Source organism: Tamandua tetradactyla, chromosome 20 (genome assembly GCF_023851605.1).
Source record: "Tamandua tetradactyla isolate mTamTet1 chromosome 20, mTamTet1.pri, whole genome shotgun sequence".
NCBI lineage: Eukaryota > Metazoa > Chordata > Mammalia > Pilosa > Myrmecophagidae > Tamandua > Tamandua tetradactyla.
This window is the reverse complement of record NC_135346.1, coordinates 32,597,949-32,651,821: the sequence shown is the minus strand read 5'-3', so window position 1 is coordinate 32,651,821 and position 53,873 is coordinate 32,597,949. Positions and strand designations below refer to the sequence as shown.

Below are 53,873 nucleotides of genomic sequence, written 5' to 3'. Positions count from 1 at the left end.
ATTCAAAGAACAGCTATATGACTCAGTTACATAAATTTCTTTACGTGAAGGAGATACTAACAATTTTTAAATATTTGAAATTGAGGACCAAACTGAAAACAAACTTCATTTTAGTCTTTAGTTTTAGACTATGCCATTCAGCAAATAGTTTCTTGGTAACAGCAAAACAAAACTTTCCTATTCTTATATTATCCTCAAACAACAGTCCTAAAGATGAACCCTGTTAAGAATAAAATAAATAAATTATATTTGACAACATGGTTGCCCTTCAATTATTAATGACAAGTTACCACACAAAGGCTTGCTTCACAAATGTGTAAACAAAGCCTTCATCCACATCGCACACAGCATTCAAGAAATAACATATTATAAAAGCGAGTATTAGTCTATATTGCCAGATTAAGTTTTCTTCCAGAAATATTTTAATAAAAATTGGCCATTCCAAGAAACACCCACTGCATGCCCATCAAATAAAAGAGAACCATAACAAAATAGAAAATTTACCATGTGGCTATGATTTAAAGGGGAAAAAACTAGCAGACACTTAAGCACATCAACAAAATTCATTATCAAAATCACATTCCTTCTTATGGACTATGATTAGGAATCTGAATACAGACCGAAATAAAACTTATTACAAATGTTAAGGTCAAAGCCCATCTATAGAAGCGTCTGACCTCAAAGGCATTCCAGTTTGAGACTCAATTTCTAAATAAGGCATAACAAATGTTAATAGAAGACATAAAAGGTAAAAAAGGGACCCTAAGTTCCCAATATACTCCGAACCTGATAAAACAAATCTAGATTTTTTTTTATTTTTCTTTAAACATTTGCCAAGAAGGAAATCAAAGATAAATAGAAGGCACACCAGTTTTGCTTATTATTTTTTTCTTGGATTTGGGAGATTTTGTTTTTTGTTGTTTTTTACAAATTCAAATTAAATGTGAAAAAACTACTACCAAAAACTCTAACAGTTCAAGAAAAGCATCAATTGCACTCTAGACATTTAAAACCTATCACAATTTAAATTTCAGTGCTAAAAACAGTAGGTTTTCGAATTGTTTTGTGATCCTATACTAGAAGGAAAAAACTCTTAACACCTTTTATTCAGTTTTATACCATACCAGCAACAATCAAACTGTTAATTTTTCCAAAGGGAATTTTCTCCATACCAAAAGGTAGGCATGACTCAAAGAAACAATTTGGTTTTTCCTGCCTTCGAAATACTTATCAAATCCTGTATTTTTCACAGGCTTTTGAAACATGTAGAAAATAAGAAATATTCCAATGAATGAAACATACCAAATGTCAGTAATAAGCAAGACACATTCCTTTGGGGGAAATGGCTGTTAAAAAAAAAGAAAAAGTCCAGTCTGTATATGCAAAATAAACAAGGAAATTCAGTCATTTTTTTTTTCTTCTTTAAAAATCCATTTTTCCTAAAATATCATTCCACAAAATTGGAAGTGAAGGACTAAAAGGTCAGGAAAGGAAAGGGAGGAGAGGGAGCACACACCATTAACACAAAAAGGAGTAAAGTTGTACAAACTTAAGCAGTTTATAACAGACTAGGGTCATACTCCAAGATACCAAAGGCTGGTTGAAGAAATTCACCGTTCTGCAGGATCTAGGGTTTGTACTGCTGTGTGAAGATCAGCGAAGAGCAATTCACTGCCTTGGAGCGATCCCCCTTCCCACTCCAAATCCTGGTTTCTGCACCATGCCTCCACGGGGAGGGCCTCTCATTCCACCACCCAGCCCACCTCGAGGGCCTCCAGGTCCCCTCAGGCGGTTATCTCGACGGTCCCCTTCCCTGGCTGCTCGAGTCTTCTTCTCTTCCACATTCAGACGAACCTCACCTCTGAACATGATGGGCTGTAAGAATCAAGGTGACCAGACTTACTAAATGCTTATGGGATAAGCTATCAAAGGTAAAATAAAGTTATTACAAAGAATCAGCAGCTTACAAATCTGCTACATTCTCATAGTTCAGTTTTTGTTTTAAACTCAAAACACATATTTTCCCATTAACAAATATGTGGAAAGACTGTGATGTGTGCAAGCTAGTTAAAAAATACCAATTAAAAAAAAAATACCAATTTAAACAGCACAGCAACACAAGTCACACTCGTTGTAAATATAACACTCTCACAGAAATACCAACATAAAGTAAATATTATTTCCCATAGAATTATACACCTAAGAATTGCCAACCTTCTCCATGGATGTGAAGGCTTAAAATAAAACCCCATAATCACCTAATATGGAAAGACTCCATTGTACAAGTTTTATACAAAGAACACATATATGTCAAACAAAAGTATCTAAATTTGATCTAAATATAACTAAATGCTGTTCACCTTGTCAGAATTATTAAAATTTCAGAAAATACTGAAGATAATCAAGACATCAGATCTTAGTGAAGAAAAAAAAAAAAACAAATGTATCCACACTTTTAACAGAGCTATGAATTAAATTTATGTTCCTCACTGGCAGTGTTGTTTCTTAACTGTATTATTATTCTTTTTTTAATGAACAGCTAACAATACTTACCACTATGTACCAGTAAAGTATCCTAAATATTTCACATTAATTCACTTGATCTTCACAATAATCCTGAGGTAAATTGTGAAGGTAAATAAAACTGAGGACCAGGAAGGTTAAGAAACTTGCCATGGGTCACAAAGCCAAAGAGCTGTAGAAGAGGATTTGTAAAACAAAGCATCCTGACTGCAAGGTATGAGCTTTCATACCTTGATATGCTAGACAATCTCTTGCATCTTGGTCATCATTCTTAGATAAGCTATTTCTGTGTTCATTAAAAAAATACTAAAGGGTGTATGAAAGACTTGCCAATACAGCAAGAAAGGGGAAAATACAAGTTCCCAAAGCACAAAGGAGTGATTTGAAAGTATAGATAAGGAAACCTCCATAAAGACTCTTCTGACTTCCTAATTCTTAAATCTACTTTAAGTTTTGATTTAAAAATATACATGAATGTATTATTTTGCATGGACCATTAGAGATACTAATTTGAAGAGCCATTTCAGATGTGATGCTCCAGATACAATGGGAAATGGAAACAACAAGGCCTTATTACTCTAGAGGCGGAGAGACACAACACACAAGTAAACAAAGATACAATATAATGTGAAGCACTTTTAAAAAAAAGAAAAGCATGTTAAAGTCTAAAAAATGAGGGGATAGGGGCTGAGGCTGAGAACGCTTTAAAAGGTGGTTACGAATGTCCATCAAAGAACAAATGGACGAACAAAGTGTGGCATACACATGCGGCGATGCGATGGAGGACTAAGCAGCTGGAAGAATAAAGCCATGAAGCAGCCAACAACGTGGATGAACCCTGAGGACAGTCTGCTCAGTGAAATAAGCCAGAAACAAAAGGACAAACATTGTATGGTCTCACTAATATGAACTAACATTAATGAGTGACTTTGAGAGTTAAAGTTGAGAACACAGGTTTATCAGGAGATAGAGAGTAGAGTTAGAGCATTCGATGCTGAAGGAGTACAGAAAGTTCAAAAGGATTGATCGTAAAGATCCAGAAATGGAGTATAATGAACAAAGATGAATCTGAGTATGGTTGAAAAAGGAAGGCTAGGGACATTTATGACAGCAGAAAGGAAGTTAGAGGATAAAAACTGGGACTGTACAACACAGCGAAATGTAGAGTTGGCAATGGTGGTGATTAAACGCACAAATATAAGAAAGTTTTTACTTGAGGGAGAAAAACTGAATGTCACCATTGCACAGTATTAAAAATGGGATGGGATGTGGAAAAAATACAATTATTACAAACTAGGGCCTATAGTTAACAGTAACACTGTAATACTTTTTCATTAATTGTAACAAAGGCAATATACCAAAGCTAAATATCAATAACAGGGGGATTTAAGAGAGGGGTATGGGATTCTTGTTACTGTTTCTCTTTTTTTTTATTTTCTTCTTTGCGGAAGAAATGGAAATATTCTCATATAGATTGTGGTGGTGAATACATAACTACGTGATTATACTGGGAACTACTGAATGTACACTTGGGATGAAATATATGTATCTGTGTTTGAATAAAACAGTTTAAAAAATAAACAAAAGGATACAAGTGCTGGAGAAGATGAGAAGAGAGATACCTATTCACTAATAGTAGCGAAGTAGAATGGTACAGCTCTTCTGGAGAGCAGTGTGGTGATTTCACAGAAGATTAGACATAGGGTTGCCACCCCGTTATTGGACAACCCCATTATTAGAAAAAGACTTGGAAGAACTGAAAGCAGGGACACAAATGGATATTTGTACACTGGTGTTTATGGTGGCATTATTCATAACTTGCAATGGATGGAGGTAGCCTAGAAGTACTTCAACTGATGATGGGAGGGGCAGACTGTGGTGTAAACAAACAATGGAATATTGAGCGGCTATGGGAAGGAATGAAATCATGTGGAATGCAACTAGGTGAATGAACCCTGGGACATTATATTAACTGAAGTAGGCCAGAAACAAAAGTACAATTAATGGATGGTTTCACTTGTGTGAACTAACTATACGTAAAAACACTAAGATGAATTTGAGTGCATAGGGTGTCATGGGATGCAGAGTGGATTCGATTAAGGAGTATAGAATGTTCCGTAGGGCTCAATGTAAGGGTTCCTGGACTGGGGGCTCTTACAGCAGTCACATCTGTTCCTGAGCTGTTATTTCTAAATTCTGAGATGCTGTGTTCCTGGTATGTGACCTTGTGTTTCCCTCAAACACTGGTTATCTGTGTGACACCTGAGATTCAGAGTTGGAGTTCCACAGCTCTAAAAGTTAGCCTTGTTTCACACAGCAACCACTGAAGAGGTTGAAGAACTGAGCCCAATTAGAGATCAGAATGAAACGGATGTGGTTAGGACTAGGGTGAATCAGAACACAGAGTAAAGGATAATACTGTCTGTTTCGTAAAACTTCAACTTCTATACGAGACCAAAGGAAGAGATGTTAATTTGGTCCAAAATTTAAACTTTCTGTGGCACACTAATTAAACTTATCTGGTCAGTTTATTTAAACAACCTAATCACATGGAACCTAGAATATAGGAAATCAGATACCATTATTCTTCACAGGTTAATGTAATATCCAGATACATTCCAGAGTAGTGTGGGCAGAAAATAAAAAAGTATTTGCAAAGTCCCCTTCAGGGACTGAAGAAAAATGAGAAACTATTTAACTTTCCCAACTGAGGAATTCCTGATACTAAAGCATTTGGGACTCCCAATTAAATAAGTGAAGCCCCTGTGATCTTGAAGCTAGCCTTTATGGAACTTATTTCTGTAACGGCAAAGCTAGGCCTGCTGGTAAATATGCCTAGGAGTCACCCCCAGAGAGCCTCTTTTGATGCTCAACTTGGCCTCTCTTTAAGCCAATTCTGCAAATAAACTCATTGCCAGCCCCCTTACATAGGACATGACTCCCAGGGGTACAAGTCTCCCTGGTAACATGGGACATGACTCCCAGGGAAAAGCCTGGCCCTGGCCCTGGCACCATGGGATGGAGAATGCCTTCTTGACCAAAAAGGGAAAAATAAATGGAACAAAATAAAGTTGCAGGGGCTAAGAGATTTGAAATAGAGTTGAAAGGTCATTCTGGAGATTACTCTCATGCAAGCTTCAGTCAGATTGCAAACTACCACAGTATTGGAGTATGGCACACTCCAATCAACAGTATTCCTGAAAATCCCAGGGAGTGCTCTAGGCTCTATCGAAAAAAGTTTTTCTTAGTAAGCTTATTTTTCCCTGAAGATCGAGAGGAAGACAAATGAGAGGGAGAAGTTGTAACTGAGAAATTAGGATGTTACAAGTGACTGTGACTACTGACTCATTATATAGAAACTTCTTTTTAGTGTTTAATGTTTTCGACTATCCAAAAGGAATTACCTGGAGTTGCTGAACTGTAATACAGTAGCACTGGTTTTGATAATAACTTTTAAAACCACACAGCAAAAACAAAAAGTTGGTTGCCCATGTTTGTTTGGATCTACTACTGAGTGTTCTGTTCTATTCCACTGATAAATTTCTGACAATACCATACTTTCTTATTTAACCTATCTCTACTTAGACATGCATGGCTTAATCTTTGCGACAAGCCTAAGAGCAGAGTCCAATACTAGAAGTCAATAAGAGAGTAGGGAAAGAAGTACGTGATGTTTGAGGTTTTCTTTTTTCTAACTTCTTCCTTTTTCTGGAGTAATGCAAATGTTCAAAAAATGATCACAGTGATGAATGCTCAACTATGTGATGATACTGTGAACCATGAGTGTATACTTTGGATGGAGTAAATGGTGTGTGACTACATCTCAATAAAATTACATTTATTAAAAAAATAAAAAGTGGTTACAGCTCTTTTCCTGCCAGTGCTGAGTAGCACAGAAGTGGAGGCTTGGGCACTTTCAAGATTTGGCTCTACTAGTAACCCACTACCATGGCCAACGAAGACATTGCTGCTGGAGGTGTGAAGTTCTTAACACTGCTTATAAGAGGTGCTGAAGACTACCCTTATCCACATGTAAGCCAGGAAGCTGCCCAAACCTTAGACAAGTGTCAAGCCCATCTTTGTGTGTTTGCATCCAACTGTCATGAGCTTATGTATATCTGGTTGGTAGAAGCCCTTTTTGCCAAACAAGAAATTCAGGGCTGTGGAGGCAAGAGAGGGAAAACCTTATAGACTGGCTGGTTGCAGTTGTGTGGCTGTTAAGGACTATAGGAAAGAATCACAGGCCAAGGATAAGAATATTTCAAATGCAAGAAATGAACAAATAAAAAACTTGGCTCTCAAAAATAAGATGGTTACAAAAGGCATTTCTGCGGAGTTATCACAAGAACAGGAAAGAAGGTAGCAGACATACTCACAGACCCTTTCTGAGGAAATTTACTTCAAAAAATCCTATTACATAAAAATACCATGGCTTAGTCAGGTGCATTAAATGAAACAAATACCCTCTCCGTGGTCAATTGACTGGGAAGCCAGTCCGAACGTTTGATCTTCTTTGGCCCACTGGGAACATCACATACTCTCTAAGGAAATGTGAATTCAAAGCCACACAAAAAAATTTAGCCACTAGACCTATCACTAGACCTATGGTATCATGAATGATGAATAATCCATTTGTCCATAAAGCCTATTGGATATTACTGGGTCCAAAATTCTATGGCCCTGGTAGGTGAGCCACCATTCCCTTCTCATTTCTCAAGATAACAGGTGGTCAAACCATTTGAGAAATTCATAATGAACATCTGCAGATTAAGTTTTACATAGTTATGGTCACAACCTAAACTCTGTAGTATGCCCATTAATATTCTGGAGAACATCATAATCCTGCCCTATGAAATATGATTTACTACATTTCTGTTACATAGTTTAAAATGTGTAACTTTAATGCATAGAGAGAGAAAGTAAATTAGGGATTGCCAGGGGCTGGTGGAGAGGGTATTGGGAATGACTGCTTAAAGGATATTGGGCTTCCCCATGGGGTGATGCAAACTGGATTTTTGTTTCATAGACAAAAGTTACATTGTATTTTATCTCTACACTGCAGCTACCACCAAGGAAAGAAATTTGCATAAATTCCGTGCACTAGCTATTAGTTTTTTCACTTACTTATTCAAAAATCACAAGTGATTTAGTTTTGATTTTCTAAACTTCCAGGCAGGTATTTTAATAATAATGGCTCAACATGATGGACTAACTTATCCAAAGATGTTGAAATAAATTACATTTTACATATAAGACCTAGCTATAAGAATAAATACATTCTAAAGAGCCAAGATACACCCTCATGAAAAAAAAAAATCAATATGAAAAAAATGCTTACCCTGTTGCTAAGGACCTTCTGAACAGGTTCAGAGTCATCAAACACAACGAAACCAAAATTAGGTAATTTCCCACCGCTGTTAATGCGCAGCTCCACCACATTCCCATAATCTGCAAGTAAAACACAGATTTTTCAGATAACCTATTACAATGTTTCCTTTAAACATTACATGTGCACTGGCCACCCAATGCAGTAGTAGCCACTAACCACAAGTAGCTACTGAACACTTAAACTGTGGCTAGTCCAAAATTAGATGTGCCAAAAGTATAAAATACACAATGGATTTCAAAGATTTAGTATTTAAAAAATTAAATATCTAATATTTTCACACGTTGAGATGATTTTTCAATATACTTGGCTAAATAAATTGTTATTAAAATTAAATTCTCCAGTTTTTCACTTTTTTTTTATATGACTACTGAAAACTTAAAATTACATATGTAGGTCCCCTTCTATTTCTCTTGGACAGCCGGACACTAGACAACCTACTTCTAAACAATCAATAACCTACTTTGAAAGAAATCTTTAAGTTCTGATTTGTCCACCTCATGAGGGAGATTGCCAATGAAGAGCTGGTGACTGTCAGGATGTCTCACAATTCTTCGGGGTTCAACATCCCCTTGTTCACCGGCCTCACGTACTAAAGAAGACACAAAAATAGCACTGAATGAGAAAAAGAAGACATCTTTCATTAACTGTTCCACTCAATAATTTCCTCTCTAGCCTAACAATAAAAAAAATTTAAGTAGACAAGTATCAATCCCTCTCCTCAATAAAACAAATTCACCTCAAAATCCCTCAAACTAGAGAAAATGCACTTATGAGCTCTTACTTGGTCTAGGTCCCCTCTGTGGAGGAATATTTATTCGTTGTTCTCGCACTCTTTGATCCCTCTGAGGCCTCTGTGGTGGAATCTGAGATTCAGGCTTAGACTCTGGACGGGGCTGAAAAATGTGTAAGTTAATTCTGTGTAAAAAACAAAACAGACTGGTGCCTGCCCGTGTTAAAAAAAAAAAAAACAGACTTTTTTTTCTTGTGAAACTTCTCAGCTAATAAGGTTGAAACTAGAAAATGACAAGTCTATTCCAAGTCATGAAAGCCACCCACATCATCTTTCTCCTTTGCCTATACCAAGTCCCACAATCTCTAAAGTTCTGTGAAACCATATTCCATGAATTGCAAGTAAATTTGCCCAATGTACAAGTTTAATTAGAACCTCACCTGTGAAGCTGGTATCTTGACAACATGAGGTGGTATCCCTGTAACTGGAACAGCCCCACTGGGTGGAAGATTCTTACTAGTCACAGATGCCCAAGAAAATGTCTAAGGAACAATACCAACATTGTATGTGATTTTACTATATGTCAAAAACAATATAAAATCTATTAACCTGATGCATAAAATATGAATCAAGTTCTCAAAGGCAGGATGGAATTTTAAAGTATCTTGAGATTCTCACCCCTCTCCTCTCCAATTCCATTCACAAACTGTGTTCTAAATTTCATGTGATTATCAAGTTATGCCATATTCAAGCAAAAGAAACATAAACTTAGGATCAAGGAAGCTACTCTGAGCCAATTTCAAATTTGTGCATCAAAAAAATACTTCCTTCGTTTCCCGGACCATGCACCACAACTTCCCCCAACAACAACAACAACAAAAACTCTCTTCTCTAAAACCAGCTTTTACTTCTATGATCTCTCCATTCACCGTACAAACATTAGCCCAATTAGAGCAACTTTAGAAAGATTTTGAACATCTTCTCCAATCCTTATTAAAATCACCAGCTCCTTGGGCACATAAACGAAATCAGAAAGAAAGACAGATGTTAAAGATTGAGATGGTATAATCTAGGAATGCCTAGAGTATATAATAATAGTGAAATGTACAATGTACAAAATTTTAAAAATGTTTTGGGATAAGGAAGAACAAAGGAATGTCATTACTGCAGGGTGCTGAAAATAGATGATAATTAATACTTTAAAATGTCACCTTATGTGTGAGACTAAGCAAAAAATGTTTATTTGTTACAAAATTTAGATTTTGACTAGAGCATTTCCTAATATAACTCATGTAGATAGTTTGATTGAATGTCATAAGTACTTAAAATCACAGGTAGCACATGAGATTTTGTTGGTTTGTCCAGAGTGATTCCCCGATGAATCCCAGAATGATTTGATCAGTGACTGGAAAAGTATTTGCAAGCCCCCTTCGGGGAATGGTGAGAGTGGGGAGAAATTCACCTTCCCCAAGTTGAATTCTTGATATTCTCACAAGCAGTGTGGACAACCAAAGCTACTGGCTGAGCACCCGGTCTTGGGGTTTGTTCATATGAAACTTAACCCCACAAAGGATAGGTCAAGTCTACCTAAAACTTAGGCCTAAGAGTCACCCCCAAGAGAGCCTCTTTTGTTGCTCAGATGTGGCCTCTCTCTCCAGCCAATATGATGAGCAGTCTCACCACCCTCCCCTTCTCTGCGTGGGACATGACTCCCAGGGGTGTGGACCTTCCTGGCAACGTGGGACAAAGATCCTGGAAGGAGCTGAGACTCAGCATCAAAGGACTGAGAAAAACCCTAGAATGAGCTGAGAATTAACATCAAGGGATTGAGAGAATCTTCTCGACCAAAAGGCGGAAGAGTAAAATGAGACAAAGTGTCAATGGCTGAGAGATTCCACACAGAGTTGAGAGGTTATCCTGGAGGTTATTCTTACGCATTAAGTAGATATCACCTTATTGTTCAAGATGTAGTGGAGAGGCTGGAGGGAATTGCCTGAAAATGTAGTGCTGTGTTCCAGTAGCCATGTTTCTTGATGATGAATGAACAATGATATAGCTTTCACAATGAGACTCTGTGAATGTGAAAACCTTATGTCTGATGCTCCTTTTAGCTACTATATCATCAGAAGAGTAGAACATATGGAATAAAAATAAATAATAGGGGGAAGAAATGTTAAAATATATTCAGTTTGAAATAGTGGTAAATGAAAGCGAGGGGTAAGGGGTATGATACGTATAGTTTTTCTTCTCTATTATCATTTTATTTCTTTTTCTGTTGTCTTTTTGTTTCTTTTTCTAAATCGATGCAAATGTACTAAGAAATGATGAATATGCAACTATGTAATGATATTAAGAATTACTGATTGTATATGTAGAATGGAATGATATCTAAATGTTTTGTTAAATTTTTTTTAATTAATAAAAAAAAGTTAAAAAAAAAAATCATCAGCTCCTGATATTCTACCTCTGAATTAGTTCCTCTCCATCTCCACCGTCACCAAACTAATCTAAGCCATCACATCTCAAAAAGACTAACATAGTAGCTGCATTTCTGGTTATCCATCCTGGACCCAGCCAAACCACTCTGCTGGTTTGCCTAGAAGCTAATCACCTCTTTATAGTACAAATATTTTAATGGTCACACCGTATAATGGTCTCCTCCTTCTCTGGGAATAAAGCCCAAATTCTGTAATATTGATGGCCCACAATGGCCTAACCTTCACCTACCTTTGCCTCATCTCTATGACCCTACCTCCCTCTCAATTTTCACTCAATCACATAGGTTTTCCTTCAGTATCTTTTCTTTTTTCCCCATCTCACAACCTTTTTCTGTATACCTTTTCTGGACAGAGAAGTCAGATAATATACTCTATTATATGTTCTCATGACAATTATCATTTATAAAAGGCGCTTAACACATTGGCAAATGAATGATTATTTGTTTACCATCTGTTCTAGTTTGCTAGCTGCTGGAATGCAACACACCAGAGACGGATTGGCTTTTAATAAAAGGGGATTTATTTTGTTGGTTCTTCAGAGGAAAGGCAGCTTACTTTCCACTGAGATTCTTTCTTACGTGGAAGGCACAAGATGGTCTCTGCTGGTCTTCTCTCCAGGCCCCTGGGTTCCAATAACTTTCCCCGGGGTAACTTCTTTCTGCATCTCCAAAGGCCTGGGCTGAGCTGCTAGTGCTGAGATGAGGAATGCCAAGCTGCTTAGCAGTGCTACATTGCAATCTCTCATTTAAACACCAGCCAATTAAGTCAAACGTCACTCACTGCAGCAGACACGCCTCCTAGCTGACTGCAGATGTAACTGGCAACAGATGAGGTTCATGTACTGTTGGCTTATGTCCACAGCAACAAGACTAGGTACGCTCACCTGGCCAAGTTGACAACTGAATCTAACTAACATACCATCTCTCTTTCCTACTCAATTATTCTATTAGCTCTTCAAGAGCAAAAACCCTTTCTGTTTTATCAATTTAGTCCCCACACTTAGGACAACACCTGGCACATAACAGGCTCTTGAATTAATTGTTGAATAGACAAACAAATAACATTACTAGATGCTTGACTTCATAAATACAGCACTAAAAAAATTTCTACCTAGAGCACTGGATATAAAGGTACTATGAGTTCAATTATCACAACAACCTGACGTGACCCAGGAAAAGCAGTCATACTTCAGCATTCAGATTCATTTCTACTGTGAAATTATCTTCAAGATTTCACAGAAGTGGAAAAAACCTGTTTTGGCATTTTCTTTATTTTTTCCAAAGGCCGTTACTCATTTGTACTGTCTAACAAGCAAGTTAATAATCTGCAATTTAAAAGCTGAAGTATTAAAAAGACAAGAGGCATTTGATATGGTGATAAAATAACATAAAATTTCTTCTCTAAGAGGTATTCAAATTTCCTTGGGGAGAAAAAGTTACTTTTGATTTTCTAAGACAACATTCCCCTTACTTCTTATCTGAGGCATGGCTTAACACGCAAGCAATTTCCCTGAACCACCCATATAAAAATGTACTTACAAACTTCAACTAAACAAAGTAGAAATAAAATAAAAATGAAGACATGTTTCATACCCTCAAATCTTCTTGTACAGTCTGAGCTATGTCTGTAGGTGCTGGAGAAGAATTCTTCTGAACATCCTCAGGAGCAGTTTCTTCTAATACTGGTTCAGACTTTTCCTCTTGGATTTCAGATACAGGTTCCTGTTCTGGTTCTGGTTCAGGATCAGGCTCTGGTTCAGCAACAGTTTCCTCTAAATGTTCTTCCAAGTCATTACTTTTACAGAAAAATTTGATAAGTATCATTCTGCCTCCACTGATTTAGCAAGAAATTTTCACCTGTTTATAACTGTAGAGATCTGGACCCCAAAATAGCTCCCTCTCTTTATAAAACATCTAAGAATTATACTCATATATCTGAGTATTAAATCAAGCAACTTTTTAAAAAAGGACTCTGTTCTAATCGCAAAAGGAATGAGATTCGTCACTAAATTCTGATAGCCACATAAACCAAATAGATCAAAATGAACCACACTATAGTTGGAATCCCAGCGATTACCTATTATACTCCACCACACAAAAAAATCTTTTATAATAAAAATATAAACATTTTTGGAGGAAAAAAGGCAATATTCAGGGCAATGCGATGGTGGCAGAATTCTTCCCTGCCATGCCAGAGACCGGGTTCGATTTCCGGTGCCTGCCCATGTAAAAAAAAAAAAAAAAAAAAACAAGACAATATTCACAGTTTAATGGTCTTTTAAATAGAATCAGTGGTTCTAATTCAATGGTTCTTAAACTTCCTCATAAAACACTAGGAACACTTAAGACTGCAGATGTCCTCTCCACACTCCCACCCCCTGAAATTCTAATTCAGTAGCTCTGTGGTGAAATCAGGACTCTTCATTTTCAAACAGCAACCCAGGTGAGTGACGTGGGTAGTCCATCAGCTCACCCTGAGAAACACTACTGAAAATACAAACATTAAGGATGCCACGTGGGAATAGTATGGATTCATTTCTATTCCAATAGGAAAAAAAAAAAAACCACCTAAGATACAATCTCTCACTGTCTGAGGTAATTAATAAAATTCTTTATTGCTACTTGTATGAATTTCTAACAATTTACAGCTTGGTATATAATTTAATAAAATTAAGTCTCAGTATACTTCATATTCCCTCAAAACACAGAAATCCAATCAAATCTATTTTTCACTTACCAAAAGGATAAAACTAAACCAAACCACAACTGATAGATACTATTTAAATAGCTCCCGTAATATAATCAATCTGCTGTTAAACAAGTTATATATTTTTGTTAGCTTAGAGATTCCAAAGGGAAAATCTTGTTTCTGGAAAATTATTATTTTCTGAGATAATTCTGAGAATATGTAACTGTCCTTCAACAAAGTGAAAAGAGTAGACAACCTAAGACCCCACATTTTCCTTACCTAACAGTCTGATCATAGAAAGTTCCAGGATCATCAGGTACCACCTCTGGTGTCTGCTGTCTTTCTTCAGGTTCCTCCACTTCTTCCTCAGACTCTAAATAAGGGGAAAAAAGTTCAAAGTACTTTTGCTTATTTAATTCACAAATATATTCAATTTTACAATGTTCACCTTGAACAAAAAGACAATGAAACCAGAAGAAAACACACACATAAAAGTAATAAAAACAAAGCAATCTAGTAAAGTCATGGCACAAGTCTGAAAGATAGAATTAAGGTAATGGTATTCTGGTTAAGAACATGGATTCTAAAATCCTATTGTTAGTAATCCAATCTGGGCTCTACCACCTAACTAGCTATATGATACTAGACAAATTACTTTCCTGCAGCTCAGCACCCCAATCTAGATGACAACAGTACTGAAAGTACCTATCTACAAGGCAAAGAGCACTTAGAACAGTCTCTGCCAAATAACCATTATTAATACTGGAAGACAATTTTTCATCAGTGTTTCTGCATAGCTTACAATTAGGCAAGAGCTACCCTTTGTTCCAGACTATCTTTACAAGAACATTTGTATAACAAACAGCCCTGGAATACAGGGTTTCCCTCAAAAGCAAAGGCCAGGCATGTTTACTACCTTTTATGAAAGATTCTGGTTCCCTAACTCAGGGTTCCATCCATATCTACAATGCAACCCACTGCATGTGCCGGTATCATATGGACTTCTTCATGGTGCCCTGTGAGAATTGGGGCAAAAATGCTACTTTAATTACTGTAATAGCCTGACCATTTTTGACTCCAGAGACTTGTGCCTTCTACCAACATCCATGAAACTGTGGCATAACCTTGCAAGTAGAGTAAAATCTTCACAAATCTTGACAATTAAAAATTATAGTGAATATAGAGTATAACAAAAACATTCAAGAAATCCAGATTCTTAGAGGCAGCCTGATATTTTTTTAAAAATGTAGACAAGTAGCTTAAGAGTGTTCTTTTCACTACTCACCCTCCTGAGGCTCAGTGACAAAGCCACCAAATACCTCATCTTGGTATCTGAAGATATCATTGTGAACATAGAACTTATTTGCAACAGAGCCCTGCAATGCCAACAAAAAGTTTTCATTTATTCAGCACTTTTAAAAAGCCAAATCATTCTAAACCAGCGGTTCTCAACCATGGGCAATTCTGCTCCCCCACCCCCTAGGGGGACAACTACAAATATCTGAAGATATTTCAGTTTTCACAACTTGGAGGGAATAGGTGTACTAGTGAGTAGAAACAGGGATGCTGCTAAATATCCTACAAGGCATAAGACAGCTCCCTGTGATAATTATTTGGCCCAAAATGTCAATAGCGCTAAGGTTGGAAAACCCTGCTCCACAGTATGGTTATAAAAAAACTACACTCAAAAAAAAAAAAACAAAAAACTACACTCATATATATTTTTTATGTTCAAGACATTTAACCTTACCACAAGACTGATATTCAACAATTGATAAATCTGTAGGTATGTAAGATGACAGAGGCCCAAACCTCAAATCATTAACAGACTGATTCTTGACAATAAATATATATTCCTAACTCAACCTATATTTAAAATTCCCTAAATCTGCATCTAAGACATTGATACAAGTGTTAGGTGCAGCAGAAAATGCTTATTCATGTTAGGTACAAGACACATCTGAGTCCAAATCTAACTACACGATTTCTGTTATTAAATTCCTGAAGTTCAGTTTCCTCAGGTGAAAAAAAAGGGGGGGGGGGGGTACCAACATATACCACAGAGCTCTGAATATTAAATGAAACCATTTATGTAACAATGAATTATACTAAGAGGACGTTAGATCCTTCCCTCTGAAGGAAAAAAGGAACTATAAATAAACATATAACAGCTGACCATCATACAGCATGTAATTTCACAATGCAGAAAATCTAAGCCTCCCTTCTCTAAAATCGATTAAAATGACTTCATGTAATTTTTTAAATAGACAATCAAGTTACTTTATATTCAAACAGTAAAAACACAGGGTCCAATATTTTAAATTGAAAAGTATCTTAAACAGAAGATAAGAAAACTCATTTATTCAGAAAGTCCATACTGAGCCACTAGAGCAGATAAGCTTCCTGACCCTATTGTTACAGTCTAGACCAGTTTGGAAGGCAATACAAATGCAATGATTCGTCATAAACCTACAATACTATTGCTATGCATAACGAACAAAAAAGAACCAGGGCTCATTGAAGAAACGGCTGATTCCAGAATTGAAGCAGGGAAGAGCCTGAAATATTTTGTGTCAGTGATCAAAAAAAGACAAACAAGGACACATGAAAAAGACATCTGAAGCCACCTTGAAGGTGTTCATGCTGGCCATATCTTGGATATTTCAGATATTCAAATTATCAGTTATGTGTCATAATCCATTAAATAAACTAAGAATCCATAGTGGTAATAAATAAATAAGAAAATCCTTTACAGTAAAATGTCAATAAAATATAGAATGATCAGTTGGACACAAGAAGACAAATACTGTATCTTCTCACTAATATGAACTAATTGCAAAGCACAATTAGAGGAAGAAATGTAGGCACTTCCTACATTTACACAATGGAGTCTGTTCTCTCCCTGCAGTCAGACACTAATATCCCTGCTGTTCCTGGCAAAGCCCTAAACACAAACATACCTATGATAGAAATCACTGTGGAGAACACACTTTGTCAACTTATTTAAAACACAAAACCCTTAAAAAAAAAAAGTCTGGATTAAAACATTTAAAATGGAAAGAATGGTGTGCCTAAAACTGTTTATTAAAATATATATATAAATGGTTAAGGTGACAGAGTGGCAAGTGCTTCCAACAACAATCAATGAATACTAAAACCAGTGCATGAGTTCGATCAAGAACAGAGTATTTTGCATAAACTGAATGAACATACCAAAATTTAATCAAAGGAAGGGGTGGTAAAACCTGGTTAACATCACCTTAACTAAGTAATCAAAAAATAACTTGGCTAATAAGGGGACTAAATGGCATCATATGCCTCCCTAACATGAGGTAAAGACATTTATGCAGGCATAATCTTAACCTAATCAAAAGGAACCAAGACACCTCAAACTAAGGTATTCTACAAGGTAACTGTGCTCTCCAAAATGTCAATGATAAAGAAAAACAAATGAGGAACTACTGCAGATTAAAAAAAAAAAAACAAAAAACAAAGAGACATAATAGCTAAAAATGCAATGTGTAATCCTGGATTGAATCTTGGACTGGGAAATGTTTATTAGCATTACTGGAACAATTATTAAAATTGAAAGATGTATCAATAACACTTAAATTTGACAAATGTACTATGGTTATAAGAGAATTCCTTAGGAAATGCCCATTAAAGTATCTGAGGATAATTGGGCATGAGGTTTCCAAATCATTTTCAAATCTTTTAGAAGAAAATATAATAAAGAATTATAAGCATGTGGGCAAATACTGGCAGTGGCTCTAACCCAGGGGTGGAGAGTGAGTTATTTGCACTATTCTTGTAACTTTTCTGTAAAAATTTCAAAATAAAACTATTTTAAAAGACATGCATCAATCCTTCATTGATTTTTTCTTCCTATATTTGATTATTATAGCACCAAGTATTATTTTCACACATACCTCTGGAGCAAGGACAAAAGTCTGCATGAATCTCCTCAAAGCCTGGTTGTTATTAGAGAGTAGTCCCATCACCTGGACTACTACACCATCATTTAGAGTAGCATGAGCATCAACATGGCGGATCTTAGTGTGGCAGTTGGTAAAATTCTGTGACATCACTTTCCTATGGATTTCCTAAGGAATCGAGGCAAGAGTTATCACTACCTTAAAATTTATATAACCTCCAAGAAAAAAATTCTTCAAACACAAGTACAGAAAATGAATGTGCACACTTAACTTACAAATTACACAGACCCTACTTTAATCTGTCTTAATATATTCTATTCCCAGTGTCTTCATTTGACTGAGCCTTATAAAATAATTCAACTGAATTAACACACTTAGAAATCTTTTTGGAAGTCCTCTTGGGGGAATGGCAAGAAAGGGAAAAATTCAACTTCCCCATGTGGAGAATTCCTGATATTCTCACAAGCAGTGGGGACAACCAAAGCAATAGGCCGAGCCCTCACACTTAGGGTTTGTTCATATGAAACCTACCCCACAAAGAATAAATTAAGCCTACTTAAAATTAGGCCTAAGGGTCACCCCTAGAGAACCTCTTTTGTTGCTCAGATGTGACTTCTATCTCTCAGCCAACACAACAAGCAAACTCACCGCCCTTCCCCTTTCTACGTGGAACATGACTTCCAGGGGTGTGGACCTTCTTGGTAATGTGGGACAAAAATCCCAGAATGAGCTGGGACTCAGCATCAAGTGATTGAGAAAACAACCAAAAGGGGAAAGAGAGAAATGAGACAAAATAGATGATCCCAATCTAAAACCAGTTATCTCCTAACATACAAAACTTCAAAACATAGCATGCAAACTTAAGAGTGACACCACATATGCTTTTCAATAAATATTTTATCTTAACCACACAGTGATTATATACCTAAAATTCCACAAAGAAGTTAAAAATTAAAAACATGCATCCATCTCAAATTTATGGGTTATTGTCTAGCTGCTTAATGACCTAAAAGTTTAGTATGCTTACTTTCTGTCCATAGACCGCATCTGCTGGTTTTCCATTTGAATCCAATCCCCCATGGACATAAGAAGAGTTTTTTCCATAAAATCTGTGCAACAGGAAAATAATTTACTTGTCATCTTCAAGAATTCTAAGACCAGGTATCTATTTTTCATGTTTGGTGCTATCTCACTTACTACATAGACTCTTTAAAAACAGAAGTGTTTTCTCTGTATTCCATAAACTACCCATTCCGTACATAGCACTCAAGTCAATATTTGTAGAATGGGATTGAATTTGGCCAGTGAGGGAGAACACCACATTATAAGTTGCAAAATCTAAGTTTGAGGATAGGATGACTATATATTGGGAAGGAGCTTACAGTATTGTGTCAGGAATACCACTTAAAATAAAACAAAAGATCCTGTTTCTACTGAGGAAGAAAACAGGTAGACATCTATGTTTTCCACAGATGTGAAAAATTCTTTTATATCAGAGAATGCATGTGAACAGTTTTCATTAAAAACCCAGTAACTCATGGAGCAGGTTTTAATAATTTCTGCTGGTGCAGTTACAGCTTAATTCCCCTTAGTTTTAATTCATTTATAGTTTCAATTATTTTGTTTGTATTTAAACAATATTAGATCACGAAATCAACACTCAGATAAACATACAAAATGTCCAACCCAGGGATAAGCACTATTCAGATTTTTTAATAATCTGTCCTCCAGAGAAACATTGTTTTCACAAATGAGACCATATATGTTATTTTGTATGCTGATTCTACTGCACTCAAAAAAGAGTGGTACACAAGAAACCTGAGTCCACCTTTCTATTTAAAGTTATTAAAAGGCTGTATGTCAGCCAGATTCAGTTTATTGTTGGCTAAGTAATTTTTCATTATATCTAAGGTGCACCTCAACTGCAGAGATGGTAAAATATAAAAAAAGATGTCTTAGAATCAGTGAATAATAACACTGACAAGAAATACATTAATGTATTTTCTACTCTTGTTCCTTTTAAATTTCCAAATTGATTTAACTTCTAAAGGCAAAGAATAAAACTCTAGACATAAAAAACAAAACCTGTGTATGGGGGGGAGACCAGACTTATTCAATTACTTAATAGCCATGTGAATACCAGCAAATTTTTAATTTCTGAGCTTCTTGATCTGTAAAATGAAGGTAACTCTCCTTCAGTATCTTGCAAAACAGTTTTGTAGAGAGGAGAAACAGATACAAAAGTACTTTGGAAATTATAAAGCCTTTTAAAAAAACACAAGAGATGTTTTCCATTTTCAGAGCAAGGCCAAATACTGAACTCAAAAACAATTTATAAATTTTCTTTACATCTAATAATCATGTGGTACCCAATATGCAATATGGTCAAAGTACAAAGGAAAAATTAGTTATGATCCAGAAATTGCACATTTTTCAACTTCCTTGGAATTATCCTAACAAGTCCATATAAATATAGCTTTGTACGATACAGCATTATTCGTAATAGAGGAGCAAATACATATTCATCGTTAGAGGATTAAAGTATGCTATATCACTATACAATAAAAAACCTGCTATATATATCACTATACAATAAAAAACTTTGAAGTCACTAAAATTAATCTGGTATTGGTAGGACTTCTGGGGAAAATGAGAGAGTAGGGAGCTCCTACTCATTCCTCTAAAAACAGCTAGTATATGAGCAGAAACTATTTGAAACAACTGTTTCAGGCCAGGGAGCGCTGTACAGAACCCAGGCAAGACAGGGACGAAGAAGTTGAGACAATGCAGTCAAAAAGTGAGTAAGTAGATCACTCAGTGGCTACTGCTGGCATCCAGGCCCCACTCTCAAGGCTAGCCACCTAGGGTATGGTTCCTAGCCGGCTCCTGGGGACAGAGAGGAACTTAGAAGCTCTTTTCCCCAAGAACAGGAAAGGGCAAGGCTGAGTACTGATCATGGCTCTTAATCACCTCTTAGATCGCTGCATACCAGCACAGAGCTGCTCTTTCAGTGCCCCAGACAAGGATAACCACACCACTGTTTCAACCCCACCCCCGACAGGGGCAAAAAAAAAAAAAAGTAGAGACTCAAAGAAGGGTCCATGTAGAGCTGCAGGGAAAAGATGGTCAAAGTATGCCATCTGCTGGGAAAGCACAGCTTCAAGTAGCCATCAAAAAGGATTTTTGGTGTATTTCTTGATCTTTTACCTAGGGCTCTTCAGAACTGATAAGCACCACTTTATGGGTCCCTGGCCCTGTTTTGGCTGGGAAATAGTGACTTGGGAAAGTTCTCTCCAGGGCAACCCTCCTTGAGACTGCTCTCCAGGCAAAAGTGGGTAGAGGCAATGAAAGTTAAAAAAAAAAAAAAAGTATAGAGACAAAGCAAAGACAAACAGAACAGATAGAGATTCCCAGAGGAGGAACAAAGGAAGGTTAACTTTTCCCTGGGGGTAAAACAAATGCACAAATAGTGCAATCTTACCATGTCAAGAATGTTTGTTTTAATAAACAGTGAACAGACATACAAAAACAAAAACAAATAGTGCAATCCTAAAAATTGTACCATATACCCAGGGCAAGAATCAGATGAAGAGGTGGAAAACTGTGATCAAATACAAGCAATTCTAAAGGTCTAGAATAAGTTGAACCAAGTATCAGAGCCTCAACAATAAAACTCTAGGCAAGAGAGAGGAGCTGACCTTCAGAGTAAACTCATGAAGATAATCAGATACCTAGACATCAGCAAAAAGTTACAAGCAATACTAAGAACAGGAAGATATGGCCTAGTCAAAGGAACGAATTAAAATTTCAGAGACAATTTATAACTAATCAAATATGTTCAAAAAAATCCTAACTCAATTCAAGGAGATAAAGGAAGATATGGCTAAAGAAATAAAGGATGTTAAGAAAACACTTGGAGAGTATAAAGAAGAGTTTGATAGTACGAACAGAAAAATAACAGAACTTTTGGAAATGAAAGGCACAACAGAAGAGATTAAAAAATATAACAGCAGATTTGGAACATGCAGAAGAAAATCAGCAAACCTGAAGAGAAGATAATCAAAATCTCACAGAACGGATAGAGAAAAGAATGGAAAAAATTAAACAGGACATGAGGGAATTAAATGACAGCACAAAGAGCACAAATATACGCATCATGGGTATTCCAGAAAGAGTAAACAGGGAAAAGGGGACAGAAGGAGTATTTGAGAAAATAATGATTGAAAAATTTCCAAATCTTATGAAAGCCATAAATACACGTCAAGCAAAAAGTGCTTCAAACAGAATAAATCCTAATAGACCTATTCTGAAACTCATACCAATCAGAATGTCAAATGCCACAGATAAAGAGAGAATCCTGAAAGTAGCAAGAGAAAAGTAAATCATCACATTCAAGGGATCGCCAAAAAGACTAAGTGCCGATTCTTCATCAGAAACCATGGAAGGTTGGTGAGAGTCACTCTTTCAGAGTCTAGGATGGAACAAGAGCACCAGCTTTTGACTTTTGTCTCATGTTTCTTCAAGAGCTGGAGTGATTAATGACCCAGAGGAAATATATGGTTCAAAAACTGTTCCCCGATTTTTTCATAGGCAGCTGAGCCAGAGGCCAACTACAAAGGAACTAGAACAAGGAACATTTTGAAACCTCCAAATGAACAAGAGAACAAGAAGAGAAAAGGGAGATCAAGAAGAGGCTAACTCAAAAGCTCAGTCAAAGGCCCATGGTGGAAGAAGTTCAGGAAAGGAAGATCCTCATCCACTTCAGCGACTATGTGGCAGTGGTTGACGCTCAGAACAGCCAAAGGGCAGACAAGCAAGCCATGGACCGTCTCCCCACAGCCGACAAAGCTGCCATTCACAAGGAGCTCAATGAGTTTAAAAGTACTGAAATGGAAGTTCATGTATTAGGAAGACATTGAACAAGTTTTCACCAACCTTAACCATCAAATCCCTCTTGAGTGCTATGCTGTCTTGAAAACATTAATTTATAAGAACCATAAGGGCTGGTATTTATTCACTTCCCTATTACAATGTAAAACTTCTGAACTGCCTTTTTTTCAGTAAAAAGAAGGAAAAAAATAAAAGGAAACACAATCAGGAAAAAAACACCAGAGGCAGTGGTAGTGGTGTAATATATTTATGGTATCAAAAAAACAGAAACTGTCATCCAAAGAATTCTTTACTCAGCAAAACTGTCCTTCAAAAAAGAGGGAGAGGGCAATGTGACAGTGGTTTCAGTGGCAGAATTCTTACCTGCCATGCCGGAGACCTGGGTTCGGTTCCCAGTGCCTGCCCATGGCAAAAAAAAAAAAAAACCCTTTCAAGGACTAAAGAAATAAAAGCTAAAAAAAAAGAGAGCTAGGAATAGAAGGAAACTTTCTCAACATGATTAAAAGGCATATTATGAAAACCCTACAACTAGCATAGTACTCAATATAGAAGACTGAAAGCGTTCCCTTTAAGATTGGGAATAAGACAAAGATGCCCACTGAGATTTCTGTTATTCAACACTGTAATAGAAGTTTTAGCTAGAACTGTTAGGCAAGAAAAGGAAAAAACGGCATCCAAATTGGGAAGGAAGACAAAATCCTATATATAGAAATACACACACACACACACACACACACAATGCTGAAAAATCAACAACAAAAGCTACTGGAGCTAAGAAACAAGTTCAGCAAAGTGGTGGGATACAGGATCAACATGCAAAAACAGTAGTGTTTCTATACATTAATAATGAGCAATCTGAGGAGGAAATCAAGAAAGAAATTCAAAGAATCAAATATCTAGGATTAAATTAAATGTAAAGGACTTGTACACAGAAAACTACAAGACATTGCTAAAAGACTTGAATAAATGGAAGGACATTTGCGTTCATGGATTGGAGGACCAAATATCATTAAGATGTCAATTCTACTCAAAATAATTACAGATTCAATGCTATTCATACCAACAGCCTTCTTTGCATAAATGGAAGAGCCAATTATCAATATATATGGAAGTGTAAAGGGCTCTGAACAGCCAAAAACAGCTTGAAAAAAGACTACGAAAGCTGGAGGACTCATGCTTTTTTAATCTAATTCATGTTACAAAATTACAGTGGTCAAGAGAGCATGGTGCTGACATAAAGATAAATACCAATAGAACTGAATTGATAGCTCGGAAATAGACCCTAACATCTACCACTAACAGATACTGAGCAGGACTTCCAAGTACACTGAATGTGGTAGTCTAGGAATGAGGGATGACCCCTATCTCACATCTTACACAAAAATTAACTCAAAACGGATCAAAGATATAACTATATGAAGCAAGGCCATAAAGTTCCTAGAAGAAAAAATAGGGAAGCAACTTCAGGATCTTGTGGTAGGCAATAGGTGCTTAGACTTTAGACCCAAAGCACAAGCAACAGAAGAAGAAACTGATAAATGAGACCTCCTTAAAATTAAAAAATTTGTACTTCAAAGGACTTTGTTAAAAAAGTGAAAAGGCAATCAACCTACTTAGCAGGGGAAAATATTTGGAAATCACATATCCAATAAGGCTTTAATATCCACAAAATAAAAAGAAATCCTACAGTTCAACAATAAAAAGACAACCAAATTAGGAAATAGACAAAAGATTTGAATATTTTTCTGAAGAGGAAATATAAATGGCTAAAAAGCAAATGAAAAGATGCCCAACATCACTAGCTATTAGGGAACTGGAAATCAAATCCACAATGAGATAGAATTCATACCTACTAAAATGGTCACTGTTAAAAAGAAAAAAAAAAAACAGAAAACTACAATGTTGGAGAGGATGTGGAAAAACAGATGCATCCATTCACTGCTGGCAGGAATTAAAATGGTACAGCCACTGTGGGAGACAGTCTTGCAGTTCCTCAGGAAGCTAAGTATAGAACTGTCTTATGAGCCGGTCATCCCATTGCTAGGTACATACCCAGGAGAACTGAAAGCTAGGACATAAACAGACACACCAACGTTCAGAGTGGCATTATTCACAATTGCCAAAAGATGGAAGCAACCCAAGCGTCTATCAACTAATGAATGGATAAATAAAATGTGGGATATAGATATGAGGGAATATTATTCAGCTTTAAGTATGAAGCCTTTGATGCATGTGACAACATGGGATGCACCTTGAGAGCATTATGTTGAGTGAAATAAGCCACATACAAAAGGACAAATATAGTCTCATCTCACTGATATGAACTAATTATAATAAACTCACCTAGAATATAGGTTATCAGAGGATGTTATCGGGGTAGAAAAAAAGGAGCTGATCCTTAATTTGTGCAGAATTTCTATTGAGGTTGATTGGAAATGGACAGTGATTATACTAGCACATTATTCTAAGAGTAATTAACAGCACTGAATTACATTGGTGATTATGATTGAAACGGTAAGTTTTGGGTCGTGTAAGTTACCAGAAGGAAAGTTAGAAGATAAAACATGGCCTTGTGGTGAACAAGAGACTGTGGTTAATACTATAAATATAAAAGAATGCTCTTTCATCAATTATGGTAAATGTAAGACACAATTATAAGGTGTTAATAAAAGGGTGGTATATATAAACTTTGGTCTACAGTTAACAGTAATATTTTAGTATGTTTTCAGCAATTGTTAACAAAGATATCACACTAATGCAAAGAGTCAATACTGGGGGAATTTGTGGGAATGCTCTACTTTTTATATGATTTTTTTCTGTAAAACTACAACCTCTCTAAAAAACAGAAAAAGAAATAACAAAGACACATGTGAAGGGAAAAAAACCAAATATAAAATATCACATATTGCACAATTACATTTATATAAAATGTAAATATAAATACATCTATAGAGACAGAATTAGATTAGTGGTTATGTAAGGCTGAAGAAGGAGAGAGGGATTAACAAGCGACTGCTAACGGGTATGGGTTTTTGTTTTTGGAGTACTGAAAATGTTCTAAGATCGATTGTGTTAATGAATCCATAACTGAGGTTATACTAAAAGTCACTGGCAGTACACCCTGTACAGACAGTATGGTATGTGACTATATCTCAATAAAACTGCTTTAAAAAATTAAAACAAAAAATACATATACACACACACCATATATATATATATGGTACATGTACTATTCTTGAAAGATGATTCCACATTATTGGGTAAAAAAGCCAGAGGAGAGTATATTAAAAACATATTTGCATATACCAAAAACATTTGGTAGAGTGGTATTAGACTTCCAGTCCATAATTTGCCTTTTAAATCTGAATTTTAATTTATAATAAGCATGCATAATTTCTATTAAAAAGATACTTAAATTTTTTAAGCACATCAACACAAAAGTACAATGTATAGGAACAGACCTAAATTTACTTCAAAACGTTCTTACTAAATAATGCATACTTCACTAAAAACAACAGCAAAAATTAAAGGATGTTGTTCTAGTTTACTAGCTGCCGGAATGCAACATACCAGAGATGGACTGGCTTTCAATCAAAACGGGATTTATTTAGTTAATGCACTGTTCTTCAGAGGAAAGGCAGCTAACTTTCAACTGAGGTTCTTTCTTACTTGGGAAGGCACAGGGGCCTCTGGGTTCCAACAACTTTCCCTGGGGTGATTTCTTTCTGCATCTCCAAAGGCCTGGGCTGAGCTGCAAGTGCTGACATGAGGTATGCTGAGCTGCCTGGGCTGTGCTAGTTAAGCTCTCGTTTAAGACCCAGCCAATTAAATCAAACATCATTCACTGCAGCAGGCACACCTCCTAGCCGACTGCAGATATAATCAGTAACAGATGAGATTCAGGTGCCATTGGCTCATGTCCACAGCAACAGAACTAGGCACCTTTACCTGGCCAAGTCTACCCGAATCTAACTACCATAGATGTATATTATACCTTCAAACTTTCAGATATTGTTTTCTGATAATGTTTAGGTAACAAGTCTAACTTTTTATAATAGTTGTATAGTCTTTAAATTATTATATAACAGTAGCATTATCTTTCTTGGTACTTATGTGCAAAATGCTAATATACAACAATCCTAAAAGGCATGTGATTAAAATAAGTTTGAGTGAAACAAGCCAGACACAAAAGGAAAAATATCATATGATCTCACTATGAAATGATATGAAATAATTAGAATAAGCAAATTCAGTCAGAAAATAGAATAGTTACTTGGGGACAGGGTGCAGGTAGAGAATGGAGATGTAATGCTTAATTGGTACAGAATTTCTATCATGGGCAATGGAAGGAGATGATGGTAACACAACATTGAAAACATAATTAACAGTACTTAATTATATATTTGAATGTGACTAAAAGGACAAATTAATAGGTTCTATGTTGTTAGAATAAAAATTCAAAAAATTAAAAAAAAACAGGACTGTACAACACAGTGAACCCTAATTTAAACTATGAATTATGATATATAATACAATTATAATAATATTTTTTCAGAAAATGTAACAAACGTACCACACTAATACAAGGTGTTAATAACAGGGAGGGTATATGGGAACTTTGCATGATTGTTCTGTAGACCTACGGCTTTTCTAATAACAAAATTTACATTTAAAATAAAAGAATGGAAGAACAGAAAGATAAATACCCTCATAGCAAAAAGCAGCATTTAATGATGCAGGGAAAAAACTGTCTTACCTGTGTAGCATGTCTGGGGCCTGGTTCAGCAGTGTATAATACTGTCGCACAAATTCCCGCCCGACCAGCAGGGGACTAGGCTTCTCCATAACCATTGCTTTGGTCAATTCAACCTGAAAAAAAAAAAAAAAAGGTCAATCATAACCAACCCAAGATAACACATGGGGTGAAGATTGGGCGGTGGAGGGGATCTGAATCATTTAACTGAACCTAACTCAAAGACATCCACTCTAGCACAGTTTCAAGTAAAAATAAACATTGCAAGAACAAACAAAATCCACATGGACCAGGTAAGATTTTATACAAATTTATTGTGATCAGATGAATGAATATATAGGTAAAAATTCACTATGAAGAGTTCATCAATAACCCCTATCATTTTCTGAAAATACTAAACAAAATTAAGAGTTCTTGTTGTAAGGATTACAAACACATTCTTATTGATGACAATATTAGATTCAAGTGTAATGAATCTTAACTACAGCTTTGATATGCAAGAACATGAAAATGCTTTTTTAGTAAAACTGAATCAGAGAAATTTTTAACCTCTTTTAAAAAGAAACCATAAAACTAAAAATTCTAAACACACTGAGCTAATTTTATGACAGTACCAAAAGTAATCTGAAAATTAACAAGTTCACAAAACAAAATGTTTTTTTGTCAGTGTACAATTTCTAGAACTGCTCTTTTCTCCTTCGAGAGTACCTAGATAATTCAAATGAAAATAACTTAAATAAGTGCATTACTGGTTTGCTCATACCATTATCATCAATATTCTATTTCAGGTCATCTTGATAAAACCAGAAAAGTAAATATAAACATATCTATATGCTTAAACCATCTTCATCTCCTTTGTGTATTCTTCATAACCATCTGCTATAATTCTGAAGTTTATCAGAGAAATCAGTATGATTCACCAAGTTTTGTAGCATCTTCTTCCATAGTTTAACAAAGTATGGCTTACATTAATTTAAAATTTTGCAAAGTAGGGTCTCAATTAGCATTTCTGAACTATCCAAACAGACAACTTGGATATTTTTAGTTGAAACTGTCAATTTCAGAAACATACAATAATCATTAACCAGAACAAATTTTCAATACTGCAGTTTCAAAATGAGTCATCAGGGTTGTCTTCAATACCACTTCAGCCTCCTACATACCAATCAAGCACTACAAAGTTACATGTAAGTGGCAGCTCTGGCTCCTAAACTCTCCTTTAAGCTATCCTGTAATAAACAGTATCTAAAGAGCTCACAGATTTCTAATTATCTAACTATTAAAATTGAATTTTGGGGATTTCCAGACTTTAGATTAAAATAGCAGACATAACATTCCTCTTTTGATGATTAAGAAAATCCAAGAAGAAAATTATCCTAAGGTGACAGAAATCAGAAAGTGGTTTCCTACACAGGAAATGACAAGAAAGGAACACATAAAACTTGGGTGATAGAAATGTATCTGAGATGTTTATATAAATATATTAAGTTAAAAACTTATCTAACTGAACCATTAACTTCTGTATATTTTACTGTATGTAAACTACGTCTAAAAAATCCTAAATAAAAAATGTTTCCACATTTTAAAAAATCCTGAAGATATCACAGCAATGTATCAGAATAACTAAGAGTATTAAACCACCCACCTATAATACCAACAATGACAGAATATGTAAGACAGGCTCTCTGGTGATCTAAGACCATATGCTAAACATTTATTTATTTGATAACCACCTCAATAAAAAGGAAAATAGAAAAAATGTTACAAATTTGGCCTAGAATATTCAAAATTATATAAATAGGTTAGATTCTAAAAACCAGTCCTCATCAGAGAAATTGTTTACTGAATCATGTCTTTGAAATCTTCATGTTTTTGGTCCAAATATAGAACATATGCTATAAACATGAACATAATATCTCCTGAGAATAGCCTTTAACTTCACTCGTGTTCATCAGAACTCTCAATTCTATCAAATCTGAAAAACATAAGTAAGCAAATTCAAATGATTTCATCTCAGAAAGGTTGGTGTTTTGCCTATTACTGACTCAATATGACAAAAGTTTTGTAAACTGCATATCAATAAAAACATGCTAAAAAAAAGTTCTAAGATTCTCCCTCAGTTATCAAGTGCTCCTGGAACAGTGTCCTTTTAAGAGGTTTTCAAAATTCCTAATATAACAGCTCATGCCAACAGATACATTGTTGGTTAGTATAAAAAGTATGTACCAATATCAGGAACAGGAAAGAAATTAGTTTTATTATTTCAACTGTCAATAGCAACTTCACCTTCCTTTCATGCTGATGTGAATGAAGGACTTCCTAAAAGATAAATGCCACTTTCCCAAGACTACCCTTCCAAAGCAAGTTTATCAACTAATAAAAGCAAACAAGTACTACAAATAACTTCAATTTGGAGAGCACTCCCTCCCCTCCACTGCTTTCAGGTCAAGAAGAACAAACCTTTTTGGAAGAATATTAGAAAGAACTCAAAAATAAGATCCCCAAGAATAATACACACTGAAATCATTATGGTCTAGAAAGAAATGGACTAGAAAGAAACAGGACCTGGAAGCAACAGGAAGGAAAAATTCACTCGTTACTGAAAACTGTTTACCTCTGAATAATCTTATAGCCAAGTTTTGATATTCCCAATATCTGAGAATGTCCCAAAATGATACTCGATGAAAGGAAGAGGAAAAATGACACCTGAAAATCATTTCCCTAACATTTTTTCAAGAGATAGTAAAAAACTAACACATGCTAGGTTAGGGCAGAACAGTTTTTGAAGAAAAGCAGAAAAAAATCAGCCAGTTAGACATCCTTGAGGAGAGGGTATTAAACACAATCTTCAGTTTTAGCAGTTCCAACCAAATCTAAGACAAACCAGGCTACCTTTAGGACAAGTAAAATATAACAGATGGACTCTGAAAGTGAATGCTCCATTTTAAAACCATGAATATTTGAAATGCAACAAAAGGAAACCCAAAAAATTTCCTTAGCCAATTCCCACTAAGGAAAATTCTCTGATACCATTCACTAGCTGTGACCTTGGACTAGTAACTTAAATCTCTCTGTGAACTTAGCTTTTTATGTGTAAAATTAAAATCATTATTGTTACAAGAATTAAGTGCTTTTCTGTGTGAGACTAAAGCAAGAAGTGTTTATTTGGTACAAAACTTATATTTTGACTAGTGTATTTCCTAATATGACTTATATAGTTTAATTGAACACCGTAAGTACATGGAACCTTGAAAAAGGTATGAGATTTTGTAGGTCTGTCCAGGCTAGGGTGTGATGCCCTGATAAATCCCAGAGTGATTTGAACAATGGATAAAAAAGTATTTGCCAAGTCCCTTTGGGGTAATGGAGAGAAAGAGGGGAAAAACTCAACTTTCCCATTTGGAGAATTCCTGATATTCTCCCAAGCAGTGGGGGCAACCAAATCAATAGCCCTCAATCTTGGGGGTTGCCTCTATGAAATTTATCCCTGCAAAGAATAGGCTAGCTTACTTAAAATTAGGCCTAAGAGTCACCCCCAAAGAATCTCTTTTGTTGCTCAGATGTGGCCTCTCTCACTCAGCCAACATGGTAAGCAAACTCACCGCCCTCCCCCTCTCTACATGGGACATGACTCCCAGGGGTGTAAACCTCCCTGACAACATGGGACAGAAATCCTAGAATGAGCTGGGACTCAGCATCGAGTGATGGAGAAAACCTTCTTGACCAAAAGGAGGAAGGGAGAAATGAGACAAAATAAAGTGTCAGTGGCTGACAGATTTCAAACAAAGTCGAGAAGTTATCCTGGAGGTTATTCTTACGCATTATACAGATATCCCCTTTTTAGTTTAAGGTGCAATAGAGTGGCTAGAGGGAAGTATCTGAAATTGTAGAGCTGCATTCCAGTAGCCAGGTTTCTTGAAGATGACTGTATAATGATATAGCTCTCGCAATGTGACTGTGTGATTGTGAAAACCTTGTGTCTGATGCTTCTTTTATACTACAGTATGGACAGATGAGCAAAGAATATGGGCAAGAAATAAATAATATGGGAAACAAAGGTTAAAATAAATTGAGTATGTTGAAATATTAGTGGTCAATAAAAGGGAGTGGTAAGGGGTATGGCATGTATTAAGTTTTTTTCTTTTTTCTTTCTTTAGCTGGAGAGATGCAAATGTTCAAAAAAATGATCATGGTGATAAATACACAACTATGTGATATTGTGAGCCATTAATTGTAACCATGACAAGAATGTTTATATATCAAGAATGTCTGTATGTTTGTTCGTTGCTTATAATAAAAATACTAAAGAAAAAAGAGTTAAGTGCCTGATAAACAGTAAGCACTTAATTTAAAAAGGCTGTTTTTATTACCATTAATATTAAAATTACTAAATATAATGAAAAAAAATATTTCCATAGCCCACCCTTTTCTGTCACTCAGAAGAATATTTATTTTGCTAACAAAATAAAAATGGATGATTATTTCCTGATTAAGAAAACTAGCAGAGTACCTTTTACAGAAGCACAGGGACTTAACATAAAACTTTCACCTTTTTACACAACTTCCAGGTTGACTTCACAACTGTAACAGCCCACCCATGTAAATAATACATAGGAGTCTCCTGCCTCAAACTAAAAACCAAATCCTGGAGTGCACATTTAAACATATTAGTACTTAAAACAGATGCATCACGGAGCTACAATAGTTTATGCTCTCTGTCTGTATAAAAGTTTCTTCACTGTTAAAAAAAAAACAACAAAAAAAAACCAAAGCATAAAGTTTTACTTTTCTATTAAACACTGCTAAACGATATATTTATTTCATTTTTATGCCAGGCAAATCTAAGTTTGCTGAATTGAAGTAAATTGTTCTGAAGCAGTTTTTACTAGTTATAACATATTTGGGAAAAGCAAACAAAATCTCCAATGTCTGACTAACTTTATTCCAAACAACAGGAACTGGAAAACTGAAACTAACCAATAGGAATTGACCACTTTGTTGATTTTGTTGTTTTGTGGGGAGGGTGATTTTGTATTATGGAATATTTCTTACAAAAACAATATATATAAAAAACACAACCTATATATATACAAGCATAAAAATATATACAAGGCATAAAAATATTCACTGTTGCTGTATTTGTAATACAGAAAATTATATAATGTTCCCAGATAATGTATATGGAACATTATACAACAGAGTACTATGTAACTAATTTAAAAAGAGTAATTTAATTACAAAGACACAAAAAAATGCAATGAAGTAGGGATAAGTTGCAGAACAATATATATTAAGAGCTCACTTTTTTATAAGAAAAAGATACATAAATTTCGATTAACTATTACTAGAAAAATGTCTGGAAGAATCGTACCAAAGATCCTAAGAAGAACATGCATTACATTTTGAATAAAATACACAAAAAGGAAAAAACACAAAGAGAACTAACATGCAATAGCTAAGCTAGTGCTATAAAATAATTTTAGCTCTCTTGAAATCCTGAAATCCCTTTTTATGTGTAATTTTCATGAACCAACCCTGCTCTGTGAGATTTTAATTAGTACAAGCAGAGTACTTAACAAACAGATCCACAGACCATCTCTTAACAGATGCGGTTGGTGCAATTTCAACTCTTTCAAGGTTGCAGAAAGTTTTCTATGCCTGGTTGTTCCAACTATTAGGACTAAGTCTAAGCTTAGAGCTCAACATCCTCCTAAAAATAAAAAGTGGGTTTCACCTTTAAATTTGATTTAAATTCTGCTTTTTGAAAGTTAACATATCCGAATAGTTTCTAAGTTTTCTAATTTTAGAAAGGAATTCACTTTGACTTGTAACACTAATTTTTCCAACAGTATGTTATTTTGACTTTAGAATACTTCAAAGCAACAATTAAAGCATGATATGGATTTAAGGTAGCTTACTGTACAGGAGAAAAGATTTGAGAATTGATTATTAGCTTTTCCAAAGAACGTCATACTTACCATTATTCTAACCTAATTTGAAAAGCACATAGCACCTTCACCAAGTACTATTCTAAAAAAAACATAAGATACGGAGATGCTATCAATGACAGACAATGCACAGATTAGTAACAATGATGTGCTTTAATTTTGTTGGAATGACCCAGATTTTTAAATTGTGAAATACTCCATTACCTTCAAATTTTCCACCTGTATCCCAGTTTACAGACTGAATATTAACTTTAAAGAAATTCCCCTTCTGTAACTTTGCTTAAGTTCACAGAGAAATTTAAGACTCATTTTCTAATTTCTTTCGAGTCTAAAGAGCTGAGCACTTATGCTCCAACTTTAACAGACCAATGGGCAGGAAAGCATGATGAAGGCAGACCACACTCCATCTGAATTTTTAAGAGTAGAGCCTTCTCTAATAAATCAAAATAGAAAAATGCCTTAACAGCCTATGATCTATAAATCTATAAGTAGTTTTAAATAAGAAAAACTATAGCATCATCTAACAAAGGATTAGTACCCAGAATGCAGGTAGAACTCTTTTACTAATCAGTAAAATGAAAATTTAACAATCCAAGAGAAAAATAGACAAAGAAAGTGGCACAGGTAATTCCCAGGAAAAGACTAAATGGGCAACAAACAAGGAAGATCGGTGAATTAAGTAACCAGTAAAATGCAAGTTAAAACTTACCACTTTTCACCTAAGAGATATCCCTAAGTACTAAAATCTTACTCAATAACAAGTATCATGGAAGAAAGGAAAAGAGAACTTGCAAGGCTGCTAGTGGGAGTGTAAATTGGTACAATCACTGTAGGCTACAATTTTTCAGTTACCTAATGAAACAAAAAATTTACAATTCTATCAACTATCAACTCTCTTCTAGGTTAATATCCTAGAGTCTCCTAGAGAAACTCACCAACATACACGAGAAGACATGAACAGAAAAATTAACTGCAAACCCTATTTCTAAAATCTAAGACTGTCATGTCTATCAAAAAGGAAAGGGGAGGTGCATGGGTGGTTCAGTGGTAGAATGCTTGCCTTGCATATGGGAGACCCAGGTTCAATTCCCAGACCATGCACCCCACCCCCCAAAAAAAGGAAAGGGACTTGCCAAACCCCAACCAAAACCACTCCTGCCAATTCTAAAGAACACCTGGGGCATTATATCAGATTCTATAAAAGTTCCATGCACAAGGGTAACTTCCCAGAAACCTACAACTTCTAGATGGGTCCCTGGACCAGATAAATTCTGCAACCTAGAGGGGCCAGCCTTTCTAGAACATCAGTATGTCGGTGAGTTTCTCTAGGAGACTCTAGAGATTTAAAAGATTAAAACTACCTTTTAAATATGTTTGTTTTACCATAGCCACAAGGCACGGATACATACATAAATATATTTATTTTAATAGCCTGCATGACCTCTTTTGTTGCTCAGATGTGGCCTCTCTCTCTCTAAGCCCAACTCTGCAAGTGAAACCATTGCCCTTCCTCCTATGGGGGACATGACATCCAGGAATGAAAGTCTCTCTGGTGGTGCGGGAGATGTCCCCCAGGGATGAGCCTGGCCCTGACACCATGAGATCAACAATGCCATCCTGACCAAAAGGGGGAAAAGAAGTCTTTTGTTAGTAAGCTATCAGTGGTTGGGATTAGAGTCGAGAGGCTACTCTGGAGGTCACTCTTATACAAGTTTCAGTTAAACATTGCTACCTATTATAACTTCACAAACCGCAATGAAAACCATTGCTGCCAATCCTAAAGAATACCTAGAGCATTATATAAGACTCTAGAAAAGTTCCATGCACTAGGACAACTTTCCAGAACCTAAAACCTCCAGGTGGGTCCCTGGACCAGATAAGTCCTGAAACCTAGAAGGGCCAGTCTCTCCAGAACATCAACTAGTTCTAGCCCCCATCCCATATTACTGACAGCCCCTTCCAATATGAATAAGTTAGAATGGGCATACCTCAAATACCCCTAAAGAGTAGGAGAGAGATCAAAGATGATGGTGGGGTTACACAAAGAAGGTAGGGTTTAACAAATGAGTATGAGGATTGATTCATTATACTGATATTCTTTTAGTCTCCAGTACCTTAGAGCAACAGTACCTTAGAGCAACTAGAAGTAGAAACTTAAAATTATTACAGAACTGTAAACCATACCAAACTCTGAAATCTGTCTGGCAACTAATTATTGTGATGTGCTTTGAATTACTGTTTGTTTGTATATGTTATTTTTCACAAAAAAAAAGAAAAACAAAAAAGAGGAGGAGGAGTATAACAGAGAAGATGGGATTTAACAAATAAGTTTGACTGCTGAATCATTATACTGATATTGCTTTTGGTTGCAATGTCCTGGAGCAACTGGAAAAAAAAATGAAAAATTGTAGACCTATAACCCATACCAAACTTTAAAATCTGTTCTATAACTATTTGTTAAAATGTACTTGGAAATTTATTGTTTTTTTGTATATATTATATTTCACAATTAAAAAGGTTTTAAAAAAATTAGTCTGGATGTAAAGATAGACAATTACATCAATGCAACAGAAGACTCCAGAAATACATACCCACACATAAATAGACAAATGATTTTTTTTAAAAAAGTGCAAAGACAATTCAATGGAGAAAGGATATTCTTTTCAACAAAGGATTCTAGAACTGGATATCCATATGCAGAAAAACAGAACCTTGATTGATGTCTTACACCATATGTAACATTTTACTCAAAATGGATCACCGATCTAAATTTAGAACCTAAAACAATAGACTATCTAGAGAAAATCCAAATGGCTTTGAGTTAAGGAAAGATTTTAGATACATCACTGAAAGAATAATCCATAAAATAAATTAATAATATGGGCTCCATCAAAATAAAAAAGTTCTATGATGCAGAGAATGACAAGCCAGACCAGGAGTAAATTATTTGCAAAACATTTCTATAGAGCACTTATACTCAGAATATACAAAGAACTCTCAAAACTGAAATTAAAAAACCCATAAAATATGAGCAAAAGATTTGCTAAATATCATTACTCATTGCAGAAATGCAAATTATAACCACAGTGAGATACCACTACTCAACGGTTATAATGACCAAAAAGGCTGACCATATCAAGCACTGGCCAGCACAGGGAGAAACTGTGACTACCATATATTGCTGGTAGAAATATAAATTGGTACAATCACTTTGGAAAACAGTCTGGCAGTTTCTTAAAAAGTTAAACATACACCTTCCATATGATCCAGCTAGTTTCACTTTAGTTACCCAAGCAGAATGAAAGTATGTGTCATGCAAAGATCTGTATGCAAAATTCACAGCAGCTTTATTTGTAATAGTAGAAAACTGGAAACAAGCCAAATGAATCCCAAAAATGTTATGCCACGTGATAAAGTCAGAAAAAATACCACACTGTATTTCATTTGCACAAAAATTCTAGAAAATATAAATTAATCTACAGTCACAAGGTAGATTAAGGATTTCATGGAAGTGGGGGAGGGTTAGGAAAGAAGGAATATAAAGGGGCATTTAAAAACTTTTGATAAGTTCAGTATTCATTATAGTGATAGTTGATGGATATGTACATGTGTCTAAAATTATCAGATCGTACACTGAACAGGCAGTTTATTTATTGTACGTCAATTATATCTCAATAAATCTTTTATACAGACAAAAGTAAAAACTTTTTTATACAAATTTTTTTAAACCACTAATAAAATGGCCTGGAAATCGAGATATCATCTCACACCTGTAAGAATAATCACTATTAAACAGTGTTGGAGAGGATTTGGAGAAAAAGGAACATTTATTCACTGCTGGTGGGAATGTAAAATGATACAGGCACTGTGGAAGACAGTTTGGCAGTTCCTCAGAAAAATAAATACTGAGTTGCCCTATAACCTGGCAATTCCCCTACTGAGTATATACCCAGAAGATCTGAAAGCAGGGGCATGAACAGACATTTGCACATCAATGTTCATAAAGGCATTATTCACAACTGTCAAAAGATGGAAACTATCCAAGTGTCCATCAACAGATCAGTGGACAAAATGTGGAATATACATATGATGGAATATGGTGAAGAAATAACAAAGAATGAGGTCTTAAAGCATGTGACAACATGGATGAACCCTGAGGACATAATGCTGAGTGAAATAAGTCAGAGACAAAAGGACAGATAGTGCATGATTTCACTAATATGAATTAACTAGAATATGTAAGCTGAGACTCTTAAAACGTAGAATATAGGATAGCTCGAGATAGAAGCTAGAGAAGGTAGAGCGGTTACCTAACATGTACAAAATTGTTAACAAGGTTGAACTTAAATGTTTGAGAATGAGGGTAGCTCGTTACTGGGATTATAAGTAATACTGCTATACTGTAGGTGAATTTTGTTGAAAAGGATTGTTTAGAGTCACGCATGCCACCAATTAACACAATAAATATAAAGAAGTTCTTGCATGAACCAGTACAAACGTACATGTATAAATAGTTAATAATAGTATGTTTTTTGAGTAAAGATTACTTAGTTTTTAAAGTGATGGACTATAGTTAACAGTAATACTTTGATACTCTTTCATTAGTAAGAACAATCGTACCACACCAATATTAGGGGTCAATAAAAGGATAAGGGATACGGGATGTTTTGAGTTTTCTTTTTTTGTGTCAAGCTGGTGTTTTTCTTCTTAGAGCAATAAAAATAGTCTAAAATTGAGTGTGAGACTGCATAACTAGGTGATACTGTGAGATACTGATTGTGTACTTTGGATGGAACATATGGTGTGTGAAATGTATCTCAATAAAATCTATAGATTCAAAAACAAATAAATCAATCATAGGATGGGAGAGCAAAAAAATTTTTTAAAATAAATAAATAGCCTGGAAAGACACACACTTGTAGGGATAAAGCCCGTCTGGGGAAGAAATAGGATTGGGAACACGTATAGGAAAAAAACAGTGAAATTTTACAAATTTATGTAAAATGTTAACTGTCAATTCAGAGTACATTATTTGTTAAGTGGTCTTCTTGCTCGATGTTATACATCTATGAAAAACACTAAGAAAAATAAAAGCGAGGGTTTGTGTATACCAACATGAGGTCCGAAAAGTAGACATTTGTCTTAAATTTGTTTCAGGGTAATGCCATGAAACAACTTTTTTTCTTCTATTAAATACTTTTTTCGAACATTCCCAATAAACCAAATGCAGTATGAAATATGGTCCTTTAAATTATTGGAGAAACAAAAGGATTTTCTGAGAACCAGAGAAACTTCTATTCGACAGCTTGAATAAACTTAAGAGTAATCTAGAAGCCAACATCTATTATCAGAGTAAGAGCTATATCATCATCATTGGCTTTTAGCAGATCAACTGTTCAATCTGTTTTCCAAATCTTTATTTATTTAATTTTTAACATGGGGAGACACTGAGAATCAAACCCAGCTCTCCGGCATGGCAAGTGAGAACTATGCCACTGAGCCACTGTGGCCCACCCCAACTCTTTATATTTACCACCTGTCAACTCCCTTCAAAATTCTTTCTGATAGCTCTTTGGAGAAATGGTTGATTTTAGGACTATAGCAGGCAAAAAAACAAGATGAAGCTGAGGTACCTGGTAATGTAAGAAAGAAAATGCTTTAAAAAGAAAAAAAAAAAAAAAAAAGACAGGGCTTGATAAAAGGACACAAGAGTCAAAACTAGAACAATTTTAACAACAAAATAATTAAGGATAACATTGAAATACAAATTAAAAAACAAAATTAACATGTACAAATCCATCCTGATATGAATGACTGAATTTAAAAAAATAGGGGGAAAAAATCTCCCTTATAGAAAAAATTTCAAATACAAGACTGAGAGAAATAAAGAATCATCATTAGAATACCACAGTAATAATAGCTATAAGCAAGATCACACTGATAAATGCTAAAACTGATGGTGGAAATTTTGAGAACAGAATATTTGTATAGCTTCAAAGCATCTCCACAGAAATACTTCTTAATTTGTGTCCACAAATTCTTTAATTCTCCACCCCAGAGAAAGTAGAGCTTAATTTCCAACCCCTTAGGTATACAGATACTAGCTTCTAATGAATACAGTATGGAAGGGGAAAAACACTAACCTGCCACTACCTTAAATGTGATCAAGGTTAAATTTGACCAGTAACAATATTATGTATCCCCTGATATGGTATGTTAAGACAGGCAAGTCACCTCTCTGGTATATCTCCCCAAAATCCGTAACATTAGTATAATCATAAAAAAAAAAAAAAATCAAACTCAAATTGAGGAACTGTATAATATACCTGGCCAGTACTCTTTGAAAGTATTAAGGTCGTGAAAGACCAAGAAACTGTCTCAGTTTCAAAAAAACTAAGTAGACATAAGGACTAAATGTAATGTGGTATACTGGAACAGAAAAAGGATATTAGTGGAAAAACTGATGAAATTCAAATAAGACCTATACTTCATTAAAAGTAGTTTATCAGTATCAATTTCTTGGTTTTGATAAATGTATATTATGTAAAATGTTAACATTCAGGAAGCTGAATGAAGGGTATACAAAAGACCTCTCTATATCCCAATTCTTCTGTAAATCTAAAATTATTTCAAAATAAAAAATTTTTCTGAAAGAGAAAAAGCTTCTAAACAAGAACTGAAAAACTTAAATTCACTATTCACTAGTCTCCTACTCAGTTTGAAACACTGTTCTGGTATATCATTTCTCAAAATTTTTTAACATCCCTCCCCTACACCAAAGTTAAAAACCTCAACAATGCTCATAATTAAGGAACAATCTATGTTCTTTATAATCAAGATGAAAAGGTACTTCACAGTTAATACTAACATCTCATCTATCAAATTCCTAAAAAACGAATTTGCTTTCCTTAAACTCCTAAAAGGCATAGGAAACTAAACGTAAGCTCAGAGGGTCCATAAACATGGGGTGTGCTTGAACCAGAGCATACAGCCTTACAAAGAGTATGGGAGCATCTCTCTCTCTCAAACACACACACATACACACACACACACATACACACAATGTTTTTTAAAAAAAAAAGAGTATGGGAGAAGTGTGGAAGAGCAAATTGATAGCACACTTATGCCTTCCACAGATTCTGAATCCCTTCAAGTTTTTTGAATAAGGAAACAGCTAGCACAAATCTGTCTATAATATTTTTACAAAGTTAGTTTTGGCAAGGCCTTTTACATTGTTTATCTTTTGGAAAGAGTATTACCAAGATGAAACCCAGGTACTAGTCTTGTGTTTCTAGCTCCTTTGTGAACTCATGTAAATCACTTAAGCTTTTAGAGCTTCATTTCTTTTCATCAGTAAAGACATGAGAATACCTAAAACGTGTGAAAGAACTCATAAAATATGCAAAAGGCTTGACAAATAACGTCATTAGATAGCTACATAAGTTACTAGCTACCAAGGGTTGCATCCCTAGAAGTGTGCCCTGTCCAAGAAGCCAGATCTTTCTCTGAACAATCAATCTCTAATCTTTAATTTTTATTAAACACCTGAAGTTTATAAGTAGTTAAGCAATACTACAATACCCTGACAGAAGGGGGAATCTATCACTTATAGTCATCTGCAGAATATATTTTATTAGGCCACAGCTTGTAAGAACTTTTAAATTGCTTTCTGCTTAGTAAAGCCTGCTCTTGAGTTTTCACATGCAGATTATTTTTAGCTCTTCACCCAGTCTCCAAGTTTAAAAGTCAAATTTCTCTAACCAAGGCCAGACAGGGTATCTAAGAGGGCATTAAAAGAAAAAAAACCAGCAAACTGAATTTTGAGTATTTAAAACTATAAACCTAGTTAACTTCCAATGTGATTACTGACTAAAAGTTAGGTTACAGTTGCAAAATCTAAATTTAACTCCAGGCCTGGAAGGAGGAGTACAGCAGTTGGGTTTTTTTTTTTTTTTTTTTAATCTACCTACTTTTGACAGTGATGCCCTTTTGTAAGGTTTCAAGACAAGTCAGTAGGAATTTTGGTCCTAGGTAGCCTTAAACCACACATAATTAAATGAACACACAACGCATATTTGAACTCCTAAACACTATTTTTTAAAAACCAACCTAATTATAAAAAGTAAGGAAAACACCAGATAAGCAGTTTTGTAAAACTAGCGCGCACACACACAAGCCACAAACTCATGCTTTATATTAAATTTCATCTTTTAACATTGGCTCCCAAGTATCCTCTAAGAACTATATATAATTCCCAAACCTATAAAAAGTGAAAGCTAATCTCTGCTTTTTATGCTGACCTTTGGCTTTCTATACAAAATACTAAAACAAGTAAACAAAAAAAAAAAATTGCTAAGTAGGTTACCAACATGACCAAATCTTTTGAAGTTCCCTTAGTAGACTGTCAGCTGAGTGTAGGTTAAATAAAGGACAAAGACCTGCCTACATTTTTCTACTTGTTAGAAAAGTACAAGAGCTCAAATTTGAAAACATTTTTTAACTCTTAACAAAAATAACATGACTTGGGGAATAGGGAGACTCAAGTCTTGTATTACCACAACCTGCTTCAAAATTCACTTGTTCGTGATAAATTGATGCACAAAAGATCAACTGGGGTACCATTTGTAAAATATCATTTTTAAAATTTCTGCTCAACTAATAACCATTCCTCTGAGGGCAAGAATAGTACGTTTAATATTTAAAGGAGAAACTAACAAAATTCCCCTCAATGCATAAGGCAATTTCAGTCATTTTATCCCAAGCATTAATAAAATTAGTTGGACTCAAATTAAGTAGTCTAAATGTAGGTCATTATAGTATTCTAACATTTGATAACTAAAACTTAAATTTCACATCTTAACATGTCTTAAAATACTAATTTTGTAGTTAACTATTCTCTAAATGTAGGTCACAGGAATTGCTACATAAAATCATGCGACGTAGAACAATGTTATATTTCAAAGCAAACTGTTATTTGTGGCAACATCAACTAAAGGCAAGATCTTGCCTGTATACTTTGATCCTTTATCTATTGCTAGTTTCTACTAAGAAACATGGGAAACAGTAGTATCAATTTCCAGAGAGACATTTATTAAACTTCCTCCTTGTTTTTAATTTATTTACAAGGATATGCAACACTATGTGTTCCCTCTGACTGCAAAAACCATTTATTTAAAACACCAATCTTAAATGTATCTGGTCAAACATAGCAGGATAGATAAATTTCTTGAGAGAAAGAGGTAGATAGAAAGAAAACAAAGGAAGAGATAAAAAGAGAACAGTTTGAAAGCTATTCAATTCAAGCCTAGTTCAAAAGAGAGTCCTAAAAACTTTACTATAGTTCTGTCTCAAGCAGAGGCATTTATAATGCAAAGTAACGATGTGGACTTGAAACTTAGGAACATTTATTATTTCATTAGCCAAGGAGTATACTGGCTTCAAAAAAAATCTAATACAATTAATTCTACAAGAAAAATATAAACACATTTCCTTAAAGGCAAGGCAGGTAGGTGCCTTCCACTCTGCTGCATATGTGAGAGCCCAGCAGGGTAAATGCTAAATGCTGAATTGAATATAGGCAAGCAAGATTCCAACTGCCACAAGGGTATGACTTCCAGCACATCGCAATCACCGGTAATTCACTCAGTATTTTAAACTCCATCCAGCTCAAATTTATCCTGTAACTGGGAGTCGTTCTTTCCATTCCTATTTCAAATCTTAACCCACACATGTTGGTGAAATCTGAAACTCACTGGTCTAAACGTCATTTTCTTCAACTTTAAAACAAGGAAGTTAAACTATCTTCTCAAAGGTCTTTCTCAAAAGTTTGCTCCGATTTAAAAAAAGAAAAAGAAAAAAAATTCGTGTTCTGCTTAGCAGATTCTAACTTTCTGCTGGCGGGAATTTCCCATTACCACGTTGAGTTTGATACCTGACTAGTAACATAGTCCACCTTGATTTGCATTAATTCACTTTTTCCTACACTTTCCAGAAGCTGTTAGGACAGCACAGCTATAAACTATCTACACAAACACACGTAGAAAGGAAGCCCAGACCCCTTTTCTTTGTCATAATCCCACTTCCAGCCCTTGTCTGTCTTCCTGAAAGCCATTATGTGGCCTTAGTGCAAATGCCGCCGCAGTCTTCTCGGCAGTTGGCCTTTCCAAGCTGCGGTTGCATCCAGTGACCAGTGTTCTGGGTGCAAAGGTGACCTGGGACCGCAAAGAGTATTAGAGCAAAGAACAAAATGAGCTCAAGACTAGGAGTGAGACAGCTTGGATTCAAAAAAATAGCTGTCCCTTACCGTCCGTATCTCTGACCATGTCCGTCTACTTCTGCGTCTCAGAGTCCACCGTAAATTGCGGGAAATAACTGTATCTACCTCTTGGGTCGTTGTGAGAGTTACACGAAATGTATACGACCTGCTTAGAACAGTGCCCGGCACACAGCGAGGGGTACAAAGAATTCTCGGTGTTGTTAGCGCTATCCATACACGCGGCTGCTCCCTCATTACTCCTTGTAAAACCAAGGCGCAGCGGCACTTCTGCCTCGCAGGTTATCGCACTCAGCGTCGCCCCCACCTCTGAAGAAAAGTTCCCTCCTGGGCCAGGCCACGGGGCCGCGCGGGGCCCCAAGGACCCCGGAGATGGCCCCAGGCCCGGGCGGCGACTGCTGCTCGCTCCCGCCTCGCGTGGCCGTTGGACGCGGCACGCGCACGCGGCGGACGCGGCCCCGCGCGCCAGGCGCGGGAGCGGGGCGGGGAAAGGCCGCGCGCCCGTCCGATCGCCTCGCGTGCCTGCGGCCGTTGGGGTGGGGGTTGGGGGACGCGCCCCGCGCGGCCGCCGTAAGTGCCACTAGCGCTGCTCCCTTTCACACGGCCCCGACCCGTCCTCATCCTCGGGCGGCCCAGCCCCGCCCAAACCCCGGTGTACCTGTGCGGCTAAGTGGGAGAGGAACAAGCTTTGCTCCACAGCAGGGCGGATGGCAAGAAATCTCTCACGCAACTGCGTCCGCACACACGCGTGCTCCGCCGCCGGTCTATATAAGCACGACTCACCCTAACTTGTTGCGGCCAGCTCGGGCGAGCCGATGACCAATCCCTAATGCGTCCTCTGGTCTCTTCGAACCACAATTGGGTACTGACTCAAGGTGAAGGCGTGATTCTTGATTGGCTTTGACACTGGCCTATAAGGCTGTGAGGATCCGGTTTCCCTAGTAACGGATTGGCACTAAGAGAAACCAATAACTAAAAGGTACAGTGGAAAGGGGGGCGGAAGTTATTTGACCGATACCCATAGTAACCAATAAGTGCAGGGAACTACTCTCATTCGTTAAAACATCTTCCTCAGGGCGGAGATCCGTTTTCCAGGCAGGAGCGGTTGCTCCACAAGGTGGAGCCCGTGTACTTTGGGGAAGTAAACCCCAAGCAACTAGATGGTGGGCGCTGGGGCGTCCAAGGGAGACCCCCGGCCAATCGCAATGCGGAAAGGAGCTGATTGACGCGGGGCTTGGACTGCTCCAAGGCGACCAAGGCGACCAAGCCCTAGGGCCCGTGTGCGGCGCAGGGCGGTTGTAATCCTTTCCTGGCTCGGGCTTCGGGTCTTTCTTTCTCATTGCATGGTCCGGCCCCCGAGGCTTCCGCTCCCACCCTTTGCGCATAGCTTGATACCAGAGGAACAAAGTGGTAAAGTTTCCGGTTAGGTATTTTTTCTCCTTTTTATTGCAACTGTCTTTTATTTCCATGCAACACCCTGAGGATCCTCGCTGGCTCTTATAGTTAGTCGACATAATTGTTGGGCAACAGTTACAGGGAAACAAGAAGTAAGTAACTCCTGTTGTGTCTGTAAGGTAATACAAAAAGGTGACGTGTGAAACTGTTAAGTTTGAGAGCACAGATTTCTACCCCGTTGCCTCTTGGCAAGTGCTGCTGTTGGCCTGCCCAATCAGAGGCTCGTGGGTGTTTTAATCAGATTTTCCCTTTTTGTCGTTGCGGAGGAACGGTAGTTTGCAAATGCTCGGATCAAGTTTGGACCTTGATGCAACATCCTGTGCGTCACCGCCATTGTCATTCCTCTTTTAATTGCAGGGAGGCGGGGGTGGGGGGCGGGAGGAAATTTTGCTGTTTTCTTCGTGTCGTGGCTCCTTTAAAAGTTAAATTGTCAGACTCCTAGATGGACATTCCAAAGATTTTCCGAAATACTTAAGGGGCCAAGTGACGCCCCAGCCAGGTTCTGCCCCGGTCTCTTACCATTTTGTTGTGCCCTCTCTTGGTCACCATGAGCGTTTTATGTGGACATTTGTTGAGTTCCAAAGCGCAGACACGCCCCAGTAATTTCTCATTTCAGCCTTGTGCCCATCCAGAAGGGTCTCCCGTTAAGTTTTACTAAGAAAGTTGGAAGTGAAGTAAGTTGAGCGTCGTCTCTGTGGGAGGAGAGAAGACTGAGCTGGGCCGGCCCAGCCCGGGCTGGAAGGAAAAAGGGGCGCCCGCAGCAAGCAGCCTAGCGTGACTGGCCCTGTCCTCTTTGGACCTCCCGAGGCCAAGCCTGGCCGCGAAGACTGGAGACGCGGGGAGGCCACAGGAGAGATAGAAAGAGCACCTTCTTGGGGGTTGTGGTCCCACATCTGGTCCTCCAAGGTTCCGCTCCCGTATCAGCCTCGCTCATCCAGCATTTATTGAGCGGCATGGACTGGGGGTCAGGAATGATCAAGTCGTTGTCCCTGCTTAACCTCACCCATTCAGCAGACTGGGGCTCTGCGTTTGGGGCAGGAGATCCCAAGACGGAGGAACTGGCTGGCAGAGGAGGGAAATCAGCCTAGAGGAAAGAAGTGGCTGAAATTTTCTGAGCTAAGGAACCTCTAAGATCATGTAGCTCATAGTAAGGAATCCGGACTTTATTCTGAGGGCAGTGGAGAGCCCCTGGAGGATTTTTTAAAGTGGGCTAAGATTTGCATTTTACAAAGATGACACTCCAAACTGAAACTCTAGTGAGCCCAAATTGGCAAAAATTTACAGTCTGGCATCTACTGGATAAAGCTCAAGGTTGAGAAACTCTCCTCTAGGAGATTAATTTAAGTTCTCTAAGGAAAAGTCCCAAGCGTCCTTCTGCTCTTGATCTCCATTGCCAAGCAAATTCTACAATCCCCTCCAATATACTACCTCACTCTTCTCTTTCTGCCAGTCCTCCCCAAAGCTCTGAAAATCAGAGGGAGTGGAAGCATGCTAAGACCCAGAAAACTTAGTCTGATGGAAGAAGTGGAAGGGTGTGAGAAATATTAAAGAATGGCCCTTAAAACATCATCTGGATCAGTGTTTCGCAAACATAGCTAATAGTTTGCTAAGCCTTATGAAAAACGTGTGTGCGTTCATTTCCCGGTGCCTGCCTCATGAAAAAAAAAGTGTGTGCTGATGGCATCTATGGTCTGTGACTTTATCTCAATAAAATTGCATTAAAGCAAATGTGTGCATGTATGAGTCTTAACTGTTAAACTCTCACCTGTGGGTAAGAACCCAGTATAATAATATTCATTGCAACACTGTTTCTAGTAGAAAGAGGAAACAGTCCACATCTCTAGCAATATGAGATTGGTATAGATATAATACAACACAGTACACTCTTACAATGGACTGTTAGGCAGCCACACAGAAAACAAGATATACCTATATGTATGGTTATAGAATGATCTCTAAGAGAAATCAACACATGAAGAGAGCAAAATATAGAAGAAATATAGAAAAAAACATTTGTGTAAAAATGGAAGAGTAGCTATGAGGTGATTATTTCTTTTGATACACAGTGTTGCTATAGTTATTTATTTCTTTGATTTTGCTGTGTCTGCATAGGTTATGTCCGAAAGGAGTCTCGAGAAACTGTTACTAATTGCTAATAGGGAGGTAAACTTGGGCCAGGAAAGAAGAAACTCTTCCTTTCCATTCTATAAACTTTGGTACAGTAAAGTTTTGTTTGTTTGTTTGTTTGTTTTACCATGTGCATGTATTTTAAAAAAATTTAATACTGGCACAAGGAACTGCAAATATGGAAACTTTGATCTTTAAAACAAACCAACCAGGTGGAATGCCACACTTACCTTTGTAGGTTTTGAGGGTTTTGAAAATGAGGCTTCCTTCCTCCACTCACTGAATTCTTTTTTTTCCACTCCTTATTGTACAAAAAATCATACCAAGATCCAAACAGATCCTTATTAACTTGGAAATACATGCCTAACTGGATTACTTCCTCCTTTGGCACTGTCTGCAAAGGCTTCACTTCCTCAAATCCTATGGAGCACACATCATGAGCCTGGCACTTCGTTGATATTCTTTACAAAGATGATCTCATTTAATCTTCACAACAGCCCTATTTCCCATTTCTGAAGTACGAAAACAGGCTGAGACCAAATCAAAAGGGCAAGTCCTTCATCTTGAGGCTTGCTCTTGTGAAGCTTATGTATATAGCAGAGAAGCTTAGCCTACCTATCAGTATACCTAAGAGCCACGTCCAGAGGCCCTCTTTTGTTGCTCAGATGTGGCCTTTCTCTCTTTAAGCCCAATTGTGCAAGTGAAACCATTACCCTCCCCCCTATGGGGGACATGACATCTAGGGGTGGATGATCCCCAGGGATGAGCCTGGCCCTGGCACCGTGCAATCAACAATGCTGTCCTGACAAAAGGGGAAAAAATAAGGTATCAGTGGCTGAGAGTTCAAATAGAGTTGAGAGGCTACTTTGGTAGTCACTCTTACACAAGCTTCAGTTAAACATTGCTACCTTTCATAACTTGCCAAACCCCAATCAAAACCATTCCTGCCAATCCTAAAGAATACCTAGGGCATTTCATAAGATTCTACAAAGGTTCCACGCACTAGGGTAACCTTCCAAAACCTACAACCTCCAAATGGGTCCCTGGACCAGATAAGTCCTGAAATACAGAGGGGCCAGCCTTTCCAGAACATCAACTAGTTCCATTCCCCTATCTCATATTATTGATAGCCCTTTCAACATGAAAAAGTTAGAATGGGTATAGCCCAAATATCCCTAAAGAGTGGAAAAAAGATCAAAGGTGATGGTGGAGTTATACAGAGAAGGTCAGGTTTAACAAATGAGTATGAGTGCTGAATCATTATACTTGTTTCAGCCTCCAGTACCTTAGAGCAGCTAACAGTAAAAACCTAAAATTGTGGAATTGTAACCCATACCAAACTCTGAGATCTGTTCTACAACTAATTGTTGTGATATACTTTGAAATGTATTGCTTTTGTGTATATATGTTATTTTTAAAGAAGGAGGAGTTTAATAGAGAAGAAAGGATTTAGCAAATAAGTATGACTGCTGAATCACTGATATTTCCATTGGTCTCCAGTGTCTTGGAGCAGCTAAAAGAAAACACAAAAAATCATGGAACTGTAACTCATACCAAACCTTAAAATCTATTCTATAACTGCTTGTTAAAATGTACTTGGAAATGTATTGCTTTTTTGTATATATGTCATATTTCACAATAAAAAAAAAAACAGACTCAGAGAGGTTAAGTAACTTGCACAAGTTTACCCAGCTAGGGCTGGAAGCTAGGACTCTGACTTCGTGTTCTCTTACCCGCTCCTCAATCATCCTATTCAGGGAAGGAGGATAGTAGAGAAAGGGGCATGGTCTCCTCAAAAACTTCTGAAAGACTGCTATGTGCTCTTTATCCTTTCATGTGTAGCACTCGGTAATGCTGCATACAGAAATTTCGAAGTGGTTTGAGGATTTTGGAGCCCATGGCAAATCCTGGTAATCTACAGCCAAAGCTCTGCAAAAGGCTTTTTCCAGCACACTCTGATACTACCTATGAATCTAGAAGGCCCCACCTTCTGTGGTTTAGAAGACCAAATAACAATCATATTAATAATATGTTTCAAGCACCATGGTGCTAGGCACATTTTTTTTTCAATTCATCCTCCCCAAAATTCTATGAAATATTAACTCTGTTTTACAGATCTACCAACTATGGCAGAATTAGTATTAGTATTCAAAATCAAGTTTATACTGGGGTACATGGTGGTCCAGTGGTAGGATGCTCGTCTTCCATGCGGGAGACCTGGGTTCAAGTTCCAGACCATGCACCTAAAAAATAATAATAATAAAGTTTATACCACTCTAAATTCAAAAAGGAAGAAAGGACCAAGAATAATATATGAATCCTCACAACAGTTAATTTCAACAGATGGAGAAACCAAAGTGAAAAGAAGTTAATTTTTCAACCATCAAATTACAAAATATCTTTCTATATGTAACAAGCCTAGAAATAAGCTGCAGCTGGCATTGGTCCAGTACCCACAATGTCAGGACTAGCATCTCTGTGATTCTCTTAATTGCAAGATGGTGGACACTATTCTAGAGTGTTCTAAGCAGAAAGGGAGAAAGGAGTGGTATTTGTTCCCTTGGTGAGGAATGCCGGAGCTTTCCCAGGAGCCTCCTAGAAGACTTCTACTTTTGTCTCATTGACTACAGCCCTATCAAATGGCATACCTGGCTGCAAGGGAGGCTGGAAAAGCATATTTAGATATTTCAGCATCAATAGTAGCAAGAGTAAAAGATCGGGAACAGTTGTTGGATTAGCCAACAAATGGTCTCTGCCATAAGGAGTGGCAAAATAAATTAAGATTACTGAATAATGGAACATTACATGGCACCAAAAAGAAAGAAGGAAATTAATTGTAAAATAAGAAAATCAGAGTGCAAAACATATGTTATATGCATTTTGTTTATGAAAGGGGGAATCGGGGTAGGAGGGTGTATTAGGGTTATCTAGGGAAACAGAACCAACAGGAGATATCTGTAAATATGAGATTTTATAAAAGGGTCTCATGCAACCGTGGGGATACACAAGTCCAAATTATGACTGCAGGCTGCAAGCTGGCAGCTCTGATGAAGGTCTTTGATGAATTCCCCAGGAGAGGCTGGTTCATTGAAGTGCAGTGAGAGATTCTCTCTTCTGACTTCTCCTTTTAAAGCCTTCATCTGATTCAATTAAATCTCTCTCATTGCTGAAGATACTCTCGTTAATTTAGATGTAATCAGTCATAGATGCAATCAACTTACTGATGATTTTTTTTTTTTTTCGCATGAGCAGGCACCGGGAATCGAACCCGGGTCTCCAGCATGGCAGGTGAGGATTCTGCCTGCTGAGCCACCATGGCCCACCCCTTACTGATGATTTAAGTCCACAAAATGTCCTTGCAGTAATGCTTAGGCCAGTGCTTCACCAGACAACTGGGCACCATTATCTGGCCAAGTTGAAACATAAACCACCACAGAGGGAGACCTATTTTTCAGTGTATACCCTTTTGTGCTATTTGAAAATTTTTAAACACAACATGTACATTGGAATTTTGCCTCTGATCCTGTACCTGTCCAAAATAACCTCTAGTAGAAATTGCTATAGTATATCTTTAGTCTATTTTTATTATAAATAAATGGATTTTATGTGTATAATTATATAGGACTACAATCCTGTGCATTTTCCTCTCCCCTTTGATAGGCCTTCATTTGCCACCTATAATGGGTTTCCATGATGCTGCTGCTTTATTAAATTGTTTTCTCCCTGCTTAACTCCCCATTGCCCATTTTCTGAGCCACCCACTCTTCCTTTGCCTTGATTGGCTTGCCTTGTCACTGTTGCTTTTGGCTTTGTGAAGGATTTACTCTCCCTAACCCCCTGACCCCCACAGGGATGTCGTTATCCCCAGCCTCAGTGCACAACTGTCCCCCAGTGTTGCCAAAGTTCTCAGCCGTGCCTTCTGAGACCTGAGGTTACCAGCCCTATAGCACCCTCTTTCCTCCCTTCTTTCTCCCTTCCTCCCACCCAAACAAAATCTCTCCATGTGGAGTAAAATGATGATCACCTTCCCACACCTACATGTTTCCTACAGGAGAACAGATGTAGAATGGGTAGTCTGCCACCTATTTAGAGAGTGTAGGGAAAAAGAATTTTTGGCTTTAGGAAATGGCAAATGGTGGGGACGGCGCAGTGGATTAACAGGTGAGCATTTTTGCCAGTAGGGGAAGACTGCCTGCCAAGTTGCCAGCAGGGGCTCTAGCAATTAGAACTCTTTTGTAGAAGAGTTGTAATATTCTTTAATGTCTACCATGTGCCAACCAATGCACAAGGCAGTTTGCATAAATTATCATATTTATTCCTCCCAATGATGCTACAAAGTAGGTCTCTTTGGAGGAACCATATGTCCTGATTTACCTGGAGCAGTCATAGTTATATGCCCATGGTCCTGGCATAATTATTAATGACATCCTTTTTCAGTCTCAAAAAAAAAAAAAGGTTTACATAAAAAATTGTAAGTCACCTTAACTATCCCCTTTAATAAGGGAGCATATTGAGACTTAAAGGGTTGAAGTAACACACCTGGTAAATGATAAGGGTAAGATTCAAACTAGCCCCTGGCCTAGACTTGTTCCTTTGATTTTGTGTTCCTTGAATTTAGGAACCATTATCCTCTTCCCTAAACCAAAGTTAGTAGCTTTTTGTTAATCCCTCCGTCTATCTGGGTCTAATCAGGAGAGAAAAACCACATGGTAATTTGCACAAGGAAAATTTAAAGAATTATTATAACAAGATGCCATGGTAATGAGGGATTGGCTAATAAGAAGTAAAGAGAGCTCTAAAGAATACAGGAATAGCAGATATAAGGAGCAGCCACTAACCAGAGGGCTGAAAGAGAACACCCGATGAGCGCCTCCCTTCCTGCCCCACCCTCAGCCTGAGATGAACACCTTGTTCGAGATGGCATAGCTGTGGCCCACACCCTGGGGCCGCACTGGTGGAACTGGCTAGAAATCCATTCTCTAAAGTGCTGAAGAAAACTGTTTACACAGAGCTGTTTACTGGAGAAACTCTGCTCAAAACCACTTCTACCAGGGTTTGAGGTGGGGTAAGTGGGGCACTGCTAGCCAGGTGTTGCTGGTCCCTAGGCTAAAAGCAGGGGCCTGGTCCCGAAGAAGCCATCCACAGGAGCTGGGAGAGCCACACATACTGCAGGACCCTGGTGAATCAGCCCAGCGGAAACAGGAAGGAAAACTTTTTCTTCAGTCAGTGTCTCTCCAGAACCTTCAACCGAAAAAGTTAAACATCTCACCAGCTGTAAAGGACAAAATAAATTTAAAGGGCCCAGATCCATTTTCACAGTGCAGGCAAAAAGGATGAATCTGGAGCTGAGCAGCAATAAATTAATAACCAGCACACTCCCTCAAAAAACTTCCCTGTGTTATACTATAATTTTCCTCTAGTAGGGGCTTTCGAAACAAGAGGAAGGAGGACTAAAAGTGTTCCTCAAAATGAGGCAGGAAGAAAGGTAACAAAATAAGGTGTCAGTGGCTAAGAGAGTTCAAATGGAGTGGAGAGGCTATTCTGGAGGCTACCCTTACACAAACTTAAGCTAGATATTGCTAATTGCCAGGGTTTGCCAAATCCTAATTAACATTACTCTCATTAACCCTAAAGAGCACCCAGGCTGTATCTTAGATTCTACAAAAGTTTCACACACCAAGTTTACTTCTCAGAAACCTAAAACTTCAGATGGTTCCCAGGCCAGATAAGTCCTGAAACCCCCAGTCTCTGCAAAATCATCAACCAGTTCTGTCCCCGTATCCTGTATGATTGACGCCGCTTTTCAATGTGAAAAAATTAGAATGGGTATAGCCCAAATATCCCTAAGGACTGGGAGAAGGATCAAAGGAGAAGGAGTTATAAAAGAAACGTTAGGATTTAACTAATGAGTATGACTATTGAATCATTATATTGATATTGCCATTTAGTCTCCAGTGTCTTGGAGCAGCTAGAAGGAAAAACCTGAAATTGTGGAACTGTAACCCATACCCAACGTTGAATTCTGTTCTATAACTACTTGTTAAAATGTAATTTAAAATGTATTCTTTTTTTTGTATCTATGTTACATCTCATAGTAAAAAATGTTTTAAAAAGCTCTTATCAAAAAAAGTTAAAAAGCCCTTATCAGATATATGTTTTCCAAATATTACCCCCATTCTGTAGGTTGTCTTTTTTACTTTCTAATTTATTAAAAGTAATGTCTCTTTTATAACTCCTTCTCCTTTGATCCTTCTCCCAATCCTTAGTGATATTTGGGCTATGCCCATTCTAATTTTTTCACATTGAAAAGTCCTTTGATGCACACACACACACACACACACACACACACAAAAGGCAGCTGTGTATCTGGGGAGAGGCCTAGAAATCTGAATATTTATCAGGCTTTCTAAGCCATTCTTGATGAAAGACCTTTGAGAAACTATTTAGACAGAGCACCCCCACCCCTGGGAGGGTCCTTGGATATTTCCAAGGAGAGAGTCACCTTGGTTCTCTGTGTATTGGGTATGTGTGTGTGAAGTTTCAGGTTTTCACATGTCTGTTTCTCTGTAAGTTTCCTAGAGCATGTCTGCCTCTATGTCTCCACACATAGCTGTGGATCTCTTTAGTCTTGTCAAATAGTTTATCTGTGTGAGCCTACCTCTCA

At 37.0% G+C, this 53,873-nt stretch overlaps 1 protein-coding gene across 3 annotated transcripts; it reads right to left on the bottom strand.

The window, feature by feature from the left end:
• Positions 1–399: 399 nt before the first annotated feature.
• Positions 400–44,509, bottom strand: G3BP1 (G3BP stress granule assembly factor 1). 3 transcript variants are annotated; one of them, XM_077137456.1, is made up of 12 exons: positions 44,411–44,509; positions 27,410–27,522; positions 18,791–18,872; positions 17,758–17,931; positions 15,114–15,204; positions 14,108–14,201; positions 12,733–12,934; positions 9,083–9,184; positions 8,694–8,805; positions 8,373–8,501; positions 7,862–7,971; positions 400–1,875 (listed from the first exon to the last, which is right to left on the bottom strand). In XM_077137456.1, the coding sequence occupies exons 2-12, from the start codon at positions 27,502–27,504 to the stop codon at positions 1,669–1,671; spliced, it is 1,398 nt and encodes a 465-aa protein (XP_076993571.1). In that variant the 5' UTR covers positions 27,505–27,522; positions 44,411–44,509; the 3' UTR covers positions 400–1,668. The 3 variants fall into 3 exon arrangements, with proteins under 3 accessions (XP_076993571.1, XP_076993570.1, XP_076993568.1); XM_077137455.1 differs by lacking the exon at positions 44,411–44,509 and adding an exon at positions 44,286–44,392; XM_077137453.1 differs by lacking the exon at positions 44,411–44,509 and adding an exon at positions 43,658–44,039.
• Positions 44,510–53,873: the final 9,364 nt, after the last annotated feature.

Bases quoted from the DNA above. Each gene is read 5' to 3' on its own strand.
- G3BP1 (XM_077137453.1), bottom strand. From the start codon at position 43,864: ATGAGGGAGCAGCCGCGTGTATGGATAGCGCTAACAACACCGAGAATT. The intron at 9,185-12,732 runs GTATGAAACATG...ATTGTTCCTTAG, and splicing joins CTGTACAAGAAGATTTGAGG to ACATTTTCTTGGGCATCTGT. The intron at 8,806-9,082 runs GTGAGGTTCTAA...CACATTTTTCAG, and splicing joins TCAAGATACCAGCTTCACAG to CCCCGTCCAGAGTCTAAGCC.